Consider the following 72,089-nt stretch of genomic DNA (forward strand, 5'->3'; position numbering starts at 1 on the left):
GAAGCTAAATCTAACAGAAACATGGTAGGACTCCCATTAGAAAGCGTCATCCTGGCTTCCTCCCAAGGAACCCCAAAAGTCTGAACCGTCTCAACACGGTGGTCTACCTTAGCTTGATAAAACCCTGGAATAGATACGTTTCCGATGGGTAAACGCTTTAAATGGACACCGGTATTACCTTTTTGGTAGTAATATAAACTGATGTTAAGTGCATCATAGTAAACACCGGTTCCATCGCCATTTTCGTTCTTAAATCTGAGATCAAATGATATCGTTGTGTTGTTTCTGGAAGCATTTTTGTTGCTCGAGTAGCCTTTATCGAGTGCGGGAACGTAAAATTTCTCTATAGAACATTTAGGAGATCTAATTTGAGCTGTAATAATCCAAAACAATAGAAACATTAAACCTACAACGACTATGATTCCAATACCACAACCTAAACAACATTTCTTGGACATTTTAACAGTTTGATTGCAAAGTTTTTGTTTCTGTAAATCTGAATCCATAGACTGATTCCTATATAGAGATACAAGTCAAATAGAAGTCTTTTTTTTGCTAATGGAGGGGTTGGTGCGTAGTCATTTGCAAGTAGTGGCCGAATTTGTTTATTTAAGTTCAGCTAATTCAACCATTCTTTTTGTAATGCATCATCATTCATTTGATTGACTTTGTACCCTTTTGCACATAGACTGCAGAAGAAGAAGTTTTTTTCGTTGGATTAAAAAGGAAACCTGTCTTTTTTTTCTTTTTATTTCTTCTTTATTTTGCTTAATCAAGAAATTTTATTGATTAACAACTCAATAATACAAAACATTAGCAAGGAGCTAACAGATTACATGAAGAAAGCACAAAAATGAAAGAAACAGTAAGCAAAGGGCTAACAAAACCAAAGCTAAACTTTCTTAGCCAAAACATATGTAGGGGTTAAATATCGCACACGTGAATAATCGTGCGAGACAATTGAATTACTAAGGAGCGAATGCAGTTCGCACATAGCAAACCTTAAATGACGGAATCAATGACGTCACAATGTCACAAGTAAAGTGTGAGAGTTGTACGAAGTCCAAGAGTATGTGCGAGAAGACGGAGCGAGCAACTCACATGCTAGATCCGAAAATAGGGTCACTATGTAAAATCCCTATATATATAGGATCAACCACCCTTGTGGTAGAGAGATCTTTTGGAGAGTGAAAATAGAACTTTAGGAGAGAGAAAATTATTAGTTTCCCAAGTTAGGGTTTTATCAATCATCTTTGTACTGATTTCTATACTTAATAAAACCATTTCTTGGTGTTCTTCATAATGTTTTGTTAGTTTGATATATAGATTGTTTAAGGTGTGTGGTAGTAGGATTTTGGTCTGCAGACTTTCAATATCTCGCAGATAATTCTTCTCCTTTTCAAGAAATTCCCTCTCAGAAGCTGCGACGAGAAAAGAACAAATGCTATAGTCACACATAACTTAAAAAATAAAACGGCAGCAGAGGCATAAAGCAAATGGGAAACCTTCTTTTTGGGAAACGATGGTTCCAACCAGAGAATCATGGTCAGAATTTAAACTAAAACTTGTAGCCAACTCCAGTCTAGCATTATCAAGGACTCTAGAAGCCCATGCGAACTCAACGTCACTCTCAATCAGAAGGAGAGAGCGAATTTCATTCTCACGAGCGAGAAGAGCATTCTTCTCACTAATAACATGATCCCTTTCTATTTGAAATTCGACTTTAGCATCGTGAAGTTTTTTCAAAGCTTTCACACCATTAACAGTCACCTGTTCTTTCTCAGTGATAAGAATATTCTTTTTTGCTTCCAAAGTTTTAATTGTCTCTTTATACTGATGAGTACGGCGTTGAAGATTCCCACAACAAACTAGCATTGGCCTATGGTCACAAATGAGAGCTTCATATTTTTGCCTCGACTCTTTCCAACTAAGATCCTCAAGACCACGCATGGAAAAATTATCCACTAAGATGTTAAGGAGCTCTAAAAGGGTGTCATTATCATCAGGAAGTCTAGACGCCTCTTCGGTTAAGTTATAAAGCTCTGCAAAAATAAGTAGTAGAATAAATATAATATAAATATAAAATGAAGACGATGAGGAGGAGGGAAGTGAAAATAAACAAACCTATTAGCTGATTATTTTTCTGACGAAGAGTTTCAGCATCCTTTGATTTATCCGAAAGTTCCCCTCTGAGCTTCGCACATTCCATCTCCAAAGATTGAATCTTCCTCTGTGAGTCAGAGGAAACTGCATGAGAATTTCGCGCCGCCTATGAAGATGAGATAACAAAAGAATTCAGTCAAAGTATGAAGGAGGAATGTTAACCTAGAACTCTCCCAAAAATACGAGAAGAAGGATACAACATACCATAGAAGCCATGGAAAACAAGAATTCAGGAGAAATAACTGAGGCAGATCCTCGCAGAGATTCATGACTCAAGGTGGGAGCATCGCATATGGTTGAGACCATCTGGAATGTACGAATTAAATTCCCATCACCAACAGCTGTGAAGGGATCTTTAAAGATGAGAGACAACTGGGACATTGGAGAAATTGAGGAAGATGCATCAGGGAATGGAAACTCATCTTCCTGAAGTTGTGGAACGGAAGGATTAGGAAAAGAAGTTGTAGAAGAAATCTTCCTTTTTTTCGAGCGGTTATTCTTATTGCTAACATTCTTCGAAGAATTTTTAGAGGCAACAACCTTGCCTTTTGCTTTCACACGAGTAGCAGTTTCCTCCTCGTGCCCAGAAGAATCTTCATCACCAGAGTCATCAGAATCCTGTCCGCCCACCTTTGCACACAGATAAAGATAAGAAATAGAGGCAACAATATTGTTCAAATGCGAATAGAGGTATTTCTTACTTCATCGAATGTAGCGCTTTCAAAGTGCTTGGTTTCTTCTCGGCCTTGTAGTCCTTCTTTAGTTTGGCAATTTGGGAAAAAGAAAAAAAAAATTTATAAAAAAAGGAGGAAAAGAAAATTGATAAGGGAGCGAAATCCTTTTAAGGGTGCGAAATTCATAATGACGTACCACTTTGACCTCCTCGATCCAACTAAATTCCCATGGAGAGCAAATGGAAAAGCCCTCAGGAATAAGATTTATTGATTTATTATCACCATAGCCAGTGATATATGGACCTTTAAGAATCACAGGCTAAACATCCCAGCGATTGTCGTTAGAATTCCGTGCGGTACGCTTGGTCTTATCATTAAAATCAACGTCTCGCATAATCCTCTGGTTCTCTGCAAGGCCATCTTTTCTCTTCAGGCGAACAACCCAGCGAGACGACTCAGACTTTATAATCTTCACCTCATAGTTATTAAAGAAGCTTTCAACAGTATAATCAGCATGATTAATTTATAAATCAGCGGACGCTGCATTCCTATATTCTTTAGGATAAAGTGACCCTAATCCAGCCGCACCTCGTGCGAACTCTACCATGATTCTTATAGCGTCCCCACTCAATTAAAAAATCGCACGTCTAAGTTTTTCATGCGATAAGATTTTGTAGAAAAGAGGAATTCACGTATCCACAAGAGGGATAGGGAGGCCAGCAAGAAGCTTCCCTACAGATTATGATCTTCTGATCATTCCATTGATCAAGCTTGAAGAACTTACGGTTAAGCGTCATAGTAGGTACACGAAGGAGGAACGGATAGTGTGTAACCCCTATCTCCGAGTTCGACCCGTAACCTGGTGAATTGTTCTACCTGTAACCTGGTGAACTGTTCTACCATTCTCCACCCTGCTTTGTGCCCCATTGATTTCCCTAATAGAAGGGGATTGTAAAATATCAAAGTTGATTAAGACGATCAAAAAAGCGAAATAAAGGGGAGGTTGAAGCAAAATGGAGGAAAATGAGTGAAAAAAGAAAGTTGCAGAGGTCGAAGGAGGAAGAAAGAGAGTAAAAAAGAGAGAAAGAAAGTGAGAAGGAGATATATAAAGGATTTTGTTCCCACCGATGAAAATTCGCTTTTATGAAAGCATTAATGGGTGAAAAGATGTGAAGGGACGGTTACAGATATCATTCATAACGTGTCCAAAAATAAGACGAGGAAAGCAACAGGTGGAGTAAATGAGACCGATATCTCGGAATATTGCCAGTTAAAGAATATGGACAGTCAAGGGGGTGCGAAGGTTGTCATGTAAAGAAGCGAAAGTAGCTAAAAAAGAATTTCTCTCATCGCTCTTTCCAAAAAAAATCGATAAGAGAAGAGGCAAAATGTAGGGGTTAAATATCGCACACGTGAAAATCGTGCGAGACAACAGAATTGCTAAGGAGCGAATGAAGTTCGCACATAACATACCTTAAATGACGGAATCAATGACGTCACAATGTCACGAGTAAAGTGTGAGAGTTGTACGAAGTCCAAGAGTATGTGCGAGAAGACACAATATACAGGAGAGAGCAACTCGCATGCTAGATCCGAAAATAGGGGGTTTGTTTGTTGTCCTCCACTATGTAAAATCCCTATATATAGGACCAACCACCCTTATGGTAGAGAGAGATCTTTTGGAGAGTGAAGATAGAACTTTAGGAGAGAGAGTTATTTATTTCCCAAATTAGGATTCTATCTATCATCTTTGTACTGATTTTTATACTTAATAAAACCATTTTTTGGTGTTCTTCATAATGTTTCCATAGTTTGATATACAGATTGTTTAAGGGGTGTAGTAGTAGGATTCTCTACTACTGCAACATCAGACCCTGATAATGCAGTAAAAGCTTAGCCTGACGATTCGGTTGAACTATTATATTTCCTATTATATGACGGTGTAACAAAAACAACAATACAAGATAAAAACTAGCAAAATGACTACAAGATAAAACCACACACGTTCAGTGAGTGTTATATGACAACCAAACAAGAAAATAACTTGTCATTGCTAAGTCGTTTCCTTCATGCAATTGTCAAACGTTTGATATACTGGTCCGCTGTCAACAACATATAGAGCATAATAGCATATGCTTTGCAAAGTGCGTATACCCATACATATGTTCGCAATACCAAGTCATTACCCTTCAATAATTTAACAAACTCTTATATACAATTTCAGGGAAGCTCTTATTTAAGAAGTCAAACCTAGAAAGAACCTCAGATAATTAAGTTTTTCCTTCGTATATTCATCAATCAATCATCAATACTTAATATATAACGGAGAATCCTTAATGTTACAAGACGGCAATACAATCAGTCTAACATGTGGTTGCGCCTTCATCAACAATTTACATGTCACAATCTTTAAAAAGGCGTATATCCGAAATAAATGGGGATTATATCCATCTGATTTGATGATAATAGTGAATGAAAGCACACATCCCAAATAAATACTCACCTATTAAAACATAGGTACGCAACTCGTCACTAACATTACAAAAATCATGTCAAAGACAAAATTAAATGCATTATTTCATCGAATTAAACACAAAACTGATAAAACAAGCACAAGAATACTACAAGGGTTGATATGTGAGGATGCCGAAGTGAGCCTCAAACTTCCTGGTACCGTTTTCATCCCTTGATCATTGACACTAACATTTACACCCAAATTCAACTTCTCTCTGTCAGTAGTCATCACATAGCGAATAGGGATCTTTAAGCGGATGCTCGAAGCTAAATCTAACCGAAACATGGTAGTACTTCTGTTAGAAAGCGCCACCCTAGCTTCCTCCCAAGGAACACCAAAAGTCTGAACAGTCTCAAGACGGTGGTCTACCTTAGCTTGATAAAATCCTGGAATAGATACATTTCCGATGGGTAGACGCTTTAAGTCACCACCGCTATTACTTTTTTCGTAGTAATATAAACTGATGTTGAGTGCATCATAGTAAACACCGCTTCCAACACCATTTTGGTTCTTGAATCTGAGATCAAATGATATGGTTGTGTTGCTTGTGGCAGCGTTTTTATTGCTCGAGTAGGCTTTATCGAGAGCAGGAACGTAGAATTTCTCTATTGAACATTTTGGAGAATGAATTTGAGCTGTAATAAGCCAAGAAAATAGAACGAACAAACCTACAACGACTATGACTCCAATACCACAACATAAACAACCTCTCTTCGACATTTTAACAGTTTGATTGCGATATTTTTGTTTCTATAAATCTGGATCCATTGAGTATTCCCTACATATAGAGAATATAAGTCAAATGGAAGTCTTTTTTGCTAATTTTTTAAGCTCAAAACGCGTAATGGGGTTGGTATCTAGTCATTTCTAACTAGTGGCCATATTTCTTTATTTACGCACAGCTAATGGAACCATTCTTTTTCTATTCTAATGCATCAACATCCATTTGATATGCTTCAAAAAATAAATATCAACTATTTGATCGACTTTGCACCCTTTCTTCACATGGACTGTTAAGCATGGTGTAAAGTCCCCTTCACACGCTTGTGCCCTGCAACCTATGAACTTGGGCGTGAGTCACATAGTTGTGCTCTTAGAGCAAAGGTTATGGGCATCAGAATTTTGCTTCAAAATAAAGTAGTGCAGCAAAAACGACGAGATTTGTTCTTACTATATATAGAAGTTGATAATTAAGCTCGATTTTTCCCTGCCAAAATTCAAAAGCAGAGTAGTGTTTGATTGATGGTTTCAATAAGAGACAAAAAGAAGTGTCCGCTGTGTATTTGGGATTAAAAGATAATAATAATATGGGGCGGGCAAAATTGAGATGCCCAGAAGGAAAAAACAAGTGGGATTGTTATAAATATCCTTCTTTTTTTTTTAAGAAAATTTAGGCAGAGCCTAAGATAATAGATCGATAGCAATGCTAGTGGTGTCATTAAGTGAGAATGTTATAAATATCCTTTATTTTGGCTCATCTTGTACAAATACCCCTGAGGGGTAAAAATTAAATTTTTTGGAATCAACTTGAGAAAGTTGCTTCCACTTTTTGGAAGCAACTTGTATAAAACCGTGTCCATTTCTGGAAGCAACTTGTGCTAGTTGTGTCCACTTCTGGAAGCAACTTGTGCTAGTTGCTTCCACTTTTCAGAAGATGGGAATATTTTTAAAAATTGAATAAGGATATATTTCAAGAGGTAGATTTTGAGGGGTATTTAAATAATATTCCCACAAAACAAACCTCTCAAAGTGATAAAAGTTCCCATAGCTTCTCCATAGCCTTTGCTCTTAATTGTTCCACGCAGAACAAATATGCATTTCAGTGGACTCATTGAGCACAAAACAACTTTTGCTAGCTCAAAAGATGAAGCTCCGTATATTAACCATTAAGCCAAAAACTTGTATATTTATTTCATTTCTTTTTGTTCACTCTCTAATTGCATTCTTATTGTCGTGCAAGTAATGGTTAGGGCAGAAGCTCTAAAGGATTGGCAGCAAAATGGCTTCACGCGTTCATAACCACAAGTAGTGGCGGAGCCAGCTCATACCAAGGGTTGGCAGTTGCCCACCATGCTGGGATGGCTCCCACGCCTAATACTTTTGTAAATTTGGACTGTAAAGCCGATTCATGCCTAACTATCCACCTGAAATAGTTTACCTCATAGCTGACATGTCAAGGTATCCATCATAGCTGACATGTCAAGGTGTGACGATTTGTCAAGGACCTGCAATTTACATTGAGATCAAAATATTGTCATATGTATCAGTATATGCACCGTGACTCATAAACAACACCGTAATCCAAAATTCTGCATTGTGGATCAAAATCTATCTTGTGAAAATTTACTAGTGATCAGAATTTTATCTTGCAACTCTTTCAAGTCGGTCAAAATTTTCTTTGTGACAGGAATCTTTATCGTCACACAGTATGTCTTGCGACTCAGAATTTGTGTAAGGGGCGAAAATTCCCCTAGGGTCATAATCTATGTTTGTGAACTTGAATATGCTATGTGATCTAAAATCTACTCCATGAACCAAAATCTCGTTGTAACTTATACTAGGCGGAGCCAGCTTAATTGCCAACCCAGCCCAGCTAGCTGCCAAGCACATTTCGGCTTAGTTTTTCATTAAAATGAAGAATGATTTTTTGGGCACTACTCAAAAATGGAGGGGGACTACTCTTCATTTTTTGAGTGGATATTAGAAGTAAATTTGAGTCACCCCTTATCTAAGTTTTTCTTTAATATCAAACTTTCCTTGGTAATAAAATTAGTTAGTATAATGATTAGTGAGATTAAATTAATAAATTGATTTTTATTAAAAGAAGAATTATTGGGTGGGGAAGAAGAAGATGATAATGAAGATGAGGGTTTTGGAAAAAAAAATTTAGATCTATTTCTTTAAGAGCCACAACAAGAGTACGATGTTTTGGGTACTCACGGATACTTCAACTTTAGTTAATGGTGCTTGAATTGGCCAAAACATTCCTAAAAATGAACAATTTACAAATTGATTTCGGTTTGGTTAAAAAAGTTCGGCTACGACATCTGAAAACACAGGTAGCCGAACTCAGCTTTAATGGAGTTTTTTCTTTCAGAGAAAAGTTCGGTTAGGAGAAAAGATTTGCGACGTAACCGAACTTTTTGCGACAAAACCGAACTAACAGTTCGGTTTGGACATTTTCTTTTGCGACGTAACCGAACTTTTTTTCTGACGAAACCGAACATTTTACTACAAAACCGAACCAAAAGTTCGGTTGGGACATTTCTTTTGCGTCGTAACCGAACTTTTCTTTGAAAAAAGAAAAAACCTCCATTAAAGTTGAGTTCGGCTAGCTCGACAAAGTTTTTCACATAATTCCTAGCCGAACTTATCTCTACAACTTACATTTTCAACTCATTTTGACGATTACTTCTCATTTTTCAACCAAAAACGAAAGACAAGTAATGAGTTTGTGAGAATATATTTTTTTAATGATTTAAATTAAGCTATACATATATAGGTGGTAGTGGTTGTTGTCGTTGGTGGTGGTGGTGGTAGAGGTGATAGTGGTAGTCGGAGGTGGAAGGTGATTGTCGGTGGTGGTGGGTCGCGGTGGTGGGAGGAGATGGTGGTATTCTCCCAGTTGTTTTCCCTACTTTCATTCTTTTCCATTTTTTTAATGTCAGTGTCCCAAATCCATTTTGTTGGGAAGTCAACGCATGTCAGTTCTCTAGCATCTGCATTGTTCTTATCTGTTCCATCCATTTGGTAAACTTCGTTGTCCCTATATCTTCTCTTGATACCACTTCCTCTAAGTCATCTGTCTTACGGAACATTATTGTTTGTTCATTTGGTAAGTGGAAGGTTTCTACTGCCGGGCGTGGATACTATATGTCAAACTCAAATATTCTCCAGCAAGCTTCTTATGCTGAGATATATCGGCAATCAAGATATGCTATTACTTCGTTAACCTTGAATCTTTTGGAGCATCTGTGTTTTTATGTTGGAACAAACGACCTCCCTGCAATGATGTTTTCCCTTCGTTATGTCTCTATTGCAACCTAAAAGCATAATATTTCCGAAGAGTTATTTTTTTTCTTTTACTTCTCTTGGCTGCTTGTTAGATGTATGTTCGGTAACCATCTTTAGCATATGGAAACAACACTTGGTACTGCATAGCCATATAACACGGATGAAACTGACTTATTCTATTAAATCCTGTTTTTTCGTCCTCAACGATGATGACTCGTTCTGTTGAATTTGCAGATCATTTCCGACAATAAGTGCAGCAATCTCTTCTGAAGTAGGAAAATTATACTGTCTTCCTTCTGTCTGGCCGTCTCCAAGGATTTTAATTCGCAATCTATCTGAGGCATTGGCATCATATTTATCTCTTGCCATCCTAATACTTGCACTAGTTCATTGCACTCATCAAACATGGTGATTATCCCTGCAACTAATTCGGGTTCTAAATCCCCTTTCTTTTTCTTTTACCAAGTGCACTCATTCTACGACGTTTTCAGTATCATATATTGTGGGGTCATCTCCCTCTTTGGGCAACAAACTTCCCATTCTGGTCACTTATTTTGTACGGTGCACGATCACGACCATGACCATTTTAATCTTCTTGCTTACTTTGGCTCCCATTGAAGTGTAAGCAAACATAGAATTGCGTGCCCTATTTTTACTCCTGAAGTGTCTAGATCGGTTTCCTCCTTGGTAGTCCAGGGCTGGTGGATCTCGATATAACGCAACTGCACTTTACCATTGGAACAAATTGAGAACCCAGGTTCATTAGTTGTTTGAGATTTATTATTTCTATTCTCGTACCAAACAACTCCATGACATTAAAGGCACGTATGTGTTGGGGGGCCAAAGCTCCAAACCTTATTCACTGCTCCTTTAAAAAGAATTTGGTCATGAATAGGAATAGGAAAAATTAACTTCATCAGCGAGAATATATAATCGGGCAACACACCCTTGGATTTGGGACATGTAAAATCTGATTATGCGTTAAATTAATGTGCAACATGTATGAATAATTATTGTCATCTGTTGTAACTATAAGGTTCAGTAGCATACCTGAAGTTAAATTTTGCGAAAATGATCGTCTAGCAAGTAGTGTCTTGCTTTTTTGGCTTGATTCTCCTTCTGTCAGATACAGTGGATATTATGCGATTAAATGCCGTTATAAATATTATATATCTTGTAAGCGGCGGTGTAAGATCGTTGGCTCACCTGCCGTTTGGAGTTTAATTATGTTTTCCCAATTGTCCTTGAATTGATATTGCAAATGCCCGTGTTTGTTTCAGTATTCACGGTTCCGTCCGTATGGACTACGGAATGTGAGAAGGTGATCCTCATAGTATTTTCTATTCCACATTGAGTGTTTGTTTCTTTTTTGGTTCAGAAACGCCATTTCTACGGCGATCAATAAATTTTTCTCTTGTTGCTCTGGCATCGACCGCATCCCATTGGTCATGTCACGCTTTTTCTTGACTCTTGCCTCTACCGGATGTGGTTGGTTATGTTTATCCATTGCAGGCCTTATGAGATCTCAATGTGATGATTCTTCTCTGTACCTAGTAATTCTAATATGGGAGTTAATTGTTCAGTGTATCTAGTGATTCTAATCTGCGAGTTGAACAAATTGTAGAAGAAGGAAAAACTGTATCTGGAATATTGCCTTGTGTGATTTTAATGTTTTTATACAAAATGATCCAGCGGAAAGGAGTGTCCGTTCATATTATTTCTATACACGGTAACCAAGAGTTGTGTCTTTCCGTATGTAAAACTTCCGCAACGACCAATGCGTATGTCCTCTATATCCTTTGAGTTGTTATCTTCCCCGACGTTTTCGGTGCCCGTGTTAATGCAAACTTTATCCCGTTGTTACGACCATTTGAAAAGATACAGGACTATTCTTGGGGCACTGCCATCCTTGCACACTCTTTGATGCAGTTGAGAAAGGCTTCTAGGGCTCAAAGGAACCAACTGGGAGGGAATATGCCTTTTCTACAGGCCTGGATATATTTTCACTTCACAATATTTGCTAGAAGGGCTTTTGAGAACAAGGATTGGGACGAACAACAGTATGGAGACAAGTACACCTACAGAAGTAAGCCGAAGAAACAAAGAATGGATTATTTGAATTTGAGACGCCAGTTAGACAACTTGACGACGAAGGATGTTGTCTTTGATTCTTACAAGGAGGCTTTGGCTAAAGGAAAAAGAAAGAAGGTTGGGTGCCCAGAGCAAGGTGAGTATCATGGGCCTTTGTTTCACCCAAGAGGATATGTAATGTACAACCCGTCAATAGTCGCAAGACAATGCGGTTACATACAAAAAATCCCAAAGGCGCACAAGGATTTCAAATTCGATTAGAGAAAAACCAAAGCACATGACAGTGATATTGTCATTGTTCACCGGCCTTTCCCATCATGTTATTATTAGGGTAACAGAGCGTTTCACAAATATCTTTTGGTTGGTCCATCTCGAACAGATGACGAGGCAAATCTGGGTTGCATGCAGTGATACCTCAATGTTATGCATACTCGAGTGATATGAGTAGATGAGAGTCCCATGATAGAGGACAAAGATACGGCTCTCCAATACTTGGTGCGTATTGTTGCTCAATTACGATTTTGTTAATGATTTTTGCATTATATATTGAATGTTTGTTATTTGAAATTGAAACAGATAAGACGAGTCGAATACTTGATACCCCGGGCAAAAGAAATCAGGGAAGGGAAAAATGTGAAGGTCAATGAAAAACTAATTGATGAATTGAACGGTCTCGAAGATGTAGAAGTTGGTGCAAAGTTTGGGGAGCAGGAAGAGAATGATGATGATGATGATGAAGATGAGGAGGAGGAGGAGGAGGAGGATGAGCCAAAGAAGGAGAGAAAGAGAGCCCCTACCAAAAATATGTCTGAAGGTGCATCGAGCAGCGCTCAACCTAGGAAACGAGGACGCGGTGGAGGTGGTCGTGGTGGGGATGTTCATGAATGAATGGTTCATGTTTATGCCTTTAAGTATGGATAATTATGAGTCAAAACTTATGTCTTATCTTAAACTTATTGTCGAATTATGTTTGGTTACACTCCTAGTCTATGAATGACTTAATTTGGTTTCTAGTTTATGAATGACTTTATGTGTGTGGAAAAAAAGGAGGATTCTAGCATTTTTTATGTCATAATCGGTTTACATATAACTATATGTAATCCGATTCTGAAAATTTCCCAAAGGTTCAGTTTCAGAATCGGTTTACATTTACCTTTATAAAACCCGATTGTGATGAAGCAAACTCCTGTAACTTATGAAGCCAAGAATCGGTTTTTGTCAACCAATATATAGCCCGATTGCTAAAAAGAAAAGTTATGTAACTTTTAGAATCGGTTTACATGTACAAAAATGTAATCCGGTTTTTATGAAGAAAAGTTTTGTAACTTTTACAATCGGTTTACATGTGCTTTACAAAAGCCCGATTGTTGAGAGGCCCCATATATATTATTTTGTAAGGACACAATCGGTTTATGTGGACATACATAAAATATGATTGTTTGATTTGAATTTGAAAAAAATAGTCGTTGAGTCCTTATCTATATAAGGACAACCACTTTCAGCCACTCCCATGTCACACACTTAGCCTAGAAAATGAAATGGGAACCGTTTGAAGATTTGTGTCTCGTTAAATCCTTTGCTAATACGTTCCGTGAACGTCCGAATGAAATATATTCAATGTTTTGGAAGAGAGTTAAAGAGTTATTTGACGGGCGTATCGCGAATCCCAACAACCGCAAATGGAGAGACTTGGAATTTCGATTCCAATACATTAAAGGGGCAATACGAGAGTACGTAATAGTTATAAATATGGTGTACCACTATCATCCACGAGCTCCTCTTAGGGGAAAAGTGAGTAACGCGATTATTTTTATACCTATGTCAACTACACTAGTTCACATACTAACATATAACAATTCATTGAATTTCAGCTGGAACGTTTCAACGGTTATGGAGAATTCGTAATGGGGAAAGAAAGTTCATTCATCACAAAGAATATACGACGTTGTACCGACGTGCTCGGAGGTTCATTGATGAGCATTTGATGTGTCAAATTTTAGAATTCTCATACTCAGTCATATATGTATATGTAGTGTGCTAATTTCCTAAACTATGTAATAAATATTTTGTTTCTGAAAATAAGGCATAATCGGTTTACATGTGCATTAAAAATGTCCGATTTTTGGAATCGGTTTATGTGGGTATTGATAAAGCCCCAATTCTGGGTTTACATCTTCCTAAGCATAAAACTCAACCCAGAATCGGTTAACATATGCACTAGCGTAAACCGATTCTGGTTAGAGTAAAAAGTAATTTCTTTTACAAGTTTTGATTATCGATTAATGAAAGTTAATTTCAAGATTAACTTGATTAAACATTATTTAATAATCCGAATTAGCACTAATTTAATAAGGGTATATTAGACATTAATATAAATATTGAATGATGGGTTTCTATGAATTTTCTCCCAATGACCCTATTTTGTCATCTAGTAATAGGCCCCAATTAAGTGGCATAGGCCCCCAATTTATCCGGATATGTAATATGTTGACATTCGCCTTAATAGTCCAGGAAAAACAGTACATACTAAAATAGAATTGAATGATTTTTTAGGGACCATGGTTTTTTTGGGGGACCATGGTCTTATTAGGCCACCTTCCCTATAGTTATAAGGGGTATCCTAAAACATTGAAATGACTAACCCACCCTTAACATAATTTAATTTAAAACCAACACAATAACCACCTCTCTCTCTCTCTATATATATATAACCACCACCTCCCACCACCGCCGATTACCACCACCAACCACCGATTACCACCACCACCACCTCCAATTATCACCACCACTAACCCCCGATTACCACCACCACCTCCGATTACCACCACCACCACTATATATATATAGCTTAATTTAAAACATTAACAAAGATATTCTCACAAACCCATTACTTGTCATTCGTTTTTGGTTAAAAAAATGAGAACTAATCATCAAAATGAGTTGAAAATGGAAGTTGCAGAGAGGTTTAATGGAGTTTTATTTTCAGTAAAAAGTTCGGTTATCACAAATTATTTTTTTCTTAGCCGAACTCAAAGTTCGGTTGATTCGCAAAAAAAAATACTTTTAACCGAACTCCTTGTATTAGAACAATACAAGTCCATAAGTTCGATTCGTTCGCAAAATTATTAAGTTTTCTTTGTAACCGAACTCTACCTATAAGCCCAGTTCGGTTGATTCGCAAAATATGTTGAAGTTTGCGAACCAACCAAACTTCTAACACCAGGTTACTTTTAACCTGAAGTTCGGTTGGGAACTTGGTTGCGTTGAAGTTTGTGAACTAACCGAACACACAAGATGTACTCAAATAAATTGTCAAGTTCAAAGTTCGGTTACCTACCATTTTATCCTAGGTAACCGAACATTGCACTGTACGACCAAAACCTCCATTAACGAGCGAGTTCGATAACCTGCGTGTTTGGAAAACGTAACCGAACTACACTTTCAGGTGTGTTCGGTTACATGTTCTTGACATATGGTAACCGAACTACACTTTCAGATGTGTTCGGTTACATGTTGTTGACATATGGTTAACAAAACTGGCCCTAATTTACATAAAAAATTTCATTTTTTTGAAAGTTTGGAGCAGTTCAACCAACATTATCCAAGTTTGAAGCATACCTGGGGATCCAAATACCCTTCCTCCGGTTGTGGTTGGTGAAATCGTTTTTCATGTTTTCCTTCTTCATCTTCTCTAACTTTACTCTCTCAATAATTCTACTTCTTTAAAAAAGAACTCATCTGATTTTTTAATCTCACTAATTATCTTTAACTTAATCATCTCACTAATCATTACATTAACTATTATTAACACTAGCTAATCATCACCCAAAATTAATCAGGTGGGTAATTTAGGTATTAATATAAATACTTAGATAAGGGGTGACCTAGATTTACTTCTAATGTCTTTACCCAAAATAAAACCATGGTCCTTCAAGAAAAACCATGGTCCCAAAAAATCGTTCCAAAAATACGCACAAAATTTTGGGGTTGCCTGGCTTGCCTAGCAGCAGCCTGGGCCCAGAACGGCTCTTCTTAGTTCAAATACCGTTAGCTCGACCGGGATAATAACTCTTTGTGGTCAATAAGATTCTCCGACGAGTAGAGCTCCCAGTTTCCGAAGTCACACTCAGAAACAACTGATCGTATGTCGCTACTGATAAGTAAAAATAAAAAGGCACCTGCAGTGACCTGACCTGAACTGACCTTGCTGGCTGGCCATCACCATCTAAAGTAGTGGGAAAAGCTTATAAATAATAACCTCGTTCTGGTACCTTACCCTCGATTTTTTTCTAATTAAATAGGACGGAGATTAGAGCTTCTTTCCTCGAGTTTGTTTATTGTCACAGCCTTACAGGGTCAGAATAAGGTGCGACTAAACCGCTTTCAGATCATTGTCCCATTTTGATGTCCACACAGAATGGAGGTTGGGGTCCAACTCCGTGCAGATTCGAAAAGATGTGGTTGCAAGAACCCACAATCTTGGAGCTCATGCGAAATTGGTGTCAATCCTTTAGCTTCATTGGATCTCCTGGCTTTATTTTCGCAAAGAAAATGCAGGCTCTAAAAAGAAAGTTGAGTGAATGGAACCGTGAGGTTTTTGGAAAAATTGACACCTTAATCCAAAACAATCTCATTGCAGGTCAATTTGTGGAGTCTAAATTGTTGTTGGATTCTGATAATGTTCAACTAGCGATGGAAAGGCTGATTTCAAGAGATTAGCAAAGATGCATAATGATTTTTGGAAACAAAGAGCTACAATCAATTGGGTTGAGGAACACGAAAATAATACCCGCTTTTTCCACAAGTATGCATCATCAAAACAAAGAGGTAAAAAAAATTCGCAGTTGAATATAAATGGGGCTTTGACAAGTGAACATCGATAGTCCATGTTGAAATTGCAAAATTCATTGCATCTAACACATTTATTTTTTATGGGTTTGACGGCCCTAATTCATAGCCTTTCAAAAGACCTCTATAAAATTGACGACGATAATGCATTTTAAAAGCTCGTATAATCCCTACGTCACAAGGTTGAATTCTTAAAGTTGTATTTGGTGGCAAAAAAATAATTCAATATTTTCTGTACGTCCTGTGTTGTCTCATAAGACTCCACATGAAATGCTCCTGCATAAACAGCCAGATTATTCATCCTTGCGTGTAATTGGTTGTCTTTGTTTTGCAAGAAACACTCGAATTTCTCACAAATTCGATCAACGTGCCAAGACTGGCATCTCATTGGTTATCCTTATGGTCAAAAGGGATACTCTATTTATGATCTAGAATCAAAATCCATATACACGTCCAGAGAAGTTGTATTTCATGAGAATAATTTTCCTTTTCATGATGTTGTGAACAAACTCAATCCCATCTTTTCTGTACCTGTTCAACAATCTGAGTACATTGATTTTGATCCAATTTTTTCATCTCCATCTTCGCATGTATTCTCCCCTGACAGTTCACGTCTATCAGTTCCCAGACCTACCAATCCTGAAACTCAAGATTTCTCTCATTCTGGAATTCCACCTCATCCAATCTCTACGGCTCCAATTGGTTCCCACACTCAGGAGTCCTCTACCGTATCTCCAACTCCACGTGGTTCTTCCACTCTGGACCCCTCCACTACATCATCAGCTCCACGTGTTTTTCCTAACTCTGACGAGTTTTCTAAACAAAGTTCAACAGACACTTCTGTCACACCAGTTGTGGTATCTCATGCACCATCATCATTACGTATTGATTCTTCACGTACTGTAATCTCGTCGCATCCTTCTGAGACTTCAAACTCTTCTGTGCTGCCAACACCAGTTGTGAATCCTAGGCCAATTCGTTCCAAGAATCCTCCTGGATACTTGAAGGACTATCATTGTGCTGCAACAAGCTGTCCCTCTACATCAGTCCACCCCATGACTGATTATCTATCATTTGATACTTTCAATCCAACTCAAAAAGATTTTTTGGCTGCTATTGTCCTCACAGCTGAACCAAAATCCTTTTCCCAAGCCATTCAATGTCCTAAATGGCGCGCAGCTATGGCCAAAGAAATCCTTGCTTTACAAGCAAATAATACTTGGGTTGAGGTTGATTTACCACCTGGTAAGACGGCAATTGGATGCAAGTGGGTCTTCAAAATCAAGTTTAATTCTGATGGCACCATTGAACGTTACAAGGCTCGACTTGTTGCAAAGGGTTACACTCAACAACAAGGTATTGATTATTATGATACTTTTGCACCTGTCGCTAAGCTTGTCATTGTTCGTGTTTTATTGTCAATTGCAGCAATCAAAGGTTGATCTCTTCATCAGTTGGATGTCAACAATGCATTTCTTCAAGGCGATTTGGATGAAGAAATTTACATGAAAATACCTCCTGGTTTAGCTCGCAAAGGTGAGTCTAAAGTTTTTCGCCTTAATAAATCTCTTTATGTCCTTAAACAATCCTCTAGGCAATGATTTGCCAAACTTTCTTCGGTTTTGTTAGCTGAAGGTTTTACAAAATCTTTATGTGATAATTCTCTCTTCACATATCATCGGGGTTCTACCTCTATTTTCGTTCTTGTCTATGTTCACGATATCATCATCACTGGCACAGATGATAACTTCATTTGTTCTTTTAAATCACGTCTTGCCTCTCATTTTTCCATTAAGGATCTAGGCCGCTTACAATATTTCTTAGGAATTGAAGTCTCTCGATCTCCTAAAGGTATTTTTCTCTGTCAAAGAAAATATGTCCTAGATATTCTAAAAGACTCGGGTCTTACTGGAGCTCGTGTTTCATCTTTTCCCATGGACACGCATATTAAATTGCTCCCTACAGATGGAAAAGCTTTAACTGATCCAAGCTAAGTTTTAAAGAAATTTGAGTCACCCCTTATCTAAGTTTTTCTTTAATATCAAACTTTCCTTGGTAATAAAATTAGTTAGTATAATGATTAGTGAGATTAAATTAATAAATTGATTTTTATTAAAAGAAGAATTATTGGGTGGGGAAGAAGAAGATGATAATGAAGATGAGGGTTTTGGAAAAAAAAATTTAGATCTATTTCTTTAAGAGCCACAACAAGAGTACGATGTTTTGGGTACTCACGGATACTTCAACTTTAGTTAATGGTGCTTGAATTGGCCAAAACATTCCTAAAAATGAACAATTTACAAATTGATTTCGGTTTGGTTAAAAAAGTTCGGCTACGACATCTGAAAACACAGGTAGCCGAACTCAGCTTTAATGGAGTTTTTTCTTTCAGAGAAAAGTTCGGTTAGGAGAAAAGATTTGCGACGTAACCGAACTTTTTGCGACAAAACCGAACTAACAGTTCGGTTTGGACATTTTCTTTTGCGACGTAACCGAACTTTTTTTCTGACGAAACCGAACATTTTACTACAAAACCGAACCAAAAGTTCGGTTGGGACATTTCTTTTGCGTCGTAACCGAACTTTTCTTTGAAAAAAGAAAAAACCTCCATTAAAGTTGAGTTCGGCTAGCTCGACAAAGTTTTTCACATAATTCCTAGCCGAACTTATCTCTACAACTTACATTTTCAACTCATTTTGACGATTACTTCTCATTTTTCAACCAAAAACGAAAGACAAGTAATGAGTTTGTGAGAATATATTTTTTTAATGATTTAAATTAAGCTATACATATATAGGTGGTAGTGGTTGTTGTCGTTGGTGGTGGTGGTGGTAGAGGTGATAGTGGTAGTCGGAGGTGGAAGGTGATTGTCGGTGGTGGTGGGTCGCGGTGGTGGGAGGAGATGGTGGTATTCTCCCAGTTGTTTTCCCTACTTTCATTCTTTTCCATTTTTTTAATGTCAGTGTCCCAAATCCATTTTGTTGGGAAGTCAACGCATGTCAGTTCTCTAGCATCTGCATTGTTCTTATCTGTTCCATCCATTTGGTAAACTTCGTTGTCCCTATATCTTCTCTTGATACCACTTCCTCTAAGTCATCTGTCTTACGGAACATTATTGTTTGTTCATTTGGTAAGTGGAAGGTTTCTACTGCCGGGCGTGGATACTATATGTCAAACTCAAATATTCTCCAGCAAGCTTCTTATGCTGAGATATATCGGCAATCAAGATATGCTATTACTTCGTTAACCTTGAATCTTTTGGAGCATCTGTGTTTTTATGTTGGAACAAACGACCTCCCTGCAATGATGTTTTCCCTTCGTTATGTCTCTATTGCAACCTAAAAGCATAATATTTCCGAAGAGTTATTTTTTTTTTTTACTTCTCTTGGCTGCTTGTTAGATGTATGTTCGGTAACCATCTTTAGCATATGATGGAAACAACACTTGGTACTGCATAGCCATATAACACGGATGAAACTGACTTATTCTATTAAATCCTGTTTTTTCGTCCTCAACGATGATGACTCGTTCTGTTGAATTTGCAGATCATTTCCGACAATAAGTGCAGCAATCTCTTCTGAAGTAGGAAAATTATACTGTCTTCCTTCTGTCTGGCCGTCTCCAAGGATTTTAATTCGCAATCTATCTGAGGCATTGGCATCATATTTATCTCTTGCCATCCTAATACTTGCACTAGTTCATTGCACTCATCAAACATGGTGATTATCCCTGCAACTAATTCGGGTTCTAAATCCCCTTTCTTTTTCTTTTACCAAGTGCACTCATTCTACGACGTTTTCAGTATATATTGTGGGGTCATCTCCCTCTTTGGGCAACAAACTTCCCATTCTGGTCACTTATTTTGTACGGTGCACGATCACGACCATGACCATTTTAATCTTCTTGCTTACTTTGGCTCCCATTGAAGTGTAAGCAAACATAGAATTGCGTGCCCTATTTTTACTCCTGAAGTGTCTAGATCGGTTTCCTCCTTGGTAGTCCAGGGCTGGTGGATCTCGATATAACGCAACTGCACTTTACCATTGGAACAAATTGAGAACCCAGGTTCATTAGTTGTTTGAGATTTATTATTTCTATTCTCGTACCAAACAACTCCATGACATTAAAGGCACGTATGTGTTGGGGGGCCAAAGCTCCAAACCTTATTCACTGCTCCTTTAAAAAGAATTTGGTCATGAATAGGAATAGGAAAAATTAACTTCATCAGCGAGAATATATAATCGGGCAACACACCCTTGGATTTGGGACATGTAAAATCTGATTATGCGTTAAATTAATGTGCAACATGTATGAATAATTATTGTCATCTGTTGTAACTATAAGGTTCAGTAGCATACCTGAAGTTAAATTTTGCGAAAATGATCGTCTAGCAAGTAGTGTCTTGCTTTTTTGGCTTGATTCTCCTTCTGTCAGATACAGTGGATATTATGCGATTAAATGCCGTTATAAATATTATATATCTTGTAAGCGGCGGTGTAAGATCGTTGGCTCACCTGCCGTTTGGAGTTTAATTATGTTTTCCCAATTGTCCTTGAATTGATATTGCAAATGCCCGTGTTTGTTTCAGTATTCACGGTTCCGTCCGTATGGACTACGGAATGTGAGAAGGTGATCCTCATAGTATTTTCTATTCCACATTGAGTGTTTGTTTTTTTTGGTTCAGAAACGCCATTTCTACGGCGATCAATAAATTTTTCTCTTGTTGCTCTGGCATCGACCGCATCCCATTGGTCATGTCACGCTTTTCTTGACTCTTGCCTCTACCGGATGTGGTTGGTTATGTTTATCCATTGCAGGCCTTATGAGATCTCAATGTGATGATTCTTCTCTGTACCTAGTAATTCTAATATGGGAGTTAATTGTTCAGTGTATCTAGTGATTCTAATCTGCGAGTTGAACAAATTGTAGAAGAAGGAAAAACTGTATCTGGAATATTGCCTTGTGTGATTTTAATGTTTTTATACAAAATGATCCAGCGGAAAGGAGTGTCCGTTCATATTATTTCTATACACGGTAACCAAGAGTTGTGTCTTTCCGTATGTAAAACTTCCGCAACGACCAATGCGTATGTCCTCTATATCCTTTGAGTTGTTATCTTCCCCGACGTTTTCGGTGCCCGTGTTAATGCAAACTTTATCCCGTTGTTACGACCATTTGAAAAGATACAGGACTATTCTTGGGGCACTGCCATCCTTGCACACTCTTTGATGCAGTTGAGAAAGGCTTCTAGGGCTCAAAGGAACCAACTGGGAGGGAATATGCCTTTTCTACAGGCCTGGATATATTTTCACTTCACAATATTTGCTAGAAGGGCTTTTGAGAACAAGGATTGGGACGAACAACAGTATGGAGACAAGTACACCTACAGAAGTAAGCCGAAGAAACAAAGAATGGATTATTTGAATTTGAGACGCCAGTTAGACAACTTGACGACGAAGGATGTTGTCTTTGATTCTTACAAGGAGGCTTTGGCTAAAGGAAAAAGAAAGAAGGTTGGGTGCCCAGAGCAAGGTGAGTATCATGGGCCTTTGTTTCACCCAAGAGGATATGTAATGTACAACCCGTCAATAGTCGCAAGACAATGCGGTTACATACAAAAATCCCAAAGGCGCACAAGGATTTCAAATTCGATTAGAGAAAAACCAAAGCACATGACAGTGTGATATTGTCATTGTTCACCGGCCTTTCCCATCATGTTATTATTAGGGTAACAGAGCGTTTCACAAATATCTTTTGGTTGGTCCATCTCGAACAGATGACGAGGCAAATCTGGGTTGCATGCAGTGATACCTCAATGTTATGCATACTCGAGTGATATGAGTAGATGAGAGTCCCATGATAGAGGACAAAGATACGGCTCTCCAATACTTGGTGCGTATTGTTGCTCAATTACGATTTTGTTAATGATTTTTGCATTATATATTGAATGTTTGTTATTTGAAATTGAAACAGATAAGACGAGTCGAATACTTGATACCCCGGGCAAAAGAAATCAGGGAAGGGAAAAATGTGAAGGTCAATGAAAAACTAATTGATGAATTGAACGGTCTCGAAGATGTAGAAGTTGGTGCAAAGTTTGGGGAGCAGGAAGAGAATGATGATGATGATGATGAAGATGAGGAGGAGGAGGAGGAGGAGGATGAGCCAAAGAAGGAGAGAAAGAGAGCCCCTACCAAAAATATGTCTGAAGGTGCATCGAGCAGCGCTCAACCTAGGAAACGAGGACGCGGTGGAGGTGGTCGTGGTGGGGATGTTCATGAATGAATGGTTCATGTTTATGCCTTTAAGTATGGATAATTATGAGTCAAAACTTATGTCTTATCTTAAACTTATTGTCGAATTATGTTTGGTTACACTCCTAGTCTATGAATGACTTAATTTGGTTTCTAGTTTATGAATGACTTTATGTGTGTGGAAAAAAAGGAGGATTCTAGCATTTTTTATGTCATAATCGGTTTACATATAACTATATGTAATCCGATTCTGAAAATTTCCCAAAGGTTCAGTTTCAGAATCGGTTTACATTTACCTTTATAAAACCCGATTGTGATGAAGCAAACTCCTGTAACTTATGAAGCCAAGAATCGGTTTTTGTCAACCAATATATAGCCCGATTGCTAAAAAGAAAAGTTATGTAACTTTTAGAATCGGTTTACATGTACAAAAATGTAATCCGGTTTTTATGAAGAAAAGTTTTGTAACTTTTACAATCGGTTTACATGTGCTTTACAAAAGCCCGATTGTTGAGAGGCCCCATATTATTTTTGTAAGGACACAATCGGTTTATGTGGACATACATAAAATATGATTGTTTGATTTGAATTTGAAAAAAATAGTCGTTGAGTCCTTATCTATATAAGGACAACCACTTTCAGCCACTCCCATGTCACACACTTAGCCTAGAAAATGAAATGGGAACCGTTTGAAGATTTGTGTCTCGTTAAATCCTTTGCTAATACGTTCCGTGAACGTCCGAATGAAATATATTCAATGTTTTGGAAGAGAGTTAAAGAGTTATTTGACGGGCGTATCGCGAATCCCAACAACCGCAAATGGAGAGACTTGGAATTTCGATTCCAATACATTAAAGGGGCAATACGAGAGTACGTAATAGTTATAAATATGGTGTACCACTATCATCCACGAGCTCCTCTTAGGGGAAAAGTGAGTAACGCGATTATTTTTATACCTATGTCAACTACACTAGTTCACATACTAACATATAACAATTCATTGAATTTCAGCTGGAACGTTTCAACGGTTATGGAGAATTCGTAATGGGGAAAGAAAGTTCATTCATCACAAAGAATATACGACGTTGTACCGACGTGCTCGGAGGTTCATTGATGAGCATTTGATGTGTCAAATTTTAGAATTCTCATACTCAGTCATATATGTATATGTAGTGTGCTAATTTCCTAAACTATGTAATAAATATTTTGTTTCTGAAAATAAGGCATAATCGGTTTACATGTGCATTAAAAATGTCCGATTTTTGGAATCGGTTTATGTGGGTATTGATAAAGCCCCAATTCTGGGTTTACATCTTCCTAAGCATAAAACTCAACCCAGAATCGGTTAACATATGCACTAGCGTAAACCGATTCTGGTTAGAGTAAAAAGTAATTTCTTTTACAAGTTTTGATTATCGATTAATGAAAGTTAATTTCAAGATTAACTTGATTAAACAATTTAATAATCCGAATTAGCACTAATTTAATAAGGGTATATTAGACATTAATATAAATATTGAATGATGGGTTTCTATGAATTTTCTCCCAATGACCCTATTTTGTCATCTAGTAATAGGCCCCAATTAAGTGGCATAGGCCCCCAATTTATCCGGATATGTAATATGTTGACATTCGCCTTAATAGTCCAGGAAAAACAGTACATACTAAAATAGAATTGAATGATTTTTTAGGGACCATGGTTTTTTTGGGGGACCATGGTCTTATTAGGCCACCTTCCCTATAGTTATAAGGGGTATCCTAAAACATTGAAATGACTAACCCACCCTTAACATAATTTAATTTAAAACCAACACAATAACCACCTCTCTCTCTCTCTATATATATATAACCACCACCTCCCACCACCGCCGATTACCACCACCAACCACCGATTACCACCACCACCACCTCCAATTATCACCACCACTAACCCCCGATTACCACCACCACCTCCGATTACCACCACCACCACTATATATATAGCTTAATTTAAAACATTAACAAAGATATTCTCACAAACCCATTACTTGTCATTCGTTTTTGGTTAAAAAAATGAGAACTAATCATCAAAATGAGTTGAAAATGGAAGTTGCAGAGAGGTTTAATGGAGTTTTATTTTCAGTAAAAAGTTCGGTTATCACAAATTATTTTTTCTTAGCCGAACTCAAAGTTCGGTTGATTCGCAAAAAAAAATACTTTTAACCGAACTCCTTGTATTAGAACAATACAAGTCCATAAGTTCGATTCGTTCGCAAAATTATTAAGTTTTCTTTGTAACCGAACTCTACCTATAAGCCCAGTTCGGTTGATTCGCAAAATATGTTGAAGTTTGCGAACCAACCAAACTTCTAACACCAGGTTACTTTTAACCTGAAGTTCGGTTGGGAACTTGGTTGCGTTGAAGTTTGTGAACTAACCGAACACACAAGATGTACTCAAATAAATTGTCAAGTTCAAAGTTCGGTTACCTACCATTTTATCCTAGGTAACCGAACATTGCACTGTACGACCAAAACCTCCATTAACGAGCGAGTTCGATAACCTGCGTGTTTGGAAAACGTAACCGAACTACACTTTCAGGTGTGTTCGGTTACATGTTCTTGACATATGGTAACCGAACTACACTTTCAGATGTGTTCGGTTACATGTTGTTGACATATGGTTAACAAAACTGGCCCTAATTTACATAAAAAATTTCATTTTTTTGAAAGTTTGGAGCAGTTCAACCAACATTATCCAAGTTTGAAGCATACCTGGGGATCCAAATACCCTTCCTCCGGTTGTGGTTGGTGAAATCGTTTTTCATGTTTTCCTTCTTCATCTTCTCTAACTTTACTCTCTCAATAATTCTACTTCTTTAAAAAAGAACTCATCTGATTTTTTAATCTCACTAATTATCTTTAACTTAATCATCTCACTAATCATTACATTAACTATTATTAACACTAGCTAATCATCACCCAAAATTAATCAGGTGGGTAATTTAGGTATTAATATAAATACTTAGATAAGGGGTGACCTAGATTTACTTCTAATGTCTTTACCCAAAATAAAACCATGGTCCTTCAAGAAAAACCATGGTCCCAAAAAATCGTTCCAAAAATACGCACAAAATTTTGGGGTTGCCTGGCTTGCCTAGCAGCAGCCTGGGCCCAGAACGGCTCTTCTTAGTTCAAATACCGTTAGCTCGACCGGGATAATAACTCTTTGTGGTCAATAAGATTCTCCGACGAGTAGAGCTCCCAGTTTCCGAAGTCACACTCAGAAACAACTGATCGTATGTCGCTACTGATAAGTAAAAATAAAAAGGCACCTGCAGTGACCTGACCTGAACTGACCTTGCTGGCTGGCCATCACCATCTAAAGTAGTGGGAAAAGCTTATAAATAATAACCTCGTTCTGGTACCTTACCCTCGATTTTTTTCTAATTAAATAGGACGGAGATTAGAGCTTCTTTCCTCGAGTTTGTTTATTGTCACAGCCTTACAGGGTCAGAATAAGGTGCGACTAAACCGCTTTCAGATCATTGTCCCATTTTGATGTCCACACAGAATGAAGGTTGGGGTCCAACTCCGTGCAGATTCGAAAAGATGTGGTTGCAAGAACCCACAATCTTGGAGCTCATGCGAAATTGGTGTCAATCCTTTAGCTTCATTGGATCTCCTGGCTTTATTTTCGCAAAGAAAATGCAGGCTCTAAAAAGAAAGTTGAGTGAATGGAACCGTGAGGTTTTTGGAAAAATTGACACCTTAATCCAAAACAATCTCATTGCAGGTCAATTTGTGGAGTCTAAATTGTTGTTGGATTCTGATAATGTTCAACTAGCGATGGAAAGGCTGATTTCAAGAGATTAGCAAAGATGCATAATGATTTTTGGAAACAAAGAGCTACAATCAATTGGGTTGAGGAACACGAAAATAATACCCGCTTTTTCCACAAGTATGCATCATCAAAACAAAGAGGTAAAAAAAATTCGCAGTTGAATATAAATGGGGCTTTGACAAGTGAACATCGATAGTCCATGTTGAAATTGCAAAATTCATTGCATCTAACACATTTATTTTTTATGGGTTTGACGGCCCTAATTCATAGCCTTTCAAAAGACCTCTATAAAATTGACGACGATAATGCATTTTAAAAGCTCGTATAATCCCTACGTCACAAGGTTGAATTCTTAAAGTTGTATTTGGTGGCAAAAAAATAATTCAATATTTTGCAGTCCTTCAATAGTTTTTGGACGAGCAGGGCAATTATCCACAATCAGAATATCTTTTCTTTCAGCCATTAATATATAAATTAATAATTATTAATTTATCGGTTAATTAATATTTCTCTTAAATAATAATTTTTGATGGTCCGGACAGCATTAATTTATAGAGTTTCTACTGTATATGAAAAACTGAAAAGGAAAAATTATCTTCCGGCATATCTCAACCGTCTCTTTCCGTCGAAGGGGAAAAACAACACAATTTATGAATAAAGAAGTACTTTCGATAGCTAATCAAAGTTACCGTACTTTTACTAATAGATCAGATTCACCAGGCATCGTGCTTCCCAATCATTAAAATGTACGAGTCTTACAATCAGAATTGGTTGATTATCTTTTCAACATTTGATTGTATATAATTTTAGAGCTAGAAATGCAACATGGAAGCTTGGATAATTGTTAGACAAGATCATTGTTGCGTTGTGGTCTATTTCTGTCTTTTGATCGCCACTACAAAAAAAAACTACATAGTAATGCTCAATATCAACATCTATAGCTTTGTTATATTAACAATATGTAACAAATTCAACTGTGATTGATGAAAATTAGATGGATTTCGCATTTATAGCTGCATTATATAGAAAATATGTCGAACTCATGTCATCTATGAGAGATCGGGAAACTTATTGTTAGCAGAAATGTTTTCAAGCACTTGGGAGACTTATTGGTAAGGCATTATATATATCATGGGCCCTTTATTATCTCGAGCACTTGGCTTGTAGTTGCAGGAAATCCTACAACCACATCCATTAAATATTATGTAATTTTCTAAGTAATCATAATGGAAATCACACGTTTATTAATTAAGATTTTGGGATTGAATACAAAATATTACAAATATTTTACTTGTTCTCCAAATAAATTTTCTATCTCCTAATTTCTTGTCTAACACTCACCTTACAGATCTCCTCAATACACAGATTCCTTCCCCTTATATAGAGTACTACATAGTGAATGACAGCTAATAGATCCCCTATTTTCGGGATCACTGTGCGTCACAATCTCTCATGTACATTCACTCAATTTCGCATAATTTACACCTTCGCACAGATCATCACACTTTACTCGTGACTATGCTGACATCATTAAATACGTCATCATAATTTTAACATGTGTGATGGTCTTCGCCTACCTTAGATGACCTTTATCGTGCATACATAATGAATGTGCGATATTTCACTCCTACATTTTGCCTCTTCTCATTTCGTTCTCTTTATAAAGTGAGCGATATGAGGAATCTCCGTCTAATAATATCGCACACGCTCAACTTTTTCATATTCTTCTCTGCCGACTCATTTCCAGAATTTGAGCTTTCCTTACTTACGCGTGTCTTTTTATCCGCTCGTTATCTGACACGTCCTTATAACCGCCTATTCCTATCCATCCATTCTTCGCATTAATGAGATAAAATCTCGAAAAACGAGAACAAATTTTTCTTGTATATCTTCTTTCTTCTTTTTACCCTCCTCTTTCTTTTCCCCTGCTTCTGCACTTTAACTGTAATTTTCGTGATGTGATTAAGATATATTCTTTTTTTTAATTTTGATTTCATTCACCTATATATCCATAATTCCTATTCTTATAATGTCTCCAGTTGTTCAAAAGATGGAAATTGAATTCACCAGACTGAAAAGAGAATTTGCCACAAGAGGCTTTTCACTTTCTCTTCCTTCCCATTCTGATTATTCATCTAAGCTTAATCTTGAGTTAATAAATTCTTAACAATGGTCTAATCAGAAGATCATCATTTCATTAGGACAACTTCTGAATAATCTTCCCATCTCGTTGTATAATCCGGAAATTCCCTTACTCTACGAAATTCTATCTGATGAACGATTCGCAAGAGGTATATTTCAATTGAGTGGAGATGCTATTAGAATAGCTTCAGAATATTCTCGTCGCGCATCCGGATTAGGAACTTCTTATACTTATGAAGTTCGAAATGCAGTATACCGTAGTAAAGCCATCAACCCTGCGGAGTACACTGTTGATAATTTCTTCAAAAACTACTATGTTGCGATCATGAAAAACGAATCGATAAAATGGGCCATTCGCTTAAGAAGAAAAGATGGTATTTCTGAAGACCAGAAAATTATGCGAGATGTTGATTGGAACGATAGATCTATTAGTACTACTCGCAGATCTAATGATTCTTGCTGGCTTAACTGTCCAGTCTTTTTACTAGGTCCTTATGTATCTGGAAGAGCTGTTGATGGTTCTGATCTTCCCCTTCCTGTGAATTTTTATGTTTATCAACCTTGGAAATTTGTCTTATCTGATAATGAGAATAAGAAGATGGTATGAAATCTTCGCATATTTTTCCTAATTTCGCATAACCTTGTTTTTTCTATTTCTTACTTTCCTACTCTTGTGATTTCAGGCTGCTAAGAAGGCCAAAACGTCGCACAATGCATCATCTTCGAAGAATAATGAAGTAAGAAACATTCCCTCCTTTAACTTAAACAATATTGTTTACTCCGTTTCTTATCTTAATTATTCGCGTAGGTTGAAGCTTCGGGTACAAAGGATATTAGGATTGAAAACTAGGTTACCGAACTCACGAGTTCGGTTGCTTCGCAAAAAAATTGTTGAACTTCCATGTAACCGAACTATAGCCATATTACCAAAAATAGGAAAAAAATCCATGTAACCGAACTGTTTGATTTTTCCCAAAATTTCTAGTACCCACACTACCGAACTCTAGCTCCTTTGTTCAGTTGTTTCGCATAAATGTTTAAAACTGCCATGTAACCGAACTGTACCCTTATTACAAAAAAAAAAATAAAAAAAATTGGCCATGTAGCCGAACTGTTCTTTTTTCCCCTATATGTTTAGTACCCATATAACCGAACTTGTTCCAATATGTTCGGTGTGTTCGCAAAAAACTTTGACAAACCGAACTCTTGGCTATTTACATATATATGTGGAGTTCGGTTTTCTCGAAAAAATAATTGAGTAATCGAACTCTACCCTGGAACACGATTTTTTTTTCTTGAGTTGGTTTTTTTTTCGTGAATTATTCCTTATTTCTTTTGTTATTTTTGTTTAGTGGCAAAGGTAAAAAATTTAACCAACCATTACCGGAAGATTTGAGAACTCCCACGCCTAGAGGCCCAAAACACTTAGGTCCCGATAAGCGTGGAACTAAAAATGCTAAGTATGGAGGTGGGTCATTACCGGGTGTTGTCATCCAAGATGGTGTCAATAGAGATAATGTTGACAACGTAATCCAACAAGTTAATGAAGAGATCGTGGAAGAGATGAGCAGTCAAGAACATAATCAAGGTGGAGAAGATGAACTAGCTCAAGGAGGAGGAAATGAGGGTGGCGATGATGAGGGTGAAAAAAATGAGGAAAGCGGAGACAAGGATGAAGATAAGGATGATGACGAATCAGAGGAGGGCTCGGATGAAGAGGAAGAAGAAGAGGAACAAGCATACATAGTGGTAAAGAGACCTAGAAAGACGCCTAAAAAGCCTTGTGCTAGATATTCGTACATTCCTCATAAGGATTTGTGTTTGCCGCCAAAGAATCCAACATATGGTACTCCAAAAGATGGCGGGGAGGTATTGATGGGCTACAAAAACTCATGGGATGCCAAGATCTTTGCAACAAAGGTATGGTTCAATCTTAACCATCAAAATTTAGATTTCTCAGTCATTTTATTATATTTTGACATATATTGTTCTTTTCCATATATATTAGTATATAAGATATGATGTTTTTTTAGGAGCATACATGTTCACCCAAATACTCTTCCTCCAGTTGTGGTTGATAAAATCCATCATTTTCATCTTGAGTTTCATTTTGGGGAAGATTACAACCACCATCTAAGAAATAACCAAATCCGGATCATTTTGAAGATTAACAAATATTCTAGGAGATGATGGAGATGAAGAATCAGATGAATTTTCATCACTTGAATACTCAAAGGGGGTGAATTGGATTTTTTTTTTTATTTTCCATGTTTTTCTCCTTCATCTTTTCTAACTCTACTCTCACAATAATTCTACTCAACTAATAATAAATCCATCTTTTAATTTAATCTCACTAATTGTTTTAAACTAAATCATTTCACTAATCATAACATAAATTAATTAAGAGTGTAGTTAGGTATTAAATAAATAATTAGATATGGGGTAACCTAGAATTATTTCTAGTGTCTTTACCCAAAATAAAACCATGATTCCCAAAAAAACCATGGTCCCAAAAAAAATCGTTCTTTAATATCCAACTTGCATGTCACTACTAGTGTAGTTACTTTTGGGCAGCCTGAATATCCAACTTGCATGTCACTACTAGTGTAGTTAATTTTGGGCAGCCTGACCCAGCATCCACCTAATATCATCCTATGGCCATCTATGATTTTAGATCACAAGGTAATTCTGGATTACAGTTACAGTAACACATGAAGGATGGAGTTTGCATCTGTAGACTTTCAATCATATAACCAACTTGAAGCTCACAAAAACAATCGTATGACCAGAAAATCGTGCACAAAATTGGTTAAAAAGACCAAAATTAATTATTTTTTGGGTGAAATATGCGTCTAGGTTTTGATACTGTTTAAATGGACGAAAATATTAAAATAGCGAGGACGTAAACAGTTTCATTCTATCCATTTTCGAATTTTTTTTTTTATTTTTAATTTACATCAGGATGCATCCAATTTCATCCTCGCTATTTTTTAAATTCACAAGATTGGTTAAAAAGACCAAGATCAACAATTCCTGGGTGAAAAAGACTTGTACATTTTGATACTGTTTAAATGGACAAAAATTTAAAAGATACTGTTCAAATGGACAAAAATATAAAAATAGCTAGGATGTAACCAGTTTCATCCTACCCATTTCAAATATTTTTTCTTATTTTTAATTTATATCAGGATGCATCTAGTTTCATCTTTGCTATTTTTTAAGTTTAAGCCGCGTTATATCCAGTTTCATCCTTGCTATTTTTTTGTGTCCATTTCATCCATATTAATTTTTATTCGTCCATTTGAACCACGTTTTAAATTTTTTTGGACAAATGACCCATTTTCCGTTTTAAGTTTAAGTCAGGATGAATCCAGTTTCATCCTTGCTATATTTTTTTTTGTCCATTTCACCTATAATAATTTTTTCTCGTCTATTAGAACCATGTTTTAAAAATATTTGAACAACTTCTAGATCAATGCTTATTCTCACTCATCAATGTTTCTTCTCTTTTGCGTATCATATAATTTTCTCTGCTAATTTCCTTGTACTCATTAATAAGACTCTAATTCTTGTTATAGAGACTAGAATTATCTACAAGTCCTAAGTTGAAAGAAAAATCACTCACACAAAGGATAAGGCCAGGGTGTAGTAATTTTTTATTTTTTTTATGCCAACAAATAGTAGAAATAATTTTGACACAGGCACACAGGAAATAGTAGAAATCTCTGACTTTACGTTCCACAATTATTCATTTTGGTCAATTGAATGTAACCGACGTAACAAAGACTCATCTACTTTTAGAAAAGTTGGGGTGTCAAGTAGTAATTGCTGGGGTATACTGGCACCGGCTAGCCAATAATGTTATAGAAATCACTGTATGCTTTTATGGAGGAAAGAGGTGATCACAAATGAGTGGAGGAGAGTGGACAGAGTAGCCATCGAAGACTCATTTTATTCCACATTCATAGTTCTGCTCTCCACACTTTCAAATTTCTCTCAAGAAACACTATCATCTTCATTCATTTCTTCTTCATTGTTTTTCCATCTGCTTGAAATTTCTCATAATGGCCGCGGAAGGAATTCTTGTTAACGGGGTCACTGAAATCATTAACAAGGTACTACCTGTTATTGCTCAACAGATTTCTTCGTCATGGGGTGTCAAAGACGACTTGAGAAAGCTCAAGGAAACCTTAGAGTCAATTCAAGCTCTAATGTCTGATGCCGAGAGGAGGCAGGTGAATGATGAGGCTGTGAGACTTTGGTTGAGAAGGCTGAAAGATGTTGTTTATGATGCAGACGACGTTATGGATGAGTTCATTTACGAAACCATGCGTTCTAATAAGCACAGGGTACAAGCTCTTGTTTCATCCTCCAACCCACTTTTTTTTCGTTTCAAGATGGCCCGTAATATTCGAGCCATCAATCAAAAGTTGGATGAAATTCACAAAAACAGTGAAAGGTTTCGCTTCCAAAATACCGGAAGTGCACAAGAAAATCAGAATAAGGAGCTTATAAAAAAACGCAACCGGTTGACTACATCGGATGTAGATGATTCGTTACTTCTAGGAAGGGAAGGTGCAAAATCATACATAATTTACTTATTGATCGAGAAGCCGTCGCCATCTGTGCCGTCATCATCATTGGAGATTTCTACCCAACAGCACAACGTATCCACTTTATCTATTGTGGGTATGGGGGGTCTGGGTAAGACTACAGTAGCTCAAATGGTCTATAAAGATGACTCCATGGTGAGAAACTTTGAGCCAAGAGCGTGGGTTTGTGTCTCTGATCCTTTTGACATCTTTAAGATTTTAAGAGATATCATCGAGTCCATCACTGGACGAAAATGTGAGGATCCATCCAATGTCGACGTATTGGCAAAACAAGTCAAGGAAAATTTGCTTGGTAAGAAATATTTTCTAGTGCTCGACGACGTGTGGAATGAGGATGTCGGAGATTGGGATAAACTGAAAAGTTATCTTGTTTGTGGCGGCTTGGGCAGCAAAATATTAGTCACTACACGAAGCCAGAATGTTGCATCCGCTGCTGGGGGTACATATTACTCTTTGAACAAATTACCGGATGATGTTTGTTGGTCCATTATCAAGAAGAAAGTATTGTCCCAAGGTGGAGCAGTGCTGACAAAGAAAATGACAGATATTGGAACTGAGATAGCAAGGAAATGTGATGGCTTACCCCTTGTGGCGAATTCACTTGGAAGTTTATTGGGTTCAAGAAGAGATGAAAGCTATTGGCAGTCAATCGTAGACGACATCGCTGATCGTATGCGAGGTACAACTGAACATGAAAAAGTCATTTCAATATTAAAACTGAGCTATGATAATTTATCGCCTCCTCTGAAACAATGTTTTTCATACTGCTGTATTTTCCCGAAAGACTGGGAAATAGAAAGAGAAATGTTAATTCGATTATGGATGGCAGAAGGATTCCTTTTGTCATCAAGTGGAGGAGAAAGTATATCTCTTGAAGATATTGGTAATGAATATTTTGAGTATTTGGTGTGGAGTTCGTTCTTCCAGGATGTGCAGAAGGATCAAGAGTCGGGTGACATTTGGGGATGTAAGATGCATGATTTGGTGCATGATCTTGCAACGAGTGTTCTAGATCGTAATGAATTTAGAATTGCCAAGGTAAGAGATGACAAGGAAGATGTTTCAGAAGTTCGACGCTTACAACTGCTAATTGATGGACAGAGTTTGGCATCTCCTACAGTATTATCAAATGCTGTGAAACTGCGTACAATTGTTGCTCTTGAACCAAAGAATATTCCGTATACCAATTCTTTCTTTCAATGTAGGCGTTTACGCGTACTATGTCCTCTCGGTGGCTGGGATAGGGAAACATGCTCACTCTCGTCTAGCAGTATGTCTTGCAAGCTATGTTCTGCTTCTTCAATTTCTAAGCTGAAGCATCTGAGGTACCTTGACCTCTCACACATGTATTTATCTCCTGAGGTATCTTTAAATCATTCTTACAATCTGCAAATACTCATACTTCGTGGATGCAAAAACGTTCCTAGCTGTCTTCTAAATAAGATTGGATCTTTGAAGAGTTTGAGGCATCTTGATATCTCGAGGTCGGATATTAAATCCATATCAGAAAACATTGGGTCCTTGGAACATCTGAGTTTCCTTGATCTTTCAGGTACAAAAATATCAAAGTTACCGGATTCAATTATTTGTATCAGCAATCTAAGAACGTTGAAGTTCAGTGGTTGTGAGAATTTAGATGGCTTACCTAGAGAGCTGGGAGCACTGACACGATTGAGGTGTCTTGATTTGCGTGGTACTTCCATCCAAGAATTGCCTGAATCATGCATTAGCAACCTCTGCAATTTGGAGATAGTCAAACTAGGATGGAAGTGTGAACTTCCAAAGGAAATTAAGAATTGGCCGAAATTGAGAATTTTTGCTCACCCTGGAAAAGATGATGTAATGCCTAGAGGTATAGAAAGGCTCACTTGCCTTGAAACATTGAATTACAATGCTAGAAATGAAAATGAGATCTGTGAAAGTCCCAGTAATAAGAGTTACGGAGGCATTGAAGAGTTAGCAGGCTTAAACTCCCTTCGGGTGTTAGAGATCAGAAAACTTGAAAATGTGAGAGGTGGAATAGAAGATGGAGAAACAGCAAAGTTAAAGGACAAGCAACATCTTCGAGAATTACATCTGGAATGGGGTTCCACAGGTGGTGATGATGACCAAGTACGGAGTAGTAGAAGTGTAAAAGATACTGCGGTGTTGGAGGGTCTCCAGCCTCACTCAAATTTGAAGCATTTGCATATATATAGATTCTCAGGTTTAAACCTTCCAAAGTGGATGATGGGGTGTTCATTATCTAACTTCCTTCCGAATTTGGTGAAAATAATTATGAGAGATATCAATAATTGTGAGCAGCTTCCAGCTCTGGGCATGCTCCAATTTCTTAGGTATCTTGGGATCTTCAGAATGAAATCAATCAAGTGTCTGGGTGAAGAATTCTATTATCAACAAGAAAACAGAGAAGAAGAAGAAAGCAGTAGTAGTGATACTGCAAAGAGATCCTCATTATTCCCTTCCTTAGTTGATTTGAGTATCGAATTGGAAAACTTAGAAGAATGGGTTGCTCCTCCTCTTTCTTCTTCTTCTTGTTTTCCTTCTCTTGAGACGATGGAAATCACAAACTGTAAACGATTGAAAATCATACCACCATTGGGCGCACTACTCCAACGCGGTACTCCGAATCTTCGGTCCCTTGAAATTACGGATTGCTCAAATTTTCAAGGTTTTCGTGATGATGGTGATAATCCAAACAACAACGACAAGAGTTCTATTCGTTCACTGTGTCTACAAAATTGTCCTGCTTTAACATCTCTACCGGATTTGCAATTATGTACTTCTATTCGTTCACTGTGGTTAGAAGATTGTCATGCTTTAACATCTCTACCGGATTTGCAATTATGTACTTCTATTCTTTCACTCTGTCTACAAGATTGTCCTGCTTTAACATCTCTACCGGATTTACGATTATGTACTTCTCTCCGGAAATTAACAATCTGGAAATGCGACAAACTGAAGAATAAGGAGTCAATACCCTATGATCTTAAGAAGTCCCTCACGTTTCTTGATGTACTCCAAGTTGATTTCATCCAAAGAGACGAGGGTGTTCCGGATGTCTCTTTTCCATTTGAGTTAACTAATTTGATGGAGAAGAAGAAGTAGAATTACCAACAGGTCCCTTTTCTCTCCCTCTCTTTGTCTTTATATAAAATGCCATCTTGTTTGTATGCGTTAGTAAGTAGTCTTTGCCATATAAATTGCGTTTCTTTGGATCTTTCATTTCCAAATTCTAATTAACTGAGATTTAATTCGTCTTCCCTTGGTTGTATGCAAACAAGGTTACTTTGCTTATGAATTTTATTGGTCCACCAGGTTGGTTGGATCGATGGCGAGGAATCAACAAGCAATCAGGCATGCTTCTTAATTTTGCTCTTGAAATTCTGCAAGCAGTGGGTATTGTATTACCAAGTAAGGATTTTCAAGCACAAGAAATAGCCTGACAAAATTGCTAATTTGTATCTATTTTGTTCTCAGGTGCATCATAATGTTTATGGACTTGGATCTGATGGAACGAACAGATTCAAAGAAAATTGGTGCTGGAAATGCAACATTGTAAAGTGTCTAAATCTGAAAATGGAACTCTGTTTGGAGCAAAGATTACTGATGGAGGCTCCGGTGGCTCTGTTTGCGTACTCGGAAAGAATCTTGTCTACGTGGCAGCGAACAGATTCTAGAGGTAAAACCTCACTTGAGGAAAAATAAAATAAAGATTAGGATAAGTTTATCGTGCTTAAGTTAAGACATGGGCTACAAATAAGTTATAAGTTGTAACCCTTCATTTGATGTAATAGAACGCAAAGAATAAGGCCAGGGTGTAGTAAATTTTTATCTTTTACCAACAAATATTATATATATAATTTGAGGCCGAAATACTGGCTCCAGAATGAAAGTTAGGTCAAAAGCTTGAATTCTAAAGCTCCTGGTCCCCTACCAATAGAAATCGAGGGTTACCAACCTATGATAATACAAAACATAACCTATCACTCCTCCCTTCCCTCTGCTCTTCCTCCTAATACTAAATCTACTAAATCTCTGATAACACCAAATCCCTATTACGTGGTAAATCCTACTAAAACTCTAAAGAAAAATGGTGAAAAAACACCAACATATAGCGCCAACGCCATCGCTGACAGCAGATGAAGCCTCTCATAATCGCTATTTGCATCGATCATCTATCAGCCAAGTTTGTTTATAGATCCAAACTTGGGTTTCTTTTCTGGCTTTGCTTATAAATCTAACCGGTCGATCATATATTACGTGTTCTTTTTGGATCTGTAGTTACTCGATCACATTTTATGAAATGGCATGATATGGTATCTTTATTGTACTTTATTGTAATTAATATTGGGTTTCTTTTCTGGCTTTGCTTAATATTGAGGATTACTTTTCGGCAATCACTGTAAAGCAATAATCACCACTCTGATGGCATCTATTAGCTATTAATCAAGGTAACTATTAGTAAATTAATTCAGTTCATCAGGATCATCTCGAAGTATTTATTTTTCGAAAACAATATATATCAATGGATATTAAAAACACATCTGTTCTTGGTCGTCTACATATTAAGAAACAAGCTGTTCTTGATCGTCTAACAAGTGTGGTTTACTGATCGTCTAACAAGTGCTGTTTTTTTAAATCATAGATATTGGTCAAGATGGAAGGTAAATATACTAAAAGGGCTGCAAACAAGCATCTGTGAGGGACGAGTGACTACCATTGGGATCCAGCTCAGATAGCATCTCAGTAGAAGATGAGATGTTCGACGACCCTAATGTTGAGCATGCCAATACTATGGTGCAGTAGTTTGGAATCAAGAGAGGAATAAAAATTCTGGGAGTGTAGTTAATTGTGAGTCCTGCTTACGATTCATCTGATCCAAGCTAGCCTAGCATATGTTGCTCTTATTAAAGATTGTCCAGATGATCTGATGAGGTTGTTAGATTTTAATGTTGTACACCGGTCAAATAAGTTTAGGAAAAATATCAGAGCATTCAACTCTATGTTGCTTTTACTTCAACAAGACTCTGATTGGCAACCTGCGGTTGAATTGCGAGTAAGAATCATTGCAGCAGAGCGATGCTAGGAAGTACAACTTACCAACGATTTCTGAAGTGGCGTCTTTAATAGAGTAAACCCCTGCGTTTGATGCTGTGCACAGAGACACTACAATTGAGCACGAGAAAAATGGTAACACTAGAAACAAAGAGATACACCCACGTTATATTCCCCTATGGTGAGGATGGTTATACACTGGAAACTGCATATAGAAACGTGAAAACAGGAATGAGTGTTAAGAAAACGGCTAACAACTTACTATGAGAGAATTTTACGCATTTAGGCTACAACAGCGACAAGTTGAAGGTTAGCAATTCCAAATGGAGGGAAATTTCGATGGATATAGATTTGATACCAGGTCAGCGACCGAGGATAGGCCGGATATTGTTGCTAGAGCATTTAAGATGAAACTAAAGCATTTTATGGAGGTTCTCCGAGCAAAAAAACATTTTGTAAAAGTGAAAGGAGGTATTGTCTATGTATTTTAGTTTTTCTAAATACCGTGTTTAGTTTTTATCTGTCTATTTGTATTTTTGTCTATATACAGTGTTGTTTAGTTTGGTTCTAATCTAAAATTTTGGTTTCTACGTCCCTTTTACCTGTTGAATTTCAAAAGAGAGTCTTACCACATGCCCGCATTCCGTTGTTTCTGAAAAAGAACGATAAATATGAAACTCGGTCCGGTATTAGTAGAATTATCTAAGGTACCTACAAGGAAATCGAAGGATCCCGATGGATACAAAGCTGTTGTCAACTACATCCTTCATGGACCCTGTGGAGTGTGTTCAAAACGATGCCCAGAAGATTTCAGTCGCGATGCTAATGTCGACAAATATAGAATCTAAATTACTTCTAAGATTTGTGCAGCAGATGTATCTTATTACCAAAGAATGACACTGTCGACCAAATAAATGATTAGGTGGTGTCTATGCTTCCAGGTGAAGAACCCGTTTTTCTAAGTTAGGATTCAATTGGTCTATAGTATGATTTCGAGAATGCAGAGTACTATTATACAACCATCAATATGTTTATGCTCAAACACTATCAGGAGTACCTAATCATCTGCTTCGGTTGAAGCTTAATTTACCAGTAATGCTTACAAGAAATATAGATCCAAGTGCTGGCTTTTCAACGGTACAATGAATGATTGTTGCCAAGTTCTGCGCAAGAACTATTCAAGTTCGGATTGTAACTAGAAGTGGTGCGGTAAGAGTGCTTGCATTTCAAGAATAGTAAGACAACCAACAGAAACACACTTTCCTTTTATCCTGAGAAGAGTGCAATTTCCTATTAAGGTATGTATCTCCATGACAATACACAAGAGCCAGGGTCAGAGCCTCCACAATGTAGGGATCTACCTTCCCAACCAAATTTTCTGTCATGGAAAACTCTATGTTGCAGTCTCAAGAACGGCTAGCCGAGGTGGATTGAAAATTCTAATTGATAAAAAAAGATTGTCGTACCACAAGGATATACTCAGAATGTGGTGTACTGGGAAATATTCACAAATTTGTACCAGGTCAGTACTCTCTTTCACCTATTCCAGTACTTTCTCTGTTGACCCTTATAGATAATCATATATGTCCTGGTTAGGGTCCTTAGCGATATCCTCAACAGTTTTACTTTTAATTTTTCCAATACAGAAACAACAAAAACATCTGATGCAGAAAGCTCATCTTATGGCAGTCACTTCGGAGAGGGTCAAAAGAGGGATGAAGAAATCCTATATTTTGTCAAGATAAGTTAAAACGAAGATGAGCCTGAGGAGACTAATGACGAAATGAAAATGTTGGCCGAAGTTAGTAATTTAATATTGTAGCCAGTTATTAATCAATATTTTAGAGCCAGTATTTCGGCCTCAAATTATATATACAATTTTAACAATTTCATATTGCAGCTTTTTATTTTTATTATTGCATTTTTTTTCCATTGGATTTGGTATGAATATAGAGTATAACAACTGCTCGAATGCATCTGTTCATTCTTTCATAAAAAAGTGCAGTACAAGTCATGCATGTAGCACAAATATAACCAGTAAATACCTTATAACTAACGAATGAGACTGGATACTCAAAAGGCAATTAAGATACTGTCTCCGATTAAACTTCACGATCTTAGGCAAAGAATACCCCACAAATCTAAGGTTTTAAAAGTGCAATAATGAACTAAAATTTGAGTATTTAATGGGAAAGAGGTGGTGAATTACGTAGCATTCATTTAACTGGTACCAAATTCAGATAGATATGCTAATACTGTGGGATCTCTACATTTTAAGCTCAGACAATAATTCTACAGTTAAAATATCCAGCTGCTATTTTCAGCTGCTAATACTATGCCATATATATGCAAGTAGATATTACATTTTTGACACAATAAGAGAGATCGTCTCTACATTTTCAGCACAAATAGTAATTCAGGTAACTTAACCCCGTGCAACGCACGGGAAAGACACTAGTTAAAAATAATTTTGACACAGCCAATAGTAGAAATCTCTCTTTACGTTCAACAATTATTAATTATGGTTAATTGAATAGAACAAACATAATAACAAAGACACATCTACTTTTAGACAAGTTGGGGTGTCAAGTGGTAATTGCTAGCCAATAATGTTATAGAAATCACTGTCTTGATTTTATGGAGGAAAGAGGTGATCAGAAATGAATGGAGGAGAGTGGACAGAGTATCGAGTGTGATGACGCTTGCGTCCCCTTGCTCGATTATCAATATGACACAATCCGCTTTGTAATTCTCTTTCTTCTAATTCTTCCCTTTTTCTCTGTCTATTTCTCGCACGTGCAGTCTCTCGTTCGCGTTCATATTCGTTTCTCAATATTTCTCTACCATGTAATATCATTTGTCATTGCCTTGGATCCTCTTCTTTCCTTTCAAAATTAGTATTTGCACGATGAAGAAGTTTGCGTGGTTGTTTATATCGGTTAGTTGCTAAATCAACTATATGTCTCCTTTCCCTTTGATCTTCAAAATTTTCACCTTCTTGCGAGTTTTCTTCAATGACTTCCATATGTTGCCTTCGCCTATCATTTCTTCGATTAGATTGACTCTGTCGGGAAGAACTCCTATTGGATCTTGACCTTGAGCGTGTAGCACTCCTTGACCTTTGTTCTTGTAATCTAAGATTCTCTTCTCGTAAATCATCATTTTGATGGATTAAATTCGCACTCTCTTCTTCTTCTCTATTTCTTTCAATTAGTAATTTTTGCTTAAGTTCTGCAATCGTCATATTTCCTTCACTCGCTGTAATTGGTTCTTCGTTCCCAATTCTCTGTCTTTCGTTTGTTGAATCTGTCATTGCAGTATGGACACTCACTCTATCATAATCTATATCATTATTTTGTCCTTGTCCTCGTTGAGGTCCAATTGGAATTTCTGTTCTTTCATGTTCATCCATTTTTTCTTCTTCTTGCTCAAGATTTGTAATTCGTCTTCGTTCAGCAATTCTGTTACTTCTTCTAGTCGTCATTCCTTGTTCCACAACAGATTCAATCCTTACAACTTCTAAATTTTTAGATCTCACTTTTTCCCTTAAAATCTATGATATACTATCAGGAATTATCATCCAGAGCTGATTTCTAGCGCCAAAAATGTAGTTGTAAGTTTTCTTACAACTACACTTCTCTTAAGCTAAACCAATTTCTAAGTGATCATTATGAATTATTATTTGATTAATTGAAGATTGAGAATGTTTACAAGATAGATTCAAGTATTACAACAATTCTACTTGAGACCTAGATTCACTTTCTCTCTCTCTCCCTATTTCTTGACCAAGACTTCTCCTAGAATCCTCTCAAAAACAATGATCTCTCTCCTTTATATAGGATTTTACATAGTGGATGACAGGTAAGAAACTGATGCAGCGGATATTAGAGAAACTAGAGAAAAGAGAAGTGTTGTTCAGACTTCAAATATTCCTAGGAATATCGACTATGAACGTTGATTAATATCTAGACTTCGGTTTCCCAACTTTAGATAAAAATCGATTAAACTTGAACAAAGTTTGATAAAGAAGATATATATTCCAAAAAAAGTTGCCCTAAACAATTTATGATGGACTCTTTTATAGACTTGGGGAAAAACCCTAACTTGCTAGTCAAGAAAGGATGAAAAAACCCCATAAACCGACTCAGACCCTAATTTGCTATTTTTGGCAAATTTTGGTCGACCTAAAATAATGAAAGTACTCATAAAATAAAACAATTCTCCTGAAACGGCGGCCCAAACAGACTCCTAACGAAAGAGTTATTAACAAAATAAAAACTTTCCTAAAATAGCAAAAACGTATGTTTGATGCCCTAAACGATGGAATTTGGCTAAATTCTGAAGACCAATACCTTGTCCTGTTCTTTGGATTGTTTCCCATCGAAATGGACCCCTCAGGATCTAAATTACGACACTTGGATTTTTAGCCTCCAAATAGGCTATAGCCTGCTCATCTGCATCAGAAACCCATTATTTTCGGGATCACTATGCGACACATTCGCTCATATACAATCGCTCATCTTCCCATAGCATACTTCTTCGCATAATTCTTCACACTTTACTCGTGACTTTGCTGACATCATCTGATACGTTATCTCAACTCGTGACTTAGAAGAATGGGTTGCTCCTCCTTTTTCTTCTTCTTCTTGTTTTCCTTCTCTTGAGAGGATGCTAATCACAAACTGTAAACGATTGAGAAGCACACCACCGATGACAACGTTTTCTTCTCTGAAGACATTGTATTTAATGGGTACCAATGATAATGCAGTAAACTCATTATTCTATAGAGGGGGAGAAGAAGGATGTCTGACCTCTCTCACAGAGATTTCCATAAGTGATTCTCCAGATCTGATGTATTTTCCACCGCTGGGCGTACTACTCCAACACAATACTCCGAAATCTTCGGGAACTAGAGATTACCGAGTGCGATAATTTTCAAGGTTTTCGTGATGATGAAGATGATCTAAACAACAACAACAACACTTCTTTTCGATCGTTGCGGTTAGAAAAGTGCCCAGTCTTGATGTCTCTACCGAATTTTCGATTATTCACTTCTATTCGGTCATTGCAGTTGAAAGATTGTGCTGGTTTGACGTCTCTTCCAGATTTATGATTATGTACTTCTCTCCAGAAATTGACTATCTACGAATGCGATAAGATGAATAAGGATTCAATACCTTATGATCTTAAGAAGTCCCTCACTTTTCTTGAAGAACTGAGAGTTGATTTCGTTCAAAGAGATGAAGGGGGTCCGGATGCGTCTTATGATAAATTTGATGGAGAAAGAGTAGATCTGCTTGCTACAACTCATCTATTCCAACATTACCAACAGGTCCCTTTTCCCTCTCTCTCTCTCTGTATATAGATTTCCATCTAGTATATATATATATATATATATATATATGCTTTGAGATCTTCAGTCAGTCTTTATCATATAAATTGAGTTTATTGTTTCATTTCCAAATTCTGACAAATTGAGATTAGACGTCTTCTCATTGAATGTCGACCACAATACCGTTGATAAACTGATTAGACACATTGATCTCAATTTGTGTGGATAGAGACACATTGATCTCAATTATGAATGAGATTGATGATGTGGAGTCATTCATAGAGACACATTGATCTCAATTTGCAGATATGCAGACTGAATAGAATCAAGAATGAAAAGTTGTTGTAAAACAATTTCAACTCTATTTTATTTGTGTTGTCTCGATCCCAATATCTGTTAACTTAAACAAGGTCACGTTGCTTATGATTTCTATTTAGTTCACCAGGTTGATTGGAGTTACTTCTGCAACTTTGGTTTTTGTTGCTTCATCTGAGAGGATATATGAATGTGTGACGTCGAGAAATTAACTAGCGACCAGGGATGCATGTTTTTATTCGAGAGGTATATGGAGTTCTTAAATCTTAATTTTGCTTATGAAGACCAACCAACTGTGAAACTCTTAAAATTACCCAAGCAGTGGATATTGTATTGGCAAGTTATTAGGATTGGGACAGTACTTCATTTCAAAAAATCCATTAAATGCATTAATTTTCTCATATCACGATTTTGTATACATTATCAGGTTTTCTTGGTTCTGGCTGTTTGTAATTGTCTATAACCTTAGGTATGTCATTTAATTTATGGGAGTTTTGCGACATGAGGTTTTAATAGTAGGGCCGGTACATAAATCTGAAGAAATTAAATAGATGATATGCTACACAATAGTCTCCTTGGACGACAATCCCTCCCAATCCCATCCAGTTTTGACTGTGATATGGAGCCTTAAGCATGCCTGGTTAGATAGGTTGCTGCTAGGTGTGTTTGTTTCTTAAATTACCCTGTAATAAAATCACATTGGAATCTTATCTTTTATATAGTTGGAGGATGGGATCAGAGTTTGAAAATTCAAATGACCGAGTGGTCTAAAAGTGAGACAAATATGTGGATTATGCTGCATGATTGTAGGATGTCAGTGACTTACAAATCATTCCAGCTAAATATGAGATGGTAAGTTGAGAAGTGTTGTTTTGCTACTTGTTTCTCTTCGTCGAGTTATGTTTCTACCATTTATCTCCGCGGTTTCTTTTGCTGTAGTCATTGTTCAAAGAATTACCACGAGTGTCTGTTTGGTTGTGTGATCCCAATTAATCATGCATCTAAAATGTTCAGGTTGATTGGAGTTTCTTCTTCCAACTCTCGGGTTATAATACGTGCTGGTGATGGCAAATGAGTTAGCAGTGGATCCTGCCGCGATCTAAGCAAAACTAGATTTGTACAGCTTAAGCTTAACAAGGATGATAGAACCAGGAACTTACTGGGCCGGAATTCCCAAAGTAGTGTTTTTAGAATATTGTATTTGCAGTAAGAGAGCCGAGTACCTCAATTTAAAGCAATTGAAAATGAAACCTATTTTGAGGCATACTCATTTTTTTTTGACGCATACTCATCCATTATATTATCTAGGGTGGGTTTATAAGGGGTGTCTAAAGGTAGTGTAATTACCTATATATCCCTAAATAATTTCAATTTATCATAGTTCCCTTATCCTCAAAAACCTAAAATTAAAAATCAAAATAAACTTTAAACTTAAACATCTAGGACTCCAATTCAATAAAGAAATTAATCAAACAAAAGAAACACGAATCGAAGTGAGCGATGTTGGAATGCGAAATCCAAATCTCAATTGCTCTTAGATGTACTATTTTAGAATGTATGCGTAACAAACCCATCTTGTTTTTGATTGATTTTATTTTGTTTGATCGGTATAATATGATTTCAAAGATGAAATTAGGGTTTTCAGAAGATCAGTTCGGCTGATCTTGCAGTATCAATTTTGAGCCGAACTTAGTGTATGATTTAGAGAAACACTATGTTCGGCTAATGCGACTTTACAATATTTTCAGTCGAACCTCAATTTTCCAGCCGAACCTCAATTTTCCAGCCGAACCTCAATTTTCCAAGCCGAACCTAGTGGATGATTCAGTTTCTGAGTGAAGTTCGGCTGATAACTTTTGAGCTGAACCTCTGTTTTTTTTTTTGAAATTATACCTAGGTTCGGATGACAAGTTATCAACCGAACCTAGGTATAATTTTAAAAAAACAGAGGTTCGGCTCAAAAGTTATCAGCCGAACTGTTCATCTGGTCAGCAGCTCTGGGTTTTAAAATTCAATTTTTTGGCAGATTCAACTTATAAAAGGAAATTAGACCTCGATAGAAGTTTACCTCTGATTTGAATCACACATTTTGGTCACTTCTAATCACTAAAATCTCAAAAGTCAAAACCCAAGCTTTTTTTCTTCACTTCTTCTTCTTCCTCTCAAAAATCCCAACTCTCTCACATAAATTTGATCTTTCTACTAATTCACCACAAATAATTTAATGTTTAATCAATCCTTAAAATTCATAATTAATCAATTCTAATCATAATCATTTACACTAATTATGTAAGGGTAGTTATGCCATTATCAAAAATGGTGGATGAGGGTTGATGTTGTTTTTTATTTAGTGACCCTATTTTGACATTATCTAATATGCCTCAAAAAAATCTAGTATGCCTCAAAATAGGTTTCTTGAAAACGAAAGGAGTTCTTCTCTTTTTAACTTCAAATAGCACTTGAAAATCAAAGGAGTTCTTCTCTTTTTAACTTCGAATCTGTGTTTGATTTTTTGATTAAGGTTGTACGAAATTATTGAATCCGGTAATGGTTATCCTAGCTCAAATTTAGAGGTAGCATCGGAAAGGTGAAAAATAAACCATGTGACATTTGACTCCACCAACCAAGTCATACCAGACCACGCGGCAGTAAAAAGGAAAACGAAACTAGGTAATCTCAAACTGCCATTCAAGTAACCTATGAAGTTAAATATCCAGAATTATCTAGGGACACCAACAAATTCTTAGAAAATTAAAAATGATTGTGATTTTCTATTTTCAAGAAATATCTAGCGACACCAACAAATTGTAAGAAAATTAAAAATGATTATGATTTTTTATTTTCAAGAAAGTGGCATGCAATCATGATTAGGTAATCAAATTGAGTTAGTAGAGTCCAATATTGTTGAAGAATAAACCAAGATACTATGAAGAAGACAGATGGATAAACAAGTGTTGTTGATCCAATAGTATGGATCAACTATGGGAGTTGATAGAATGTCGTTGCATGAACAGTTACAGTTGATACAATGTGAATGGATCAACAAGAGTTGTTGATCCATGGTACGGTTTTTAGAAGTTTACTTGGGTTACAAGTATTACCTGTTTTAAGAATTTGTTTACGTGAGAATTGTCTAGAAGTTTCTTGTTAGAGTTTGTTTTTGATTAGGAAGGGGTTTTTACTTGAGAGTCATAAGACTCCTATGTTGTCTCATAAGACTTGCTGCTACTTATATTATCAACAAGTTACCAACTCCTGTGTTGTCTCATAAGACTCCACATGAAATGCTCCTGCATAAACAGCCAGATTATTCATCCTTGCGTGTAATTGGTTGTCTTTGTTTTGCAAGAAACACTCGAATTTCTCACAAATTCGATCAACGTGCCAAGACTGGCATCTCATTGGTTATCCTTATGGTCAAAAGGGATACTCTATTTATGATCTAGAATCAAAATCCATATACACGTCCAGAGAAGTTGTATTTCATGAGAATAATTTTCCTTTTCATGATGTTGTGAACAAACTCAATCCCATCTTTTCTGTACCTGTTCAACAATCTGAGTACATTGATTTTGATCCAATTTTTTCATCTCCATCTTCGCATGTATTCTCCCCTGACAGTTCACGTCTATCAGTTCCCAGACCTACCAATCCTGAAACTCAAGATTTCTCTCATTCTGGAATTCCACCTCATCCAATCTCTACGGCTCCAATTGGTTCCCACACTCAGGAGTCCTCTACCGTATCTCCAACTCCACGTGGTTCTTCCACTCTGGACCCCTCCACTACATCATCAGCTCCACGTGTTTTTCCTAACTCTGACGAGTTTTCTAAACAAAGTTCAACAGACACTTCTGTCACACCAGTTGTGGTATCTCATGCACCATCATCATTACGTATTGATTCTTCACGTACTGTAATCTCGTCGCATCCTTCTGAGACTTCAAACTCTTCTGTGCTGCCAACACCAGTTGTGAATCCTAGGCCAATTCGTTCCAAGAATCCTCCTGGATACTTGAAGGACTATCATTGTGCTGCAACAAGCTGTCCCTCTACATCAGTCCACCCCATGACTGATTATCTATCATTTGATACTTTCAATCCAACTCAAAAAGATTTTTTGGCTGCTATTGTCCTCACAGCTGAACCAAAATCCTTTTCCCAAGCCATTCAATGTCCTAAATGGCGCGCAGCTATGGCCAAAGAAATCCTTGCTTTACAAGCAAATAATACTTGGGTTGAGGTTGATTTACCACCTGGTAAGACGGCAATTGGATGCAAGTGGGTCTTCAAAATCAAGTTTAATTCTGATGGCACCATTGAACGTTACAAGGCTCGACTTGTTGCAAAGGGTTACACTCAACAACAAGGTATTGATTATTATGATACTTTTGCACCTGTCGCTAAGCTTGTCATTGTTCGTGTTTTATTGTCAATTGCAGCAATCAAAGGTTGATCTCTTCATCAGTTGGATGTCAACAATGCATTTCTTCAAGGCGATTTGGATGAAGAAATTTACATGAAAATACCTCCTGGTTTAGCTCGCAAAGGTGAGTCTAAAGTTTTTCGCCTTAATAAATCTCTTTATGTCCTTAAACAATCCTCTAGGCAATGATTTGCCAAACTTTCTTCGGTTTTGTTAGCTGAAGGTTTTACAAAATCTTTATGTGATAATTCTCTCTTCACATATCATCGGGGTTCTACCTCTATTTTCGTTCTTGTCTATGTTCACGATATCATCATCACTGGCACAGATGATAACTTCATTTGTTCTTTTAAATCACGTCTTGCCTCTCATTTTTCCATTAAGGATCTAGGCCGCTTACAATATTTCTTAGGAATTGAAGTCTCTCGATCTCCTAAAGGTATTTTTCTCTGTCAAAGAAAATATGTCCTAGATATTCTAAAAGACTCGGGTCTTACTGGAGCTCGTGTTTCATCTTTTCCCATGGACACGCATATTAAATTGCTCCCTACAGATGGAAAAGCTTTAACTGATCCAAGCTCTTTTCGTCGTCTAATTGGTCGCCTTTTATATCTCACTGTCACTCGTCCTGATATTACATACGCGGTCAATTACTTAAGTCAATTTATGCAGCATCCACCTACAACTCATCTTGATGCTGCTCACGGTGTCCTTCGTTATCTCAAAGGTACAATTGGACATGGTATTTTTCTCTCTTCTTCTAGTGTACTCTCATTACATGGATACACTGATTCGGATTGGGCAGGATGTCCAACTACTAGACGATCTACTACAGGATATTTTGTTTCCATAGGTTCTAGTCCTATTTCATGGAAATCAAAGAAACAACCCACTGTTGCTCGCTCTTCTGCTGAAGCTGAATATCGTGCCATGACTAATCTTACGGCTGAACTTCAATGGTTACGTTATCTTTTCAAGGACTTGCATATTACTTGTCCTTTACCTATCACCATCTCCTATGATAATCAAGATGCAATTCACATTTCCCAAAATCATGTTTTCCACGAACGTACGAAACACATAGAAATTGAATGTTACTTTATTCGTGAGCAGTTACTGAACGGGTTGATTTTTCCAAAATATCTCCCATCTTCTGATCAACTCGCTGACGTTTTCACCAAGCCACTAGGAGCACAACAATTTGGGCGGCTGGTTGGCAAGTTGGGCGTCCATTCAAGTTCTCCCGCTCCAACTTGAGGGGGGTATTAGTTTTATCAGTCCCTTGATAAATTTGTTCACGTATACATATTTACAGAAAGAAAGATAATATCAATCACTACCATTACTCAATGATCTAAACATGGAAAGAAGATTAGTACATGCAATCTAAACATAGAAGGAAGATTAGTACATGCAAGATAATATGTGATTGATGTCATGCAAAGAAGAATATGGAAAGAAGATCAATGCATGCAGAGAAGATTATATGTGATTAAGAATATGTTGTAATTATATTTAATTCCTTTGATATATTTATAGTATTAGGATCTTTACTCTTGTTATGTAACAACAATCAGTATATATACATAATAAAATCATCAACCTTCACACTGTTGTGTGAGAAACCAAAACTTGTGTTACCCAATTTTCTTTACATGAATCACTGAACTAGAGAAGTTCACGTGAACTCTTCTCCCAGCTGCAGTAGCCAAAGAAAAATTAAGGTTTTAGCCTCATTTCCTAGATCATTATCTGTCTTGAAAGTGTGCTCGGCCTCAAAAATGCGACTGTTGCGCTCCTTCCATAAACACCAAAAAATAGCCACAGGGGTTAAACTCCAAATATAGTTCCCATTAGTAGAGAAGCTTGTATTATGCCAGCAGCAAGCCAACGACATTACAGTCCTTGGAGTGACCTAAGAACAACATGAACTAGGCAATAGAGTTGACCATACCCTAAAATCAACCCTACAATGTAAAAACAGGTGATCTTGCGTCTATGGATTGTCACCACATAGAGTGCATGATGTACCAAGATCAATTCCCTTGCGCATAAATACGTCCTTCATATTTAACTTACCATGAACCAGACTCCAGACAAAGAAGTTAATCTTTGGAGGGATAGTAGATTTCCAGATGAAGCGAAATGGAAAATTATCTATTCCAGTCGTTTCCACCAATTTAGTGTAAAGTGTACTAACCGAAAACACGCCTGAAGAATGTAAATCCCATCTCCTAGTATCTGGCAAGCCATCTAGGGCAGGTGGTGTATCCCCAATAACTGTTAGAAGATAAGCATATTCATCAACTTCTGCGCTACTAAGTGCCCCTCTGAAATCAAATTTCCAGCCATCCTCATTTGAGATCATGCTCGCAACTTTCACATTTTTATCTCTACACACCTTGTAAAGATTAGGAGAGACCAGAGATAATGGAATCTGTCCACACAAGATATCATTCCAAAAAGTAATCTCCCTCCATGTATGCAAAAAAAGGAGTAGTGTTTTCACCAATTAATCTCGCAGCATCAGCAATAACTCGCCAGCAAGATACTCCATAAGTTTGGGAAACTTTTCCAGGTATCCAGTGAGAGAAGTCAGCACCGTATTTATCTACTATAATCTTGTACCAAAGTTTGTTTTTCTCGACACCAAACCTCCAACCCCATTTAGCTAACATGGCCAGATTCATTAAGCGAAGATTACAAATACCCAATCCACCTCTTCCTTTTGTAGCAAGGACCAAATTCCAGTTAACCAAATGTGAAGTTTTTGCACCATCCTTATACTGCCACGAAAAATTTCGCATCTTTTTCTCAAGCATTTTAATGACAGAAATAGGTGACTTAAATAGAGAGAAATAATAAGTAGGTAAGGAAGACAAAATGCATTTTAAAAGCGCAAGTTTATCTCCCTTGGAAAGATTTATTCTTCTCCATATAGATAAACGAGTATCAAACTTCTCAATAATCGGATCCCAAATTACTTTTGCACCGGACTTTGCTCCAAGCGGCATTCCCAAGTACATGAAAGGTAAGACATCAGTAGAACAACCAAATTCAGTAGCCCAAGTTGATAATTCCGGCACATCACCAACTGTTGTAAGTCTGGTTTTAGAAGTATTAACCTTAACCAGCAATGTATTCAAAACAGTGTAAAGCTGAAAACAAATTATGTAACTCCTCTTTATTATGATCTACAAAAAAAATAGTATCATCTGCATAATGTTAACAGTGATACTAGAAGGGAAACAGAGAAGCCACTGAATAAGTTTTCATTTGCAGCTCTATCCATGTATCTGGAAAAACCCTCTATTGCAATGTTAAACAGGAGAGAAGAGACTGGACATCCTTGTCTGACGCCTCTTGAACTAGTGAAATAACCGAAGGAGGATCCATTAATAAGCACAGAAAAAGATGAAGTATAGTAACAAAACCTCAACCAGACACCATTTCCTGTTGAAAACCATTTGACTTAACACAAATCCAGATATCTCCAATTAATTCTATCAAAAGCTTTCTCAAGATCAATTTTGCATACAATTCCAGCATTTCCATACCTAAGTCTTGAATCTACCAATTCATTTGCTATCAAAGTATCGTCAATGATTTGCCTACCTTCAATATATGCAAACTGCACCGGAGATATAAGCTTGTCCATAACAAGTTTAAGCCTAGTAGCCAAAAAATTTGCAATGATCTTGTAGACACTAGTTAGTAGGAAAATAGGTCTACAGTCTCTTATAGTCTCAATATGATCCTTTTTTGGTACAAGAGTGATGAAAGTAGAATTGTGTTTAGAATTAATAGTACCTGAGGTGTTAAATTCATTCACGGTACCCATGCCATCTTCTTTTATGAAATGCCAACACTTCTGAAAGAACATAATAGGGAAACCATCTGGTTCTGGGGCCTTGTCATTGCCTAAATCTCTTATGGCATGCAAAACCTCTTCTTCAGTAAAATCAGATTCCAGAACTTCAACTTCGATAGAAGTAATACTATTAAACTCAATAACCTCTAAATCAGGTCTTATTACCTCTTCTTCAGTAAGTAAAACTAGATTTGTACAACGTAACAAGGATATAGAACCAGGAACTTACTGGGCCAGAATTCTAAACCAGATTTTTTTAGAATGATTTTTTAAGGACCATGGTTTTTTTTGAGGGGACCATGGTTTTATTAGGCCACCTTCCCTACAGTGATAAGGGGTGTCCTAAAACGTTGAAATGACTAACCTACCTTAACCTAATTTAATTTAAAACCAACCTAACCACCACCTCCTCCCACCACCACCTCCCACCACCGCCGATTACCACCACCACCACCTCCGATTATCACCACCACCAACCGATTACCACCACCACCACCACCGCCCACCACCGCCGATTACCACCACCACCTCCGATTATCACCACCACCAACCACCGATTACCACCACCACCTCCTCCCACCACCACCGCCTATTTAAGAAATGTAACAGCATCAATGCAATCACAATTAAGTTCTGTTACATAATAATTTTATCGAGTATAAAAGACGCCAGCCACAACCTAATTCTGCCATGGGACCACTCCTGAGGTATTTTCCAACAAACCCTTCACTTTAATTTGATTTTGATTGATTCAATCGAATAGAAATCATCAAAATAGGGTTTTAATAGGAGTTACAGAGCCATGTTCGGTTAGGCCGATTTTCCAAAAAACCCTAGTTTACTAAACGAACTTCTTGAAAATGAAGAATACGAAGAACAATTTGGTTCTATTGGATTTAAAACTAAGTCACCGAACTCTCTATTAGGTTGTTTCGCAAAAAAAATTAAAACTACAAAGTAACCAAACTCCACCCTTAGAACCGAAAAAAAAAACAAATCCAGTCTAACCGAACTGTGTTGTTGTGGCCACTATGTTGAGTTCCAAAATAACCGAACTTAGCCAATAGAGTTCGGTTTGTTCGCAAAAACTTTTAAAACTACAAAGTAACCAAACTTAGCCAAAAGACGCTGGAACTTCACATTTTGTTTGTTTGTTAAGTTCGCTAACTTCACAATTTTATCGCATAAACCGAACTCAGAGTTCGGTTGGTTAGCTGTTAGGTTCAAGTTTGCAAAAGAACCGAACTTTGTAAACTTATATACTCTTATATTACATAAAGTTCGATTAGATCAAAATTGCATGAAGTTTGCGAACCAACCGAACTTTGTACACCAAAGTTCGGTTAGTTGAGAACCAGCCGAACATAATGTTGTAACTCCTAGAAATTCTATTATTTGAGAGTTCGGTAACCTGCGTGTTTGGAACAAGTAACCGAACTACACTTTCAGATGAGTTCAGTTACTTGTTCATCTCACGGGGCAACCAAACTACAGCTTCAGATGAGTTCGGTTACTTGTTCTTCATATAAAGTAACCGAACTGTTCAAAATCCAGTTCAAATACGGATCATTTTGAAGATTAACAAATATTCTAGGAGAGGATGGAGATGAAGAATCAGATGAGTTTTCATCATTTGAATATTCAAACTTAGTGAATTGGAAAAAAAATTATTTTCCATGTTTTTCTCCTTCATCTTCTCTAACTCTACTCTCTCAATAATTCTACTCAACTGATAATAAACTCATCTTTTAATTTAATCTCACTAATTGTTTTTAACTAAATCATTCACTAATCATAACCTAAAATTAATTAAGAGGGTAAATTAGGTATTAAATAAATAACTAGATATGGGATGACCTAAAATTACTTCTAATGTCTTTACCCAAAATAAAACCATGGTCCCCCAAAAAAAATCGTGGTCCCAAAAAATCGTTCTTTTTTTTGAACAATGTATTTGTTTTTAGTAGGGAAAATTTAAAGCTCAAGGGGGTTCTTCTCTTTTTAACTTCGAATCTGTTTGATTTTTTTAGTAGGGAAAATTAGGTTAAGGCCCAAAAAAATTATTATTCTTATTGGTAGGCCCAAAATATTTTTTAGCTACCGTGACACCCATAATTATTCAAAATTATAAAAAGAGAGTAACAAGACAAAGTTACCCTTAATATATTTACTTGTAAAAGGAAGAAATTTTGGATTTTCTATCTGCTCAGTAAAGAGTCTGCATAACGAGTTATGCGTCCTATTTTTTAGGGATATAATTGGTATACAAACTTGAATATAACACATCTAAAAAACCGTGCCTTGGAATTTTACAAATTTTATCTCGTTGGAAAGCTTTTAAAGAGCTCTACAAAACGAGTACAAACAACAATATCAAATTTTATTTTTTTTAAGAAAAAAATCAAATGGTGATTGTAATTTTAGGAAGAAATTTCAAAAACTGGATACATCACCATTATGCAGCCACCATAAAGGATGCATAACACATTATGCAGACACCACATCGATGCATAACAAATTATTCAACCATATTTTGATTTATGCATCCACTAGTTAGGTTATGTAACCACTAAAACAATTGATATGCCTAAAATTAATAACATTCTAACAAAGAAAAAGGATGCATGTCACGTTATGCAACCACCACAAAGGGTGCATAACAAATTGTACAACCATATTTTGGTGCATGCATCCACTTATTTAATTATGCACCCATTAAAACACGGTACAAACCTAAAAAATAACATTTTCACAAAAAAAAACAATCAATAATGAATTATGCCGTCATTTTCTGGACTGCATCACAAAATATGCAACAAAATTTGAAGCTGCATAACATGTTATGAAGCCATTTTATGGACAATTTTAATGCTAACAAAAACTTTGTTGCATAAATGGGTTACACTGCCATTTTCTCGAATGCAAAACTCTATTTTCTCGGATGCATGGCAGGTTATGCAGCCATATTTGTAGCTCTATAACAGATTATGAAGCCATTTTATTATCTTAGCTAACAAATAGGTAGCTGCATAATGCATTATGCAACCATTTTTTTGCTGCATGACAGATTATGCATACATTTTCGTAGCTGCATAACATATTATGCAGCCATTTATTGGTTGATTTTCCTACTAACGAGAAAAAAAAGGTTGCATGATGCATTATGCATCCATTTTCATGACTGCATAATAAGTTAACAGGTTATGCAACCATTTTTGTAGTTGCATAACAGATTATGCATCCATTTTTTCAAATGCATAATAGGTTGTGCATCCACTCTTTAAGCACTTGAAGGGAAAAAAATGTTTCATAATGTCTTGTGCAACCAGTTTCTCTGGTACATAACAGGTTATGCAGCCATTTTAGTGACTGCATAACAGATTATGAAACCACTACAGAAAAATGCATGCAACAATATAAACACCAAACACTAAAAAAACCATAAAAGTGAACTTACAAAAATCCTTCAACTACAATAAAATAATAAATATTACGATTACAACAAAATACAATTAGTTGTTCATCATCAACTAGAGTGGCACTACGTACTAGCCATCATCACAATCTGCAAGAAAAAATATTCAAATTCTCAGTTTATTCTCACCTTGCCAGTCGGTGAAAACAATGAATGATTTATTTTTTGTTCCTAGAAAAAACTCAAGAGAAACCAAATGAAAAAAATAGACCACAAGACGATCATATTAGTACAGTGAGGAGAACACAAGACGATCCACAACTTGAATTGAGTTCAAAAGTTCTCCTACTGAAAGTGAAATAAAGACTGAATTCTAACATTTCTCCATTAAACGATCCGAACCCCTGACTGGGATGACTACCGGGGGTTTCACCACCCTTCACATATTTAGTGAATCCTCTTCCATCCACATTATTACGCTAATTGTTCCATTTTACTTTCACACTGCTGACTGCATATCCAAACGTATAGTATATATAAAATTACAAAAATGATTGTACACAGTCCTTTTGTGTAATAACAGTGTTGCACTCCCAAATGAATAATCTCTGCATACTATCCACATGAATAATTTGTCAGCGCTTAATCGACATAACATTTCAGCATACACTTACTAAAATTGAACGGTTGCTTTAACCATTTGCATAGGATCTGTACAATTAGAAGTTTAGAATATAAAAACTTAATATGAATTTTGACAGTAGCTCATAATGTTGTTTTTTTTAATTTACTCCAAAATTTTGAAAGAGATATAACAGGACAGAAGAGAGAAAACACATTTAGTTCTATAAATCTGATTACATGGTAACATTTGATCATCAATCACCACCCCACTTTCTATAGGATAAGGAAAACACGAGATGATTTCTTATGGAGTATGCAGAAAAATTTAACAATGTGTAAATGGTTAGCATATATAATGACATTAAAAAATCTCACATTTACAAGATTAAAAGTGGTGTACTTTACTTAGCGGTGTTCAAATTGTTAGCAGTGGACGCACCTTAGTTTTGATGATACAGATTCCGTCAAAGAATGGCTTTTCTTTTCACCTAAAAAAACAAAATCACTTAATCAACCAAATCATCGGAAAAAATCAAATAAGATACAAAATTAAAAGCTAAAGAAATTCAAATCGATAATATGGGTAAAAAAGATTAAGATATCCGAATCGAAATCTGATCATGGATTTTCGAACCAGATTAAACATAGGGAGACAAAACAAAATCAGTACGGAATCCTAAATTTTTTTTTAGTAATCTCAAAAGATAGATCAAGATTAAATGATGAGAGATATGTACTTTATCTACAGGGTCATCTTTTTTGATTGAATCACCATAAACCACTGTTGATGACGATCTTCATCGACTCTTTGTTGATAAAATCATCACCTTCTCTCTCGCCTCTCTGGAGGTTAGTTTGGGAATAAATACAAAATGAAAATGGAATTTGGGAAATTATAGGCCCGGGAGAAATTTTGTTTGTCAAATTGGGTGCGCGCATGACTTTGTACGCCCGTGAATTTGAGAGTGGAAAAAAAAACAGAAAAATGGGTTTAACAGTAGTTTTCACTTTTTAAGTAAGGTATACAAAATTATTGAATCCGGTGAGTTAATCTCAAACTACCATATCACACCGAGTTAAAAAACAAACCATTCCACCGAGTCATATCACACCACGCGGCAGTAAAAAAGGAAATGAAACTATGTTAATCTCACACTGCCATTCAAGTAACCTATGAAGTTAAATATCAAGAATTATCTAGGGATATCAACAATTTCTAAGAAAATTAAAAATGATTGTGATTTTCTATTTTCAAGTGGCCTGCAAGATTAAGTAATCAAATTGAGTTAGTAGAGTCCAAAATATATATATAGCCCCGGCTGCCATATTGATACCGACAAATTGGTAAGTGTTGCACTAAATTAACCAGTGGTGATCAAACATGTGATTAACAACTTTTCCTCCAACAGGACCCTACAGAGGAGATCCAAAACAATAAATAATTCAAAGAAGTATTGAGCCTAAGGATAACCGGTCAAATTCTTCATCGGACGGGATAATTTTTTATAGATGCTGCTTACAAGAAAGAAGATTCGATCATGGGATATGCTTTCATCTTTTATTCAATGGATAATGAGTCTTTAATGGACATTTCAGTAGGGTCGGACTGGACATCTTCGGCTTTTCATTCAGAATCAAAAGCCTTAGTCAAAGCTTCAACTTGTTTAAGTTCCACTGTTACTCTAGCTAGTGATTGCAAAATGCTGGCAGAGACTATGAACAAGTGCAATTCTTCTCTTTGGAGCGCAGATAATGCCATTCAGACGACTATATCAAATTTGGAAAAACTTCCCCAAGCTTAGGTACAGTATATAAATAGGAAATTCAATTCTGTTGCAGATTATATTGCAAAAAAGCTCGGCTAAAGAAGCTGCGACACTGATCCTCACAATTACAAATTAGAAATATCTAAATAAAATGTTATTTCCAATATATTTGATAAAGACGTACCTGTAAATGAAATGCATTATATTTCTTAATAAATATATTTCCTCTTCTCATCAATTTTTTTTTTTTCAAAAGTCTCAATATGCACGTATGAATGCATTCGTAAATTTTGTGTTATTCCAACTTAATACTAGGCGGCTTATTAAACATAGAGAAGATGGCCTTTAAATCAACAATGTATTATTAATAATAAAAAAATGTATTAATTAATAAGCATGTGGAAACTTGAAAGTTATTGACAAAGTAGTACTAGTACAACTCCATAATTTCTGTACATGTCTATAAAGAAGCCAATCATTTCATCAATCGGATCATACGATACTTTCTCTTGCAACAACACTTCCGATTATCAAATCAGGTAATCTTTATATTCTCTAATCATCATGTCAACTGAGGAACTATTACGGCCAGCAACAGCAGACGCGTCTTCTGTCGAAACAGGGGGAGTATCAAATATCATAGATGGCTCCGATGATCTCGAAGCAGCTGTTCAGATCCAAAGCAGCTTCATAAGTTTGGCAGCAAGCTTAGGTATGAGGAAGTTATTGTTTTGGACTGTGTTTGTCGCTTCAATCGTCATACATACAAGTAAACAAACGGTAGATGATATCTCCGGCCATGGCGGCACTTCAAAAACAACCAAGTATACTCAATATTCATCTTACACGTACCTCTTGTCAGTTCTTTGGATAGTTTTTGTCTACACATTTTTGGCATGCTTAACTTCATTCTTCTTTGGGAGGCTTGGAAATAAGGCTTTTCTTCTCAAACTTCTAAAGTGGGATGCTGTAAGTTGAACTCTTATTTTTATTAGATGATTTTATTTATTAATTGTGAGGATTATTTTTGTTAATTTAATTTGTTTTCTGGATGGCGCCGTGCAGATGATGTTGACGCTTTTAGCTTCCGCTACGGGTACTGCTGGTGCTGTGTTGGTCATTGCAAGTAAAGGAAATCCACACGATGAATGGTCGAAAACATGTAACGTTTTTGATAAATTTTGCCGTCACATGTGGGCTTCATTTGGGTTGTCAATATTCGCGTGCTCTCTATTCGTATGGATTATTGTTTACTCAGCCGGCGCCATTCGAGCTCCTTGATTATTCAGAACCCTAAGATAAATGTTAATCATGTTCTCGATTATTTTATCAAAAGGTCATTGTAAATTGCGTCTGTAATTTACTTGCTGTCGTTATGGGTTGTATTTTCCGTCCGTCATTGTTTGTGGATATTATAGTATTTCGGCTTGAATAAAGTGTTATGGAGATTGTAACTATTTCCTGTTGGGATTATATGTTTTAAAAACATTATTAATTTTCAATAAATTAGTGTCTCATTTAAATAGTATTATTGTGACATTTATTCTTTCTTTAAAGAATAAATTAATTTCGTTTTTGACGTCAAAAACCGTTTTTTGTTGAATTGGTTAATGATGCTAATTACCAACTTATTAATGCATTTCATTTAATCTTAACATTTTTAGTGAGAGAGTTTTCTTTTATGTTTTGGTGTTAAAAAGAACTTGGAGAGTTGTTGAAATCTTTTTTGCTGTGAGAGAGTTTTTCTTTTATGACTTGGGTTTACAAAAGAAAAGATTTTTAGAGAAAGAAAAATAAGTGTGTGAACATCTCTTATTTTTCTAAATGAGTTTCTTAGCAAGAATAAGGTGTAGAAGTTTCACATCCTCTCACCGTGCAAGAGCGATTGTGTAAGAGATTAATCTCGGCTGTTTTATCCTGGGGACGACGCGCCATTGAAGAACTGCTTGCACAATCTTGGGCAGAGCCGCGAAACGTCTTAAAGATAGCGACCTAGTCCGCGACTCAGCCATAACGTTGTTTGTTTCGTGTTTGGTTTTGTTTCTTGTGCAGACATAATTCGGCAATTATTCCAACAATTTTAAAACGTTTTATTCTGCCATGGATATCAAAAAGAAAACAATTGCTTAAACGCGATAAGTATCACGTTTTATTTTTATTTTATAGGATTATAATCTGTATAATTTTTCTTTGACAATGGAAAATGATGCTTGAAATTTTAGGTAACATAATACCTAGAGTTAAATTTTATGTCTGATTTTGATGGACTAGGTTTGTAACATGGATAATATTTTTATCATGAATATCTAACATAGAAAATATTGTTGATGTGAAACGAATGTATTTTTATCTCCTATATGGAAACGAATTGGGTCTTCAGATTTTAACCTGATATATTAGACATCCTGAGGGTAATCCATGAGAAATTTTAGAATTTTTGGAGTCCTAAAACTATTTTTAAAGAATTTTAAAAAACTGCACAACGTTGCTGAAAATTTCTGACGAGCAGAAGTCCTTGTTGAATTCGCTTTTATGATCTTTGTGTTGATATTTTGTATTTGTGTATAATATGAAACCTGTAGATAAGGAACTTATCTTCAAAACCCATTTTGAAATTTTCCATTTGAAGTTTTAGTTTGAGAGACGTAGTGATTTTAAAATCGTTGTGTATGTTTTTCCAAAATATAAGACGTATATTGATGGTTTTTCAAATAGTGATTGTAGTAGTGGTAAAAACTGGGTCTTTTCAGACTTGTGAAGAAAATAATTTTTATAGATTTAAATTAAACAGGCAAGTAAATAAAATAGTTCAAACCTTTAGAGAAAATACCAAGACTAGGAATCCACCATTGACCAATTAAATAGCAAATTCTAAATAATATTCATGCAATTCTATCTTTAAAAATAATTCTAATATTTGCCTCAAATATATTTTTGAAGTAATAACTGTAATCAAAAAGTATAAAACATCAAAAGTTTTTAAAACCCAGCATGCTTCATCAAAATAATTCACAACTATTCAATAAAAACTAATATTTCAAATTCAATTCCATGCAAATAATCAAATAATAATATTGCAAATAAATAATAAAATTAGAATTATACCAATCAATATGGACCAATGGCTTCCTCCGTCGTCTCGGCTAATGGGTTTAGCTCCTCATCCCAAAGACACACTCACAAGATGAATTCATGGCTAAAATAGGTGTTTTTATTGATGAATATAAGATGAAACAGAAATTTGCAACGCTGTAGTGGTGTTACAGCGCCACTGTTACAAAGGGGTAAGTTCTTTTAAGACTGCTGTAAACGATAAGCCATTACTGCTGTAAAACAACGACACTGGTATTGTTATTTAAGACTGCTAAAGAACGACTGACTATGTGATTCTGTTCTTCGTGTTCTTCAGGATCTTCAATGGCAGCAGCAGCAGCAGCAATATCTCCTGTAACTTCTTCTTCTCGTCTATCCTCTACTCCCAATTCTCTCCTAACGGTTTCTAACCTTTCTTTGATGTAAACCAACACTTATATATCCCAACAGATCCATAAATCTCGACTAAATCCGAGAGTATTTCTCTTTTTTTCTTCTCGAGCAGTTGAGAGAATAATCTCTTTTCTGTTGCTTTGTACGCGTCCTATGGCCAGTTATTACGCTCCAAAATTCTCTTAAGACTTGAACAAGACTAGGTACATCTTTATCCAGCGTAAAACACTCCCAAAATTCTTCACAAAATCTTTGAAAATAAACCGAAAGAGTACGTATCCTGTTGAACTTTGATTCACTTCTCCCGGCCATTCTAGCCCAATTAAGCCCATGAAATCATCCATACTAGAATTGTATATCCATATCACGTCCAGCCCATGAGAATCAGTGATTGAATCTCATTAAAACTCGTCCGAAAATCCAACCCTAAATCTGTCTGGTGAAAGAAAATTTTCCCGCCAAAATTTTCTTTTGAATTTGAGAAGTTGACCTCCCCTTATCTGTGGCTGGTCTCCCTTTAGCAGATGCCTGGAAATGGGTCACCCCTTAGTAATTAGGTTACCCCTTATCCAAAATCAAGGGTCCGTATAGCAAGTGTCCTCTGGGGCATTTTCCGCACTTTTTTCGGGGTTCCTCCGGGGTATTTCGGGGTACTTCCGGTACACTTCTGGGGCGCTTCCGGTACTCTATCAACGGAGGTCCAAACGCCGCATTTTCAGCCAATTTCGCCGCAAAACTTATTCTTCTAAAAACACCTACAAATAAATAAAATATCCAAATAAGTACAATATCGAGCACTAACAATAATATAATTGAGATAAATTAGACACATAAATGCGTCTATCAAATACCCCCAAACTTATTATTTGCTAGTCCCGAGCAAATCAAAACTACAAAATAAAATTCTAACTCACTGTCGCAGGCATCGTCGATTGCATTTAGCGTATGCAATAAGCCTTTAAACCCCTAGGTGGCCCTAGTGGCCGAGTTATAGTCTCGGGAGGGCTTACCAGAGATATACCCACAAAACCTGTACTCCAGACCTTAGCTATCTACGCAGAACCTTGGAAGGCACTAAAGAATCTCCTTGGTTGGCATACTTATTGACTACAGGAAGAAGTACCCTGATGCGAAATTCCAATTGTTGTACACGAGTTTGCACTCAAGCATACTAAAATTCATATAAAGTGACAGAGCTCTACTCAGATAGTTGCACTATGGACATCATATTCGGAGTCAAAACTAATCACATGGATAGATCAAGAAGATGGATATAGAAAACATAGATGGTTTTGATGTTTACTAAGTGAACGACGTTTCCCATATCTGTCTGAAGGCCTCCGCCAAAATGAACCTATCCTAATGGATTGAGATACTAGTCTGACTAATATCAACACACTGACATATACAAGGGTACCAGTGGTCGATAACCTAACTCTAGGTCAACACAACTGGCATATACAAGGGTACCAGTGGTCGACTTTATTGAATTTATTCCTTTTGGTCAAATGGTCTGGTCTCAATTTCTTTCTTTTTTTTCAACTTTTTTTCAACTTTTTTTTTTTTTTTTTTTTTTCTCTTTTCTTTTTCAACTTTTTTTTTTCATGGTATCTCAATCACTCTAATTCACCCTAGCATTGGTAACAACTTGAATCGTGGGCCCCACGTATCACTTAGAGAAACATAGTTTAAAAACAAAATAAAATAAAAATAGAAGTGAAAAGGACTCAACGAGATATGGTGAAACTATCATGTTATTTCTAACACCTGAGCTCTGTGCTTTTATGAATAGACTCTTTAGATGTTTCCATCTAATCAGATTGGTTCCTCAAACTCCTACAATCAAAATGCTTCCATCCACTTAGATTAGTTAGTGCAATCCTCAATAGGCATAAATTTCTAGGCTCTGGAGTTTATTTATTGCAAAAAGGTGACAAAAAGTGTTTCTTCCCCACCCCCAAACTTAAATCTTACATTGTCCTCAATGTTCTAAAGATGAAATTAAAAGCATGAACAAGGAGAAACTATTACCACTGGAGGGAAAAGAAATAAGGAAGGATATTACCGTATCACATGAACGCGGGAGCCTCCCAGGAAATGCTAAATTTATAGTCATTAGCTAGACATCAAATACCTCAAAAAGAATTTTCACCTTCCAAAGTCGTATACCAATAGTCGAAACAATTGTGGGTCCATAAGACCAAATAGAACTGCCACGAATAGGAGACAAATGCTCAAGATTAGAAAAATGAGCAGATAGAGCACAACCTGATCTAAAGTTTCTCGCAAGACAACTGGATTTATCTCGGGTGACCACTTGGGCTTCATATGAGTGTCTCGGCAAACAGCTTTATCCGAAAAACGGGTCTCTAATATATGGATTTTTTCCTGGACATTATCAGGAGGATCGGGTTGTGGAGTCTGAATAGACTCATGGAATACCTCACTAGGCTCGAGTCCCAAGATAGGGACTTCTAATGGGGATAATTGACGATCACAAGAATCATTACTAGCCCCAAACTTAGGGTTTTCACTACTCTCACACAAACCTCTCATTATTGCTTGAATTTCCGGATCTTCCCAGTCCTTAAAATACTCAAGAGATTCTTCTAGTTCTCTACCCCCAAACTTAGAATTTTGGGTGCCTCTACAATGACTAGTCACAATGTTCCTAATTTCTAGACCATCGGGTTCTTGAAAAAGGTCAATTGCTTTCTCTAAGTCATAATCAGGTGGTTCATCCTCAGCTTGCTTCATATCTTCTATGGTCCACTCTAAGGCTTCCTTATTTTCTTGAAGCACGGTCTCTGGCCTACTTTCCTGATCACTATCCAAATCGGAAGCTATAATCACAGGGAAAGACTCGGGTGGGCCTAAAAATGTATAATTAGACTCCAACTCAGGAGGCTCTTTTAAATAAGGTGTTAAGATAGACTCAGAAGCTAGTAATGGTTCGAACCTATTTTTCCATATATCAATATCTAACATAGGAACAGAATCCAACAGAGCATTAACTTGTTCAATGTTACTATTATCGTCGAAATCCAGGCTAAAATGGGATAAACAACTCTCCAATGTATTTTCCGATACGATGTTTGGTAATGACTCCTGAACTAAGGTTCCTATCATGTTCACCTCTTCAATACATGTGCTATCTAGCTCAGAATGTAGCTTGTTTACATTAAAAATATTCAGCTCAATAGTCATATTACCAAAAAAAGATTCATGATACCATTTCGACAGTTTATGATCGCATTAGACGTAGCTAAGAATGGGCGACCTAAAATCACAGGTATTTGGTTCTCTGGGTCGGGGACAGGTTGGGTATCTAGGACCACGAAATCCACTGGATAAATAAACTTGTCGACCTCAATAAGAACATCCTCGATCACACCACGAGGGATTTTAACGGACCTATCAGCTAACTGGAGTGTTATCTGGGTAGGTTTCATCTCACCTAGTCCTAGCTTAAGGTACACATGGTATGGCAGTAAGTTCACACTGGCTCCTAAGTCAAGCAACGCTTTCTCAACACGGTACTTACCTATTGTACAAGCAATGGTAGGGGACCCTGGGTCTTTATACTTAGGAGTAGTGGTATTCTGAATAATAGAACTCACATGACTAGCTATGAAGGCTTTCTTCTGGACACTGAGCTTACGCTTTCGCGTACACAAGTCCTTAAGGAACTTGGCATAAGAGGGAATCTGCCTAATTGCATCTAATAATGGAAGGTTGATATTAACCTGCTTAAAAACCTCCAATATATCATTAAAGTTGGACTCCCTCTTAGTCGGAAACTAGCAGCTGGGGAAACGGGGCTCTGGGAACAAAGTGAGGCTCAACAGGACCCTCATTGGTCTCTTTGGAGACTCTATCAGTCTCCTCATTTTCTGGCTCAGCAGGGTGAACTACAGCATGTTCACTATCAGGCATGGCGACCTTGTTGTCAACTTTCTTTCCACTTCTTAGGGTTGTGACAGCATTCACATGATTGTACGATTTCTCTCCTTTGGGGTTAGGATCAGTGACTAGGGAACCTTCCATTTTCTCTCTCACTTATAAACTTAGCTATTTGTCCTACTTGAAGTTCTAATTTGGCAAGACTCTGGGAATTATTCTTCAACTCTTGCCTAGTTTCTTGTTGAAAGCTCATGTGGTTCTTTGATAGCATGTCATGGTTACTTACTAACATAGTGATAGCTTCCTCTAAGGTAGAGATCTTTTTCTCGGAAGTGTTCTGAAACTGGGTTTGACCTGAAGAGTTCTTAAAACCAAAACCTGGGGGAGGCTGAGAATTACTAGACTGGCCTTGACTCTGGCCCTTAGACCAAGAGAAATTAGGATGGTTTCTCCAACCAGGGTTGTAGGTTTCTGAGTATGGGTCAAACTTCTGACGGTTCTCAAACCTAGCATTGTTATAGACAGCATGGGCTTCTCTTCACTAACCTGACCTTCCCAAAATGAATTATCGGGCTCTATTCCACAACTAGAGACTTGAGAGGCTCTATTAGGTTCAACAAGGGACCTATTTTTAGTCTGGCCCATTTCCAAAGCTTCTAACCTTCTAGATAAAGCAGCAAACTTAGCATCTGACGCAAAACTCGTATCTACCATATTGGTGCTACTTCTATTGACCAAGAGTCTTTTAGGGGGTTCAACACAAGATTCCCACTGTTGGGATTTTTCAGCGATAGCTCCTAAGAAGGTAAAAGCATCATCAGCATTTTTACTAGTGAACTCACCAGCGCACATAGACTCAACCATGGCTTTGGTGGAATAGTCTAAACCATCATAAATAATCTGTACAAGTTTCATATTATCAAATCCATGGTGAGGACACTGAGATAGGAGATCATTGAATCGCTCTAAAAACCTATAAAGAGACTCTCCTCTTGTTGCACACTAGCACTAATTTTCTGCCTAACAGCTGCAGTTTTATGCTTAGGGTAGAATTTCATATAGAAGGCAGCGATAAGTTCCTGCCATGTTTCTATGGATTCAGACGGTAGTTGTTCAGCCAGGTCTTGGCTTTGTCTCTCAAAGAAAAGGGAAAATCTTAAGTTTCAAGACTTCATCGGTAAGGTCCTTTATCCTAATTGTCCCACAGATTTCCTCAAAGTCCCTAATATGAAAATAAGGGTTCTCATCATCTTTTCCTAAGAATATAGGGATCATTTGAAGAATACTAGGTTTTATCTCGAAATTAGCCGTAGTGGCTGGCAATTTAATGCATGAAGCTCGGTTGGTCCTAGTTGGGAACATGTAATCTTTCAAGGTTGCCATCGCTGGCACAACAGAAGTACTAGGGGTACTATCCTCACAAAGAGACAGATTCTCAAAACAGAAGTTTCCAAAAACAGGGCTCTCAAAGAAGAATCTTCGAGCTCCCTGCTTAAATCAGAAGAACTACTAGGTTTTTCGCTAATCAATCGACCTAGAGTATCTCTTTTCCAAGCCCTAACAAAATCGGGCATACACTAAAAAGAATTCAAAAAGAAATAAAAATCCTAACAGGAGGTTCTAGCAAACACACAGCAGGCTGACTCGACTTTACCACAGCAAACCTAAAGATTTCTAGCAAACAACAAGCATGATGGCTCCACTTAGATTGTTTCTAGACCAGCTTCTAATCCTTCGAAAGGGAATTCGTTACAATTTGAGCACACCCCTCTGGAATCAATCCGAGCCAATGTAAGTTGAATCGAGGCGAGGGAAGCTCAATGGAGCTTTGATACCCAAAACCTCACCGATCCAATGCGGCGCAGTCACGCATTCAACTCACATAAACCGTCAAGAACTTTGAGGTGTGCCTAAAAGAGTAACCAATATTTTTCGAATGATTGTCCTGTTAAGCTCGATACCCTATAGGTCTCTTTCTAGTCCAAATTTTAGGCTTAGGTTCGCTTTAGGTTTCGTTTTCCTAAGGCGGGCAAGAAGGGAGCGGTATGAAATCCGAACCCTTATCTTTTAGGCCAGCCTTGCCCTTTACTAGGAATTTAAAAACAGTCCATATTCAAGTCCTCAGCATATATTCACCTTAAGGAGTCCAGTAACCCGCTTGCAGGAGATTTCGGGGTGTTTAGAATTTTACCTCCCGTACCAGACGGGCGAAGAACCGCTGAAGTCGACTCGGGCCACGACTCCTATGTCGTGTGCGAACCCGAGGGGCCGAGACGATATCGTAATCGTCGTCCTTCCCTGCACACAGTTTTTATTTAAGGGTACCCTTCCGTAGGGTTTAAAAATAAAAATAAAAATGTCCCAAAATTAATGTCCAAAGTCCATAAAAAAAATACAAAAGAAAATAAAGTCTAAAAAAAAATTACAAAAATAAAAATGTCTCTCTTTTTTTTTTCTCTCTTTTTAACAAAATAAAGAAAATCTTCTTCTTTTCGCTTCTTTAGCTTTGGTTTTCACTCCCAAACTTTAAGTAAATCACCACAAGCTTTGGAAAATTTATCTCTCGCTCCAACTTCAAAAATCTGCAAGGAAACAAAAAAAAACCAAAAACGTAAAGAAGAACAAGAATAATAATAAAAAAATAAATCCAAAAAAAATGCTACCTAAACACAAATCCGCGTCGGCGGCGCCAAAAATTTGATGGTTTTCCAAATAGTGATTGTAGTAGTGGTAAAAACTGGGTCTTTTAAGACTTGTGAAGAAAACAATTTTTATAGATTTAAATTAAACAGGCAAGTAAATAAAATAGTTCAAACCTTTAGAGAAAATACCAAGACTAGGATTCCACCATTGACCAATTAAATAGTAAATTCTAAATAATATTCATGCAATTCTATCTTTAAAAATAATTCTAATATTTGCCTCAAATATATTTTTGAAGTAATAACTGTAATCAAAAAGTATAAAACATCAAAAGTTTTTAAAACCCAGCATGCTTCATCAAAATAATTCACAACTATTCAATAAAAACTAATATTTCAAATTCAATTCCATGCAAATAATCAAATAATAATATTGCAAATAAATAATAAAATTAGAATTATACCAATCAATATGGACCAATGGCTTCCTCCGTCGTCTCGGCTAATGGGTTTAGCTCCTCATCCCAAAGACACACTCACAAGATGAATTCATGGCTAAAATAGGTGTTTTTATTGATGAATATAAGATGAAACAGAAATTTGCAACGCTGTAGTGGTGTTACAGCGCCACTGTTGCAAAGGGGTAAGTGCTTTTAAGACTGCTGTAAACGATAAGCCATTACTGCTGTAAAACAACGACACTGGTATTATTATTTAAGACTGCTAAAGAACGACTGACTATGTGAGTCTGTTCTTCGTGTTCTTCAGGATCTTCAATGGCAGCAGCAGCAGCAACAATATCTCATGTAACTTCTTCTTCTCGTCTATCCTCTACTCTCAATTCTCTCCTAAGGGTTTCTAACCTTTCTTTGATGTAAACCAACACTTATATATCCCAACAGATCCATAAATCTCGACTAAATCCGAGAGTATTTCTCTTTTTTTCTTCTCGAGCAGTTGAGAGAATAATCTATTTTCTGTTGCTTTGTACGCGTCCTATGGCCAGTTATTACGCTCCAAAATTCTCTTAAGACTTGAACAAGACTAGGTACATCTTTATCCAGCGTAAAACTCTCCCAAAATTCTTCACAAAATCTTTGAAAATAAACCGAAAGAGTACGTATCCTGTTGAACTTTGATTCACTTCTCCCGGCCATTCTAGCCCAATTAAGCCCATGAAATCATCCATACTAGAATTGTATATCCATATCACGTCCAGCCCATGAGAATCAGTGATTGAATCTCATTAAAACTCGTCCGAAAATCCAACCCTAAATCTGTCTGGTGAAAGAAAATTTTCCCGCCAAAATTTTCTTTTGAATTTGAGAAGCTGACCTCCCCTTATCTGTGGCTGGTCTCCCTTTAGCAGATGCCTGGAAATGGGTCACCCCTTAGTAATTAGGTTACCCCTTATCCAAAATCAAGGGTCCGTATAGCAAGTGTCCTCTGGGGCATTTTCCGCACTTTTTTCGGGGTTCCTCCGGGGTATTTCTGGGGTACTTCCGGTACACTTCTGGGGCGCTTCCGGTACTCTATCAACGGAGGTCCAAACGCCGCATTTTCAGCCAATTTCGCCGCAAAACTTTATTCTTCTAAAAACACCTACAAATAAATAAAATATCCAAATAAGTACAATATCGAGCACTAACAATATATATAATTGAGATAAATTAGACACATAAATGCGTCTATCATATATGGTACTTGAGATTAGAGATTAGAGATGTAAGAAATTACTTCAAAAATCATGTTTTGATTCTGTTATTTCGTACTCTTGTTTTGGTAATGAAAAGGAAGATTATTGTTAGCAATCAAACTAGTGCACCACATATGTTTGATAAAATGCTTGATAGAGAATTATAAATATACGATATTATAACTATATAATTTTGAATCTTTATTTGACACTCAAGAGAAACAAAGAGTACTATATTTTGATTGATTTTTAAGTAATTATGTAAGTGCATACGTTACTTATTTTTGGTTCCAAATGCTCACATGTAAATGATTGTGACAGGTGAAAATTCATTTACTTGAGCAAAATTTTATTTTCCAATGAAATAAAATTGAGGGAGATTAATCGATTTTTGGAGCAATGGGGTAGCTGATTTCTTTGTTGGTGTGCAAAGAATGGACAATGGTTTATAACTAATTGAGCTTTAAAAGCAATGGAGGTATGTTTTGATGAACTATTTGTAGTTATTGTAGTGATCAAATAATGTCATTCTAAATTGAATAAATTGATTGTTCAATCTTGGAATAAATACTAGGGAAATAAGATATTGAGAATTATTGTGTATGACAATAAACATGTGACTCATATAAGTTTGGAACTTATGAGTTGGAATTTTATACGAACCGAAAACCGAAATAATTAGAAACCTAGTCAAAACTAATGTGAATATCAACTCTCACCAAGAAATGAACATAATATTGATTATGAATTTATTGTTATTCTTGCATGGCAATGTAAGGATATCAAATGTTATTAACAACGCTTTTCAAGCCAATTTAATGTGAATTGTGGATAAGGTGATAGGTTGGTATATCTTGGTGTTTTACACTATGTTTGTTTTGATAGGTTATGGTTCAAAAGTTGAACCTAATCATTTTGAAAGAAAGTGGTGTTGAGATATACTCACATCACTAGGATTTACGGTATTGGTACGATCTCAAAGTTTACTTTGGGTAGAACAATTTTATTAAAAAATGTTCATACTTCTGAAATGAGAATGAATTCCAGTTTCCGCCTATCTTGTTATTAACAAGATTCATATTAGAAATTTGTTGAACTTGATCATTGCACTACTACAAATGATAGGTTATGGATAAAATGTTTAAATATAATATTATAATTTTATCATAACATGAATTGAATTTTGAATATTTGAAATATGAGATTTTGTCATGCTTTTAAGAAATGAATGAGTTAGTAACGGATGAGACCATGTTATAGTTTCTTATAAACTTGGTGAATTTGTGAGTAACATGTATATAATCTTACCTAACTCATAAAAGCATGTACACTTCTAAATCTTACGCAACTTGCAATGGTTTTGGATGAAATAAAATATAAGAGAATTTTATAAAGATGCTTAGAGTAACTTGTTTTGATATCAAATATGATCTATTGAGTAGTGAATCAGAAAATGTTATTATCATGAAAATTGGTTGAATTTTTATTCTCTATATTGTGTAAAACGTTTTGGATCTAGATCATTGGTTCATTAGTTTTCATATTTTTTGGAGTCTTTGGACAATGTTTTGAAATTCTTGTTTGAGTCAAAAAATAGTGGGGGTCCATACCCTATGATTTACCAACTTTGATTTAAATCAGAGGAACTAGAAAAATGAAGGTGACAAGTAATTCACTAAGAATGAACCTAGAAATGGATAACTATATTGAGACTAAAAGTTAGTCATGAATATTTTGTTGCTGGAAAATAACTTCTTATAGAGAGTAAATTTGTTCTTCAAACTATTAAATTTTTGGCAAAAAGTTTTTATGAGCCTATTGTTTTTAGACAAGCAAACAGAAAACTGTTGACTCTTGCATTCATGTCGCTAAATAACTTACATGCTGGTTTTGTTGATGTTGTTTCTACAATGTATGATTTGTTATAGTCATAAGTAGAAATATATACTTCTGTGTAAGTTAAGGATGAGAGTCTATGTAAACCAAGCATGGAAAACTGTGTAGTTTCAACAATAAAAAAAATTATATAAGTTAGATAAGTTATCATTTTATATTCTGAAAAACAACTTTAAAACAATTTATAAAATAAAAATTGTTTACTTGATTCATTCGAATGATTTCAGAATTAATGAAAGTGAAATGCACAATACTATTTGTTTTGTATGCATTAGTGATTTTTTGAATTTTTATTCTAACTTATAGGATGAAAATGAAATTGAGAACATTCTTAGTTTTCTATTTGACATGAAAGACTTGAGTGAAGATGGTGTATATTTTTGAAATGAATTTTTTCTTTCTCTGGATAAATTTTCATTTCAATGAAAACAGAATTTTTAAATGAGACAGAAATATATATAGTCTGACTGTAAACAAGTTTTCACTCATTTGGTTTAGTGCTAATGCTTTTGAGATTGTGTGT

At 36.5% G+C, this 72,089-nt stretch overlaps 3 protein-coding genes and 1 long non-coding RNA gene across 7 annotated transcripts; 3 read left to right on the forward strand and 1 right to left on the reverse strand.

Moving 5' to 3' along the window:
* Positions 1-5,389: 5,389 nt before the first annotated feature.
* Positions 5,390-6,086, reverse strand: LOC113335356 (protein NDR1-like). Its single transcript, XM_026581430.1, has one exon. It carries the CDS (start codon positions 6,070-6,072, stop codon positions 5,416-5,418), a length of 657 nt encoding a protein of 218 aa, XP_026437215.1. The 5' UTR covers positions 6,073-6,086; the 3' UTR covers positions 5,390-5,415.
* A 26,346-nt stretch (positions 6,087-32,432) lies between these two features.
* Positions 32,433-36,985, forward strand: LOC113312364 (disease resistance protein RGA2-like). 4 transcript variants are annotated; one of them, XR_003341671.1, is made up of 3 exons: positions 32,433-36,256; positions 36,455-36,535; positions 36,617-36,985. XR_003341671.1 is itself a non-coding variant. In XM_026561123.1 (2 exons), exon 1 carries the CDS (start codon positions 32,588-32,590, stop codon positions 36,242-36,244), a length of 3,657 nt encoding a protein of 1,218 aa, XP_026416908.1. In that variant the 5' UTR covers positions 32,433-32,587; the 3' UTR covers positions 36,245-36,256; positions 36,455-36,985. The 4 variants fall into 4 exon arrangements, 1 of the variants encoding a protein (XP_026416908.1); XR_003341670.1 differs by having other exon boundaries at positions 36,455-36,531; XR_003341669.1 differs by having other exon boundaries at positions 36,455-36,493.
* Positions 36,986-43,006: 6,021 nt separating this feature from the next.
* LOC113335362 lies at positions 43,007-44,242 on the forward strand. Its single transcript, XR_003353298.1, has 2 exons — positions 43,007-43,526; positions 43,972-44,242. It is a non-coding gene; the product is annotated as an uncharacterized LOC113335362 (long non-coding RNA).
* Positions 44,243-58,379: 14,137 nt separating this feature from the next.
* Positions 58,380-59,443, forward strand: LOC113335372 (CASP-like protein Ni6). The gene is made up of 2 exons (XM_026581438.1): positions 58,380-58,912; positions 59,009-59,443. Exons 1-2 carry the CDS (start codon positions 58,508-58,510, stop codon positions 59,222-59,224), a joined length of 621 nt encoding a protein of 206 aa, XP_026437223.1. The 5' UTR covers positions 58,380-58,507; the 3' UTR covers positions 59,225-59,443.
* Positions 59,444-72,089: the final 12,646 nt, after the last annotated feature.

This window comes from Papaver somniferum, chromosome 1 (assembly GCF_003573695.1).
Source record: "Papaver somniferum cultivar HN1 chromosome 1, ASM357369v1, whole genome shotgun sequence".
Lineage (NCBI taxonomy): Eukaryota > Viridiplantae > Streptophyta > Magnoliopsida > Ranunculales > Papaveraceae > Papaver > Papaver somniferum.

What these genes read in the sequence shown, in the direction of transcription:
- LOC113312364 (XM_026561123.1), top strand. Translation starts at nt 32,588, where the DNA reads ATGGCCGCGGAAGGAATTCTTGTTAACGGGGTCACTGAAATCATTAAC.
- LOC113335356 (XM_026581430.1), bottom strand. Translation starts at nt 6,072, where the DNA reads ATGTCGAAGAGAGGTTGTTTATGTTGTGGTATTGGAGTCATAGTCGTT.
- LOC113335372 (XM_026581438.1), top strand. Translation starts at nt 58,508, where the DNA reads ATGTCAACTGAGGAACTATTACGGCCAGCAACAGCAGACGCGTCTTCT. An exon ending in AACTTCTAAAGTGGGATGCT is followed by an intron (nt 58,913 to 59,008) that starts GTAAGTTGAACT and finishes GGCGCCGTGCAG; the next exon opens with ATGATGTTGACGCTTTTAGC.